The sequence below is a fragment of the Microcaecilia unicolor genome, chromosome 10, assembly GCF_901765095.1.
Source record: "Microcaecilia unicolor chromosome 10, aMicUni1.1, whole genome shotgun sequence".
NCBI lineage: Eukaryota > Metazoa > Chordata > Amphibia > Gymnophiona > Siphonopidae > Microcaecilia > Microcaecilia unicolor.
Genome location: NC_044040.1, coordinates 39,904,578 through 39,976,409, shown reverse-complemented (window position 1 = coordinate 39,976,409; position 71,832 = coordinate 39,904,578). Strand labels below are relative to the sequence as shown.

At 44.1% G+C, this 71,832-nt stretch overlaps 2 protein-coding genes across 7 annotated transcripts; one reads left to right on the top strand and one right to left on the bottom strand.

Moving 5' to 3' along the window:
* Nucleotides 1-20,514: 20,514 nt before the first annotated feature.
* TPRKB (TP53RK binding protein) lies at nucleotides 20,515-35,087 on the bottom strand. Of its 6 annotated transcripts, XM_030215767.1 has the most exons (6): nucleotides 35,011-35,082; nucleotides 32,871-33,063; nucleotides 27,156-27,278; nucleotides 22,975-23,151; nucleotides 21,098-21,182; nucleotides 20,515-20,756 (listed from the first exon to the last, which is right to left on the bottom strand). In XM_030215767.1, exons 2-5 carry the CDS (start codon nucleotides 33,009-33,011, stop codon nucleotides 21,099-21,101), a joined length of 525 nt encoding a protein of 174 aa, XP_030071627.1. In that variant the 5' UTR covers nucleotides 33,012-33,063; nucleotides 35,011-35,082; the 3' UTR covers nucleotides 20,515-20,756; nucleotide 21,098. The 6 variants fall into 6 exon arrangements, with proteins under 6 accessions (XP_030071627.1, XP_030071626.1, XP_030071622.1 ...); XM_030215766.1 differs by having other exon boundaries at nucleotides 20,515-21,182; nucleotides 32,871-33,066; nucleotides 35,019-35,087; XM_030215762.1 differs by lacking the exon at nucleotides 35,011-35,082 and adding an exon at nucleotides 34,912-34,996 and having other exon boundaries at nucleotides 20,515-21,182.
* Nucleotides 35,088-35,144: 57 nt separating this feature from the next.
* On the top strand, nucleotides 35,145-54,375 carry LOC115478435 (dol-P-Glc:Glc(2)Man(9)GlcNAc(2)-PP-Dol alpha-1,2-glucosyltransferase-like). Its single transcript, XM_030215761.1, has 3 exons — nucleotides 35,145-35,328; nucleotides 46,650-46,847; nucleotides 50,723-54,375. Exons 1-3 carry the CDS (start codon nucleotides 35,164-35,166, stop codon nucleotides 51,773-51,775), a joined length of 1,416 nt encoding a protein of 471 aa, XP_030071621.1. The 5' UTR covers nucleotides 35,145-35,163; the 3' UTR covers nucleotides 51,776-54,375.
* Nucleotides 54,376-71,832: the final 17,457 nt, after the last annotated feature.

Here is a 71,832-nt window from a genome sequence, read left to right as displayed (position 1 = left end):
CGAATAAGCACATGATGCAAATTAAGTATTCCTAGCATACAAGATGCAATGTCAAAATGTTCTTCAAAAGATATGAGAGGAATGAAGGTCCCAATTCTTTAGCTTCAGTCCACAGAATAGTTTCAACAGTTTAATAGCACCTCCCAAGGGCTACTATAAATCTCTATGTAGATGTCTTCAGTACGGAGTTCTTCAACAAATCACAATTTCCTCAGTTACATGTAAATATCTTTCCTTGACCAGGCCCCCCACAGGGCAACTAAGATGACCATGATGATTACTGTATATGTTATGAGTTCATCAGTGCACCACTGGTCTGCACAACTGCATGAAGGGGTCTGCCAGTTGTCCCCAAAATGTACAGGAGCTTTCTGTCTGTGGGCACGAAGAGACTGGATTCTGTAAAAGGAAAGAGACCACAACCTATTTTAATGACTACTTTTCCATTAAGCCTACAGTTCCATTTACTCAGCAGATCTCACAACAAACTGCCTCAGATGATGAATGGATTTGGTACGGCATCTATAACTCACACTGCCAGCGGTGGGAGTATCTCCATAATAGGAAGCATTTGAAGATTACCGGACCATTAGAACTTTTCATCCAAGGATGATGATTGTACATAGGAACTTTTGAGAACACACAGCTCCCATCTTTTCATGTGCATTATCATGTTTATTTAAAAGGTCTCACAACCTTCAAAAAAGCAAAACACTAGGCAGGTCTAATTACTGAGCTTATATAACACCAAACACATCCAAGTGCAGTTTAGTGACTAGATCCAGTACACTTTTCTGTTCTCATACTTACATCATATAAGTAGTGATGTAAGTTGGCATAGACAGAATCCACTTCACCTGGACAGTACATCATAGTAAACATTTAACATTAAAACCAGAGCTGTCTTTAGATTGGAATGAGGCCCAGTGATGGTACTCAAACGACAGATTCTCCCCCTTTACTGGCAATATTCTTGCCAGCCTTGAGAAAGTCTGATCACAATATTGTGTGTCAAGATATTTGGCTTTTCACACCTGGATCCCAATATGTTTTGTGTAGTATGCTCTTCAAAGCCCTTCCTCTTTCAAGTTACATAGAGTTGTCTTTGGACTGGCATGAATGGTGCCATTACATCAGTCCTAGAACCCAGAGGGTTTACACCCTTTTTTCAACTTTTCTTCTTCAGCTGGGCAAACCCAGGACTTGAATCCTGATCACTCCTTCCATTGCTACCTCTGGCATGCTTACGGGTAGACCCTGAGGCCAAGTCAGTCACCAGGAGGAGGAGAAGGAGCAGATGCAGCCTTTTCTGCAGGGGCGTAGCCAGACAACAGATTTTAGGTGGGCCTAGGCAAGAAGTGGGTGGGCACCAAGTGTTCTCTCACCTCCCCCCCCCAACCACCACCAAAAATATATCTCAGCTGGCAGGAAAATGCTTCTTTCCACCTTGGCAGTCTGCAGCAGACATGCGCTGAAAACTGAGCACACACGGGTGCCGGTATCATGGAGAGTAGCATTTTCGTTACCATCAGGGGGAAGTCTTCAGCTGGCGGAGCTTGAGGTCCCCACCAGCTACCACTAAATGTGTGCTACTGTTGGGTGGGCCTGAGCTCTAAGTGGATGGTCTCCGGCCCACCCAGGCCCACCTGTGGCTACGCCACTGCTTTTCTGACCCCTTATAACCACCAGAATGCCCAAATCAGAAGGACTTCTCATAGCAACTAGAGGAGCCAGTTTTGCTGTAGGCATTTACTTCAGGAACACAGAAGGCAGCTAAGGAAGTTTAGGAGGGCTGAAAGAGGGGAAGACAAGGAGGATGACAGGAGAGGAGAGGACAGAGAAAGAAATTGCATGAAGAGAAGTATTTGGGCATGATGGACGAGACAAAGAAGGAGAAGGCACAAGCAAACGAGAAAGGGAGAGACATATTTGTGGGGTAGAGAGGAGAAAGAAGAACAGATGAGAGAGCAAAGGGAAGAGGGGCTATCACTTTCTTGAGCCCTGCATTTCAGTAGGATATGCAGCCCTCCAACCTGAAAGGAGTCTGAAACAGGGCCGCCGAGAGCCAGGCCCGGGACAAGGCCGCCCCCGGGCCCCCCCACCACCCGAGGTCGCCGGCCCCCCCCTCCACCCGCTACCGGGCTGGGCCCTGCACTAACCTTAAACGCCTCCTTTCAGCACGTTTGCAGCAAGCAGCAGCAGGGCAGACCTCTCCTTCCTTCCGTGCCCCGCCCTCGCGGACGTTACGTCAGGCGAGGGCGGGACACGGAAGGAAGGAGTGGCCTGCCCTGCTGCTGCTTGCTGCGAACGTGGTGAAAGGAGGCATTTAAGGTTAGTGCTGGGAGCGACGGAGGGAGGGCGGGTCAGACTGCGGTGTCGCCGGGCCCCCTCCGGAGGCCCGGGGACTTTTGTCCCCCTTGTCCCCCCCCTCTCGGCGGCCCTGGTCTGAAGTTGCTGCTGCCACTGCCCTCCAAAATCTGCTGCCTGAGGTTAGTGCCTCACTTCACCTAATGATAGAGTTGCCCCCAGTTAAGGATCTTATTCCTTTCAGCTTAGAGGTTATGGTGCAGCTCTGCCAGCTACTATATTTTCTTAATACAGATCCAGTTGCAAAACTGACTCCTGCTTTTTGCACACCAAAATTAAATCTGAAGTTTGCTCCAGGGAAAAATATTCTCCCAAGCAAATCCTATAGTTTTCTTTACCTTGCTTTACTCAAAACATTGATATACTGCTCATCATCAAAAACATCTAAGTGGATTTTGTATTCAATGTCAGACATCAGATTTTGGGGAATAGTTTTTGATCCTATCAAGGAGCAAGAGTCTAAGGGCCTGATATTCAAAATGATGTAAGTGGGCAGGAGAGGCTCCTGCCTGGTTAAATCAAGCTGAGTGAGCCGGGAGGTGATATTCATTTGCACTTAACCAGGCAGTGTGGAGTCTGAGAATAATTGGGAGTTTTGCAGGCAAAAGTGATAGTAGTGTCAGTGCACTCCTTGCTAACTGGGTGAGTAGGACTGCTTAAATAGTAATCCTAATTTTGCCTGGTTAGCTATGCAGGTACAACGCTGAATATTGACCATGCTTGTGTAACTTTATGTCAGGGCCGCCAAGAGACTCGGCCGGGCCTGGGGCAAGGCCGCCCCGCCTCCGTCCCCCCCCCCCATCGCTGCTGTCCCCTGTCGCTCCCCCTGCCGCTGACGCTCCCTGCCCCCGTCGCTGCAGTCCGCGGTCTCACCTGCCTGCCTCCATGGCTCCGGGCCCCCTGCATTCAAGGCGGCTGTCGCAGATCCCTGTGTCCCGCTCTCGCGGAAACCGGAAGTTACATCAGACAAGGGAGGGAAGGCCAGAAAAGAGGCGATCTGTGACTGCCGCTTCGAATGCAGGGGGCCTGGAGCCGAGGAGGCAGGCAGGTGAGACCAGGAACTGCAGTGCCGGTGACCTGGCGCCGGGCCCCCATTGGAGGCCCAGGGAATTTTGTCCCCCCCCCCTGCCCCCCCCCCCTCGGCGGCCCTACTTCATGTGCCGCCAAAGACCCAGATGGAGCCTAGCACTAAATATCTGGGGCTGGCTCAACCTATGGACCAGGTGAGCACTGGCTTAGGGCGCCTGGTGAGAAGGGGTGCAAACATCCTGGTCCAGAATTTCTCCCTCCACTTCCTCCTCCCTCTGCCCATGATCCAGTATCTCTTTTTCTCTCCTAAGCCCCTCCAACCACCGTCTACCCTGGTCTACCTTCACACTCAAGAGCAGTGCTTCTCAGTCCTTGAGGCACACCTAGTCCCATCAGGTTTTCAAGTTGTTCACACTGATTATGCACGAGATAGATTTAGAACATATGAACATAAGAGTAGCCATACTGGGTCAGACCAAAGGTCCATCTAGCCCAGTATCCTGTTTCCAACAGTGGTCAAGTCAGGTCACAAGTACCTGGAAGAACTCAAATCGTGGCAACAATCCATGCTACAAATCCCAGGGCAAGCAGTTGTTTCCCCATGTCTGTCTTAATAGCAAACTATGGACTTTTCCTCCAGGAACTTGTCCAAACCTTTTTAAAACCCAGATATGCTTGCCACTGTTACACATCATCCAGCAAAGAGTTCCAAAGCTTAACTATTTATTGAGTGAAAAAAAATATTTCCTCCTATTTGTTTTAAAAGTATTTCCATTTAACTTTTCTATGTAACTTCCATGAGTGTCCCCTGGTCTTTGTACTTTTGGAACGATTAAAAAATTGATTTATTTCTGCTCGTTCTACACCACTCAGGATTGTATAGACCTCAATCATATCTCCCTCATCCATCTCTTTTCCAAGCTGAAGAGCCCTAACCTCTTTAGCCTTTCCTCATACCAGAGGAGTTCCAGCCCCTTTATCATTCTGGTTGCTCTTCTTTGAACCTTTTCTAATTCCACTATATATTTTTTGAGATATGGTGACCAGAACTGAATGCAGTACTCAAGGTGCGGTCGCACCATGGAGTGATACAGAGGCATTATAGCATTTTTGGTCTTATTCACCATCTCTTTCTTAATAACTCCTAGCATCCTGTTTGCTTTTTTGGCCACTGCCGCACACTGAGCAGAAGATTTCAGCGTATTATCTACATCAACACCTATATCTTTTTCTTGAGTGCTGCCCCCCAAGGTGGATCCTAGCATCAGGTGACTATGATTTGGCTTATTCTTTCCAATGTGCATCACCTTGCATTTGTCCACATTACATTTACATACCAAGGAAGCAGTGCATGCAAATTTATCTCATACATATTCATTGTGGATATCCTGAAAAACACTGATGGGTTGAGAAGCACTGTTCTAGAGGGTGTTGGCAGCACCAGCAGCAATCCACATGTGCATCCTGTGCCCAGCCTGGAACCTCTCTGCCTCTTCCGCTGGCAGAGTGACCACAGTATCTTGAGCTAGCCCTGACTACCTCCAGCTGAATACTGACCCATATGAAGATAAAATTAGGTGCCTCCATATAAAATTAAGTGCAAAGAATGTGCATAAATGGTGACATTTGAATTATTTAGGCATATCTGTGATCACATAGGCATGTCACTGAGCTCTTTTTCCTCTGTGTGTGGTTTTATAAGTACTCATGTAGACTCAGTGGCACACACTTTGCCATAGAGGTGCACATGGGTGGATTTGGGGCAGAGTTATATATGTAGATGATAAAATTTGATAACTTACAGTGTTCTTTTGAAATTCAGGCACAGGCATTTACACCAACTCTAGGGTTGGTGCAGATGTCTACTACTACTACTACTAATACTATTTAGCATTTCTATAGCGCTACAAGGCGTACACAGCGCTGCACAAACATAGAAGAAAGACAGTCCCTGCTCAAAGAGCTTACAATGTCCACGCCATACATACACCAGGGGCATAGCCAGACTTCGGCAGGAGGAGGGTCCAAAGCCCGAGGTGAGGGGGCACATTTTAGTCCGTCCCCCCCCGGCGCCGACGACCCCCCCCCATTGCTGACATCAACGCCCCCCCCCCCGCCGCCGACCCTCTGGTCCCCCCTCCCGCTGCCAACCCGCCGTTGCCTACCTTTGCTGGCAGGGGACCCCAACCCCCACCAGCCGAGGTCCTCTTCTTACCGTAAAAGGCTTCCTTCTGTTTCTGACGTCCTGCACGTTGTACGTGCAGGACATCAAAAACAGAAGGAAGCCTTTTGCGGAAAGAAGAGGATCTTGGCTGGCGGGGGTTGGGGTCCCCCGCCAGCAAAGGCAGGCGATGGTGGGAGGGGAGGTCGAGAGGGTCGTTGGCAGGGGGGTCCAGGGCCAAATCTATGGGGGCCCAGGCCCCACGTAGCTACACCACTGACATACACTAGAATTTATTAAGAAAAGTATGCACCTACTTTACTTTATACAATAGCAGGTAAGTAGGTACCTAGTCTCAAGTTTAAAGTAATCAATAGAAATAGAATAAAATAAAACATAAGAAAGAAAATAAGATGATTCCTTTGGACTAACTTAATACTTTTTTTTTTATTAGCTTTTGAAGGTAGCCCTTCGTCAGATCAGAAATAAGCAAATGTTGATAGATGACAGTATATATAAGTGAAACACAAAGCATTTCAGTGACAGTCAAACGGGGAGGGTGGGGTGGGTTAGGTGAGAGACAGGGGACAGGGCGATATGCATGGTGATAAGAGGGTGACAAGGCAGTAGAATTTCTATGGTTTATAATGGGCTAGAAAAGCCAGGTCTTTGTTAAGTCCTGTCTGGTGGGTGTCAAAATATTTAATCATTCTGACTTCAAAGGTTTTACGTTCCTTTCAAACAATACAGGAACGTAAGACCTTTGAAGTACGAATGATTAAATATTTTGACACCCACCAGACAAGTACTAAAGAAAGATTTGGGTTTTCTAGTCCATTATAAACCATAGAAATTCTACTGCCTTGTCACCCTCTTATCACCATGCATATCTCCCTGTCCCTCATCCACTCAGCCCTCCCTGTCTCTCACCTAACCCACCCCCCCCTCCCCCTGTTACTGTCATTGAAATGCTTTGATGTTTCATTTATATATACTGTCATCTATCAACATTTGCTTATTTCTGATCTGACAAGAAGGGCTACCTTCAAAAGCTGATCAAAAAATATATAAAATCAGTCCAATAAAAAAGGGTATCATCTTATTTTCTTTTCTATGTTTTATTTTATTCTATTTCTATTGATTACCTTTAGAAGTGGACTAACATGGCTACCACATCTCTCTACTCAAGTTGAAAGTAGGCATCTCCTTATAAAATGACCCTCTAAACTCCTATAATCTGGTTCTAGTTTTATGATTCCCTTTAGCTTTTATGTTATTTTTCACAGATAACACCTTCCAAAACATGTCAATGCATTCACACAGTCTCTATCCTAGGCTACAGAATACCTTACTGCACCCTATACTTGAAATACACTTCCAGCCTCAGTATATGAAGCTGTGTTTCTGGCCCTGTTCAAATCTTTTAACTCCTATTCACCTGTTTAGTACCCATGTCCATTTTAATTATTCCCACAATAAGTAATTCTCTAATCTGGAGGTTCCCCAACCTGGTCCTGGCGGCACCCCAGCCAGTCAGGTTTTCAGGATACTCACAATGAATATTCATGAGAGAGACTTGTATGCACTGCCTCCACTGCATGTAAGTCTTCTCATGAATATTCATTGTGAATATACTGAAAACCCGACTGGCTGGGGTGCCTTGGGAACCACTGATCCCTTACTTTTGTTCTCTTTGGGTTCCTTTTACTAAGCCACAGTAACATAGTAACATAGTAGATGACGGCAGAAAAAGACCTGCACGGTCCATCCAGTCTGCCCAAGAAGATAAATTCATATGTGCTACTTTTTTTATTTGTACTGTTCTCTTCAGTGCACAGACCGTATAAGTCTGGCCAGCCCTATCCCCGCCTCCCAACCACCAGCTCTGGCACAGACCGTATAAGTCTGCCCAGCACTAGTCCCAAAAGTGGCTTGTGGTAGTGTAGGCGTGGGTTTTGGGCGCGCGCAGAAATATTTTTCAGCGCATATACCCAAAATGCCGTTTTTAAAATATGTTTCCCGAAAATGGACGTGCGGCAAAATCAAAATTGCTGCGTGTCCATTTTGGGTGTCTGACCTTACCGCCAGCCATAGATCTAGCAGTAACGACCTACGCGCGTCAGATGCTACTTGGCGCATGTCCGCTACGCGCATCTGAAAATAAAAAAATATTTTTCATACGCATGTAGCGGATGTGCACCAAAAATGAAATTACCGCAAGAGGCATATGGTGGGCGGTAAGTTCATTTTGGCGCACGTTGGGCGCGCACAGATGCTTACGTGGCTTAGTAAAAGGGGCCCTTTGTTATCTAGAACAAGATGTAAACTGTCTCATACTGTATAGACACAGCATATGCTCTAGAGTAACGCTATCGAAATGATAAGTAATAGGATACATCCTCTGAGCTAGTGGGGTAATTTAAATTACAACCTTTAAAGAAACATTGCATGATAAAGTCTGTACAAAAACAGAAGCAGTTACTGTCACGTATTTACCTCTAAACCCCCCTATGAAATGTAAAACTGCGCCTCGGGCTCGGAAAGCTTTCTTGGCATGGCAGTTGTACAGTGTGTTGTCAAAGGAATACTTAAGGTGATCGAAATTAAATAATAATAATAATAAAATGAAAGGGAGGCCGTATCTTGCTAAGGATGTAAAAAGAATTGAAGCGGTGCAAAGAAAAGCTATGAGAATGGTACGGGATTTGCGTTACAAGACGTATGAGGAGAGACTTGCTGGCCTGAACATGTATACTCTGGAGGAAAGGAGAAACAGGGGAGATATGATACAGGCGTTCAAATATCTGAAAGGTATTAATCCACAAACGAACCTTTTCCGGAGATGGGAAGGCGGTAGAACTAGAGGGCACGATAAGAGATTAAAGGGGGGCAGACTCAAGAAAAATGTCAGGAAGTTTTTTTTTCACGGAGAGAGTGGTGGATGCTTGGAATGCTCTCCCGCGGGAGGTGGTAGAGAGGAAAACGGTAACGGAATTCAAACATGCATGGGATAAACATAAAGGAATCCTGTTCCGAGGGAATGGATCCTCAGAAGCTTAGCTGAGATTAGGTGGCAGAGCCGGTGGTGGGAGGCGGGGCTGGTGGTTGGGAGGCGAGGATATTGCTGGGCAGACTTCTATCTGTCCCAGAGCTGGTGGTTGGGAGGCAGGGATAGTGCTGGGCAGACTTATACGGTCTGTGCCCTGAAAATGACAGATACAAATGAAGGTAAGGTATACACAAAAAGTAGCACATATGAGTTTATCTTGTTGGGCAGACTGGATGGACCATGCGGGTCTTTTTCTGCCGTCATCTACTATGTTACTATGAAAGGGTGAGCTCACCTCCTTGAAGAATTCATCCTGCTCTCCGGAGGTTCTGAGAAACTTTCTCCCTCGTGTCTTGAGTTGAGGACGAGGATCGGAAAAGCCGTTAGTCGATGTACGTTTTGAAGACGGTGTTTGCGATCAGTTTTGCTGCTTCCTGCAGGACGACGATGCGGACAACGGGAGAGTCCCGGCTTTTCTGGTCTCTGCCCTGGATGTGCAAAAGAAATCTGCAGAAAACCCTCTGGAACTTCTCTGATGCTTATCTATCAGGCTCACACTGTTCTCGCAAATAATTCCTTCGTATTAGCAGAGCAGTAGGGGGAAAAAAATAATCATCTAGTGAGAGATGTAAAAACTGGAACCTGACCTGGGGCTTTAAAGGAAAACGTATTTCTCAGCTGCTGCGCTGTTAAGTCTTACAGATAAATAACAGTGGCCATGGTCTGGGCTCGCGTCACTCCCCTACCTCCAGTCCTTATAAATCCCGGCAGTGACAGGTCCATTTAGCCCTCAACTCCAGCCCCACCCCCGTATAGTTTCCATCCATTCTGCTTTATAAACATTAGTTAAGGAGACTTTTCTCTCTCCCCTCCCCCCCCCCCAATATAGTTTCCATTCATTCTGCTTTATAAACAGTAGTTAACGAGATTTTTGTCTCCCCCCCCCCCCCCCCCCCATGCAGGAGATCAAGAAAGACTATGCTAGATAATCTATACTATACCCAGTTTATGATATGGGAAATAGCAAATTACTTGAGTTTAATCTGTTAGCAAATCAAACCTTCACCCCCGTTTGTTAGAGAATATTTTTCAAGATTCTGCCGAAAGAGGTAGCAAATTCCGTGACAAAGTTTCCATAATTATGTTGCAATAATGGGACACGTTTGCATAAATGTGAATTGTTTTGCATATTAAATATCATTTATTTTGCATACTAAACATTAAGTACTTTTCCTGCCTTATTTTGTGGCGTGCGTGATTAATTCTTGTTCTTTTGGGAGTTTGGTGTATGGGGGAATTTCAAGTATGGATGTGAGGGAGGAGAACAGTTCTCACATGGCGAGAAAAGAAGGAGAGACGATCAGAGATTGGGAGACAGGAAAAGAGAGGACCCAGTGCCTTCCTTGGAGAGAAAGAAGGACAGATCATACTAACTGTTCCTTAAGCTTAATGTTCTTAAGCATGCATATCTCATATAGATATACTGCCTCTGTATTGCTCCATGGTGCTACAATTGCATTACATTCTGGTTGCCATCTCAAATAAAAAGAATCCCCCCCACCCCCGTACCTGAGTGGTGAAGGGGGTAGTACACGCCCTCCTCTTCCAGTGCTGCCCAGCCCTGCCCAGTGCATCCTGGGATGCGGTGGGCAGGGCTTCACCACAGTATCAGATGATTTCCAGTCCTTGTGAACTTGTATCAGGGGGACTGGAGGTTTGCTGGATCTCCAGCCCTTGTGTTGCTGGCTTGGAGGGGCACTAGGTTACCAGGGCCTTGCATTGCAGGAAGGGTCTCAGGGTCATGGACCTTCAGCCCCTGTGTTTGACAGGTCTGGGCTCTCCCACACTTTTTATCCTACATCAGAGATAATAGGATTTGCATATTATTATCTCTGATCATAGGGGCGATAAAGCCCCATGCTGTTCCAGCTCTATTTGGAGAGACATTTGATCATCTGCACCTTAGATTGTAGGCCCTATTGCAGACACAGTCTCTCTCCCCTCATTCCCTGTCTATCGGTGGATTGATTTAAGTAGTAGCTTAATCACCAATAAAAGAGAAAGCAGGCATAGATTTTCTACAGACTGCACCATGCTCCGGGCATAGTTTGGGTCCAGGACTGTACCTGAAGGTAACTTACCCCAAATTCAGTTTTGGAAGGTGAGTTATTAAAATCCAAATTCAAAAAAATCAAAGTGAAAGACAGAGAGAATGAAGGGAAATGAATACTGAATGAATAAGTGTGTGGGGAGAGGGAGTGGGAGCTAAAAGGCAGAGATTAATCTTAAAGTAAGTCACTGGAGCAGGGGGGGAGTTAAAGGTGGGCTAACTCAGTTTAGGACCGCAGTCAGTTCCACAACAGATTGTACATGTAGAGGCGTATTTTCAAAGCACTTAGACTTACAAAGTTACATAGAGGCCCTTTTAGTAAGCCGCAGTAGGTATACAGTGGCATGGCACGTGGCACATCGGCCCTACCACTACTGCAGGAGCCCAACGGTAGTGCCAATGTGTGCCACGCGCCATTTCCGGAGCTCAAAAAAAATAATTTTGTAACCGCCAGGTTAGAGCGAGAGTCCTTAATGCTTCCGAAATAGGAGGTGCTAAGGGCTCCCTCAGGAAACGGCCGCACAGCAAGTGCTCAACTTACTGAATGGCCATTTCCATTAAAAAAATCATTTTACCCGCAGTGATAAAAGGGGTCTTGGTGCATGAGTTTGCCGCATGCTGATGCCACCGGAGGCGTCCTTTTACTGCAGCTTGGTAAAAAGACCCCATAGTAACCTGTGGAACTCTAAGTGCTTTGAGAATGAGCCCCCATAGTATGGTCCACTGAAGAATTCAAACTGCAGAGATGCAATTCATCATCTATAACCAGCTAAAAACAAACTCCAGGAAAAATCAAAGAAGCTTAAGAAATGTTTATTCTGAGTCACACTTGTGGACAAAACTAACCCAATCAAGAACAGGCAACCCCCTGCTAGAAAGTATGTGCTAACACCTAAACAAGCTTGTATAGGGGGACAAAAAATATTGGACATGTTCAAATAAGGCTGTGATTTAAGTGTACCTGTCCAATGAAGTTATCTTAAGCTACCAAAATAGTGTCACGTGCAGGGCCAGTGAGTTCTGTGAGGCTCTCCATGAGCCCTCATTGTGTCAGATGGTTTATACAAAGCTTTCCATTTTCCATGGCACTGGTCTAGGGCTGCATTCGGGAATGTTTTATTTCAGAAAGTTCTGTCTTTTCCTTCTATTTATTCTCACTGTTTTCAAATCCATCTGTGAGAATTTCCTGCTTTCGAAAAACCAGTCTGTTTTGGAAAGAACAGTTTTTAAAGTCAATCCTGAAACTAATGATGTTTTTCTTCCACAGAATTATGATTTCTCTCTCCATCTCCAAAAACATTGTTTTGATTCTTTGTCTTCAATCAAAAAGGACAGTAAAGTCACCTTTTTAATGCAGGCAATCCAGCTGGGATAATTGGAAGAAGCCAAATAACTGGATGTGAACCAGTGGCATAGCCAGACAGCCAATTTTGGATGGGCCTGAGCCCAAAGTGGGTGGGTACATTTTCTCTGCCCTGCCCCCACCTCAAAATATAAATACATTAGCTATTAAGGATCCTCAAGCTCTGTCAGCTGAAGACTTTCTCTGAAGGTGGTCAAAACTGACAGCAGCAACGTCCCTAAGCCACTGATGCTGACACCCCAAGTATGCTTAGTTGTTGGTGGCTCAAGCATGCTGTCACCCACGGCAGAGCTTGATAGAAGGGAGCTGTGGCTATCTTTGGAGGAGGTCCTCAGCTGGGGAACCGATGTTAGACATGCTAGGGTCCAGGTGAGAAAAAGGAGGGCCCACCTCTCCGATCCCCTTTCCTCTCTGTTTTCCCCAACTACCATTATTATCACATCGACAGACCCTCACCAAATACAGAACAAGGGATCACAAATTAGAAAGAAAAATATTTAGACAAAAATTGAACTGGGAACGCCCCAAAATTACACTTAGCATGTACTGCAACACTGAAGAAATAAAAACAGAAATGCATTTCCTTTTCTACTGAACACAATACAAAGGCATCTGCTATGCACATTTCTCAAAGCTAACATATTCCATTTATTTAAAACCTGTTTATTGAGAGATCAAGAAGACAGAACCAAAAGGGGGGAAAAAAACCTCAAACAGCACAGACAGCTTGTTTTCTTATACCCCCCCCCCCCCCCCCATTCAGAAGTACAAACAGAATACAATTGTTTCCCCAACTGAGCTAACATATTCAATTTAAAACATTCAAAATAATACCTTTGTGATCTGGACATTGTATTTTACCATAATGTTGGTTACAGTTTATCTTTTCTGCTTTCCTGTCTGTCGTTTGCTAATTCTCCTTCAAGTGGCTGCTGTCCATTTGTCTTTTTTACTCTCTCCTGTCTATTACTATATTATTATTATTAGCATTTGTATAGCGCTACCAGATGCACGCAGCGCTGAACACCTGACACAAAGAGACAGTTCCTGCTCAAAAGAGCTTACAATCTAAGTAATACAGACAAACAAGACAGTTACGGGTGAGGGAAGTAACAGGTGAGAAGGGAGGAAGGGACAAGGGGAGGGCAATTGTGGCTAGGAGCTAAAAGCAGCAGTGAAAAGGTGGGTTTTCAGCATAGATTTGAAAACAGGTAGAGATGGAGCTAGACGTATAGGTCCAGGAAGTCTATTCCAGGACTATACCTACCTCTGACATACTGATCGTTCCTTTTTAGTTCTTTCTTCTTCTATTTTCTGTCAATTCAAATTTCACCCTTTCTCACCCTTCTTCTCCTTTTTGTTTTACAGCTACCTATCAAATTTCCATCTTCTTCTCTTACCCATTTCCCATCTCACTCCTTCCCAGTGCATTTTTTGTAGAAAAAAAGGTGCCGGTACTCATTATGGGCGGGGTCACCACATATGGCTCCACCCCTATGATAGCCACACCCACATTAGCCACACCCCTTATATCAGCCATGGCACATATAAACAGACATCATTGAAAATATACTAGTATAGGAGAAAAACAATAACTTGTGATTTTTTTTCATTATAAATCATTTCTGTAAGATGTTACAGCTCCAGTATACCCAGTGCAAAATAAGACAACAGATGTAAATTCTCAAATTGGACATATTCCAAACACTAAAATGAAAATAAAATAATTTTTTTCTACCTTTGTTGTCTGGTGACTGTTTTCTATCCATACTGGTCCAAGTGTCTGATTCTGCTGCTGTCTATCTGTTCTCTTAACTCCGTTTCCAGGGCTTCCTTTCCATTTATTTCTTTACTTTCCTCCTTTCTTCTTCTATGTCCAGCATTTCTCCTCTCCCCCCGCCAAACCCTCTATCCATCCATGTCCAGCAATGCTCCTCTATCTCCTGCTCTGCTCTCCTCTCCATCCATTTCCAGCATTTCTCCTTCCTCTCCTGCCATCCCATCCATGTGCATCTCCTTCCTGTCTTCCCTCCCCTCCATCCATGTCCAGCATGTCTCCTCTCCCCTCCCCTCCCATGTCCAGTGATTCTCCTCTCTCCCCTGCCCTCTTCTCCTATCCAAGTCCAGCAATTCTCTCTTCCCTGCCTTCCATGTCCAGCAATTCTCCATTCTCCTCTCTCCCCTGCCCTACTATCCCATCCCCTCCATGTCCAGCGATTCTCTTTTGCCCCCTATCCTCCCCCTCCCTTCAATGTCCAGTGACTCGCCCCAGCCTCCACCTGCCCCTGAGATCATTCAAACCCCAGCCCCATTTGCCCAGCCCCCCTTGCCCATACACACATACCCCCAGCCCTACTTGCCCATACACACACCACCAGCCCCACTTGCCCACACACACACCCCAGCCCCACTTGCCCACACACACATACCCCCAGCCCCAATTGGCCACACACACCCCCCAGCCCCAATTGGCCACACAACCCCCCCCAGCCCCACTTGCCCACACACACACCCCCCCAGCCCTACTTGCCCACACACACACCCAGCACCAATTGGCCACACACACACCCCAGCCCCAATTGGCCACACACACACACCCCAGCCCCAATTGGCCACACACACACACCCACCCACCCAGCCCTACTTGCCCACACCCCCCCCAGCCCCAATTGGCCACACAACCCCCCCCCCCAGCCCCACTTGGCCACACAACCCCCCCCCCAGCCCCAATTGGCCACACAACCCCCCCAGCCCCACTTGGCCACACCCCCCCCCCAGCCCCACTTGTTCACCCTCCCCTGCTCGCTCCCTGCTGTTTGCACCGATCCCTGCCTCCTAAAACTTATTTTTTCGCGAACCGGCAGACTGAAGAAATAAAAGAAACAGCTGACAGGCTTGCCTCCTTCGATCGCGTCGGCCGCTTCCTTTCCCTGCATTCTCAGCGCGTCCCGCCCTCGAGGAAAGGAAATGACATCAGAGGAGGGCGGGACGCGCTCAGAATGCAGGGAAAGGAAGCGGCCGACGCGATCGAAGGAGGCAAGCCTGTCAGCTGTTTGTTTTATTTCTTCAGTCTGCCGGTTCGCGAAAAAATAAGTTTTACGAGGCAGGGATCGGTGCAAACAGCAGGGAGCGAGCAGGGGAGCCCCAGAAAAAAGGTGCCGGTACGCTGTACCGTCGCGTACCGGCACAAAAAAAGCACTGCTCCTTCCCCAGTCCTCCATTTCCTTTCATTTTTAATCTATTTCCCATTTACTATATTTCTACCCTGTGTAATTACTATCCTCTCATTAATTTCCTCGCCACCCCCTTCCTCCCCCTCCTGGCCTCTCCCACATGGTTCCACCATTCCCAGCATCTTTCTTCCTCCACTCTTGTAGCCGCATCTGCTCTCTTTCTCCCCTCCCCACTCTTGTAGCTTGACCTTTTCCTGTCCCTTCTCTCTTCCCTCCTGCCCTATCTCTCAGCATTTCTCCCTCTCTTCCCTCACTCCCACTATTCAGCCTCTGTCCATCACTCTCTTCTGCTCTTGGATCCAACATCTCCTTCTTTCTCCCCTCTCCCTTCCTCTCATCCACCCCCATGTCCACCATTTCTCTCTCTCTCCCTTTCTTGTGCTCAGGAGCCAATATCTCAGGTTTATTAAAAGCTTGCTATCCCGCATATAAATAAAATATATCTATATGGATTACAGACTATAGGAAAGATAGAAAGAGGTAGATAGGAGGGGGAAAGAATAGCTGGGAAGGGGAGAGAAACAGAACTCCATTATTGATAGAAGGTATAGCAGCATTCTCCCCCTTCCTATGCTATGTCCAACATTTCTGCCTCTCTCCAACTGTCCACCATATCTCTCTCCCCCTCCCTTGTGCCCCAGGTCCAACATCTCTTTCTCCCCCCATCCCATGCAGCATCTTTCTTTCTCCCCTACACCATCTTGTCCAACATTTTACCATCTCTCCCTCCCAACCACCCCTATGTCCAACATTTCTCCCTCCTGTCCACCCTCATATGCAAGATTTTCCTTTCCTTGTCCCTCTCCACCCCTTTGTTGCATCTCTCCTTTTCTCTCCCTCCACCCCATGTCCAATAATTCTCCTCTTGCCCCTCCCCCTTGTGCAACTCTCCTTCCCTCCCCCACCCTACACACCTCTCCCTCTCTTCCTCCACTCCCTGCAGCATCTCTTCACGGGTCCACAGCAAAATTAGCAATTCCCACACGCTGCCTGCCGCTAACCCGGAAGCCTTCCCTCTGCCGCGTCGTGCCCAAGTAAAACAGGAAGTTGCAACAATGGGGAGGGGGACACAGCAGAGGTGATGCTGCCAGGTTAGTGGCAGGCAGCTTGTGGGAATCACTGCTGCTGCGGGAGGGAGATGCAGGATCGTAGGAGTCCAGCCTTCTCCCCCGGGCCCTACGCTGGCACTGTCAAGGTGGTGCCAATTTACATCAATAAGTAGCAAGCATCCAATTATTGATGGTTAACAGCTCATTAGCCAATTCAAGTTGCATGTGCATCTTGGGAGCACACCCAAATCTGGGCGTTATATACAGAATCAGGGGATACTATCCGATATAATAAGTACTTCTATTTGCACAGTTCCCATACCATGAAAAACAAAACCTGCTTGGGTCTCAAGGACCACATTTTGAATATGTGCATTCTGAAGTAGAAATTGGGCTTTGTGATGTAGCCCATGGGGTGGATGCCCCAAAGTTAGTCATAATGAACAGGTTTATAGCAAGACTAAGGGCTCTGTTTACTAAGGCGTGCTAGTGCTTGTAGTGTGCGCTAATGCTAGAGACATGCCTCTAGTGTTAGCGAGAGCTAAAAACAGCATGCCTACAGAGTGGCTTAGTAAACAGGGCCCTTAGTGATTAAGTGGCAACAATGGAAACGCATCCTTCTGTTTAGAATCACACTCTCAGCTTGTTCACATTAACCACTGTCTCCAATGTTTGTAAAACGCAGCTCTGACCACGCCAGACAATGCAGATGCCAATGCCTCCAAATACCTCCTTTTCCAACATTGTCCATATGCCCATTAAGTTCTTCTGAGTTCCACATAATGCTTGATGGATTTAGCACTAATGCAGTGTGGATTAGATTCTGGACTTCTGAAGCCTTTAAAGATATTATTTTTTCCACTTGCTACGCTCTTATTCACTTATAAATCTAAAGGAAAATACTTTAATGCACTGCGGTATTTAATACTAACATGATGACTAAAACCTCACACAGATGCAGTGGCCTTCTTTAAAAGTTTCCTTCCAGTCTGTATCTTTTTAAGAACTTTGTTTTTGTAAAATATTGCCCTATGGGACAAAGCTGTATAATCAGTATGCATTTTATTTATTTCCTTTAACTTCATGCTTTCACAAATAGTTATATATAAACTTCCTGTAAATTTCAATATGAAATCAGACATTTGCAAGGTTTTATAAAAGGTTTTGAAACATTCTGTTCTACGATGGAAATTTTAAATGGCAAGACTTGTGAGTTCTTTCAGTGTTGCACTCAAGATGTTAGGCAACAGCAATGAAGAAAAACACAATTAGACTATAAAACAATCATCCAATGACCTTGCTTTTTGCCATTCTGTTCTGCACAAACATTTTTCTTCATAAAAACAGCACAGAAGTGCTCAGTATATCTGGGAATGACAACCAGGACATTCTCAAGGGCATGATCTACAGAAATGGCCTTAACAGTGACTGGCTATCACTCCCTGGTTTTCCTTCCAGAATGGAATGTTAAAGCAACCATTTCCATTTAATTCAATTCTTCTTAATAGCTATTTGCCTGTCTGTGCCTCTTGCTCACCTCCACAGTCACACTTCTAGGTCATCTTTCTTTGTTAGCAAATGTTGTACGTGTATGAGTAATTTTATAACTAGGAGTCTACAAATTTTCCACAAACATGCCTATTTTATAAAGGCTCTCCAAAATTCTTTATAAAGGACTGATGACGGAGTGAGTGTGTAAATCACAGTGGCTTGAGAATATATAACCACCTAATGTCATGGTTGAGGTCCCACAAATAATAGAAATTAATATATGACTTTATACAAGTGCATGTGGGTTACAATAGAAAAAATTCAGGTCTTGCAGATATGTGGAACATATTCAACTGTACAATTTTATACTACCCAATTTTCTTCATGTAGAATATGTTTTTCATTCGGGAAATGGTCTATAAAATTGTGCACTCAAAGGGTCGCATCTTTTATCAAGGCACTTCTCATCTTCCTAAGGTGAAGGATGTGGTTATTATAGGCAGAGCTTTCTAAATCTTCAAACATTGCTTTAGCTGACAACTGAATTACCTACAAATATTCCCGCAGGCAGCTGCATTAATACTGGCATTTGTTTCAAGGAACCAAAGTCAATGTCAAATATAAATTTTCCATGGGATGAGTTTTGCCATCTAAAAACTTGGTTACGCTGGACTTTCCATATGTTAATATTACGAAAATTATTGAAACACAAAAATACATCCCTATTCTGCCTCTGTACTCAATACAGGAAACCTTTTGTTCTCATAAGAAAATACAGGGGCTTATTTATGTTTTTAGTAGAAATCATTCTACAAATTGGCTCCAGTTATTGTCAGCCAGACAACCATGGACTATGTGACAGCAGATTTTTAGAGTACATACAGTTAAATAACACCTGTCATAAGAAATCTAAAACCTTTTCTATATATCTATGCTTATAATTTGCAAGACTCATGTTCCTAAAAATAAAAGTACAGATTGGATAGTACTAGCCATTTTTAAGGTAGGCCTGGAAAAATACCTAGAACACTTGAGTGGCCGTCCAAATTTTCTAGGAGCTAGGGGTAAAATAAACATTTTTCCTTGAGTCTACTTTTGTGTATATTTGTCTTCTTTTTCTTTTTTTTCAGTTTTTGATTTTCCCTCCAGCTTTTTTAACCATGCCTCGATCCAATTTCTCCTCTTTCCTGCCAGCTTCTTACCACCTTCTTGTCCAGTCCTCCATCCAGTCTCCTGCCCTAACAAACATGCCAGATTCTCCTCCCCAACTCTGACCTCCAGGCAGTCTGCCTCCTTGCCTAAGCCCTGTGGCAAGGTGCAGGCCCAGTTAGTGGCATACAGCAACTATGTTGCCACGTTCCCTCTTTGGTCCTGACCTGGAATCAGGTGCTAAGGACTTTTCCACCTCTGCTTTAAAGACAAGAACATAAGTGTTGCCATACTGGGATAGACCAAAGGTCTCTCTTCAACAGTGGCCAATCCAGGTCACAAGAACCTGGCAAGATCCCAAAACAGTACAATACGTTTTATGCTGCTTATTCTAGAAATAAGAAGGATTTTCCCCATCTTAATAATGACTTACAGACTTTTCTTTTAGGAACTTATCCAAAATGTGTGTTAGCTAAAATAAATTACAATGACAATTTAAAGCCAGTGGTGAAGCAGAGATTTTTGAATCAAAAAAGTTTATGATGTATAAAATATATGTGGTGCATGTTTAGGGTTACCATTTTGTGTCCTCTGAAAAAGAGGACACATGTCACGCCCCCTACCCCGCCCCCTTCAGGTCGGGTTCCGCCCCTATTCCCCCCCCCCCCCGTCGCATAGTCCCCTCCCCCCCATCACATACCCCCCCCCTCACTTACTATCTAGCCCTGGTGGTCTAGTAGCGTCTTCTCTTCGGGGCAGGAAAGAGCCCCCTCTTTCCTGCCCGGAGCGCTGCCTGCCCTTGCCTGCTGCATCCTCCTCGGTATGGCTGGGGATTCAAAATGGTCACCGAGAGTTGAAGCAGCCTCGCGAGAGTTCAACTCTCGGCGGCCATTTTGAATCCCCAGCCAGACCGAGAAGGATGATAGACAGGGGAGGCAGCGCTCCAGGCAGGAAAGAGGGGGCTCTTTCCTGCCCCGAAGACGTCACTAGACCACCAGGGAACATTGGTAAGGAAGGGGAGGGGACGGGAGACCAGGTCACCAGACCCACGGCGCCGATCGCCCGCCCACACTCCCACCGCACGCACGCGCCTGCCCGCACCCACGTTTGTCCAGAAATCCGGACAAACGTGGGCGCGGGCAAAATCCGCCGGATGCCCCGGACATGCCCTCAAAAAGAGGACATATCCAGGGAAATCCGGACGTATGGTAACCCTATGCATGTTATGTCTGCTCCTTGTGCTTGCCTGAGAGACAGCAGAAGGAACTTGAACTCAGGAGCCCAGACTACTTCATTCAGTGCCTCAGGTCTCAGTGTCTCCTGCTCAGTGTGTGACTTCAATGTACGTGATTTCAACCAGAATTAAGGCAAAGAAGGGGGTAGAATGGGGAAAATTGCTGGTCACCTTATTCAAATCATCAAATAGTGGTGGCTCTAAAGATTCATAAGATCGGAAACATTGAAAAATATCAAAGAGCACAGAAAAACATGCTAAAACACATACAGTTTTGCTATCCTTTTATTAAGCCATTTTTTGCTACGCACAGAATTATCTGTTTTGAACTTCAACCACCACACAGCAACTACATTTGGTTTTGCCAAACTCTTCCCCCTGATCACCCCCTTTTATCCTCCTCCACACCAGAATTCCATTCTCTCCTTTCATGCGAGGTTTGGGCTGCCCTGGAAGCTGACTTCATACCCAGCGCCTCTTTTCGGTCATCATAGCAATATGTTTCTTCAACTCAGACAAGACTTATCAGGAATGGTACAAAAGAAAAAAAAAAATCAGCTTTCACAAAACTCACAAAATAAAACTAAATATCCAGAAAAATACTATACGAGACAAAAAATTAAAATGTCCTCCATAACAACACCGGATGTTATCTTTCAGGTTTCTATAAACAAGTGCTTAAAATGAAGGCATTCAAGAACAATAAAGATCTCTTTTACAAAGAATTGAAATGGAAAAAGCCCTCCTTAAAATACTCCTTTAATCACCTAAGCTAGGTAATTCAACAGAACACAAGCTCTCCAAGCTTGAAAGAATCTGCTTTGCTACCTCTTGAATGTTTTAAGAAGAAAGGCTGGATTACCCTACACATCTTTTGTTGACATTCGGCAAATAATACCATCTAACAATGTGCCAATCTTTTCTTCTTGTTGGGTAAGTTTGTATATCTGTTAAAACACAAAATAAAACACGAGTAAGTATATAAAGCAGGGAAGTGCAGCAGCCATTTAAATCAGTGGTGGGAAAGCAGTGGGGACATAACCGTTTTAATCAAACTTCCTAAGCAGGAACAGAAATGAGAACATACAGGGTGTACCATTGTATGGTGGCTGAGAAATTGAACTGAAGACTAATTAAACTCAAAGGGATAAAAAGTAGCCTTAGTCCTACTGTGGTCATTAAAGATGAGCGCAACACTGGCTACTCTAGCTGGTTCTGTTCTACATGAATTACCCTCCTGTTTTGCTAGGAGATTATCCTAAAGTATAAGAGGTATAAGAGACAATTTGTTGATAACATCTTGGAAGTATTGAAAGTAAAAATATTAACACATATTATAAAGACTTTATAGGACACACATTGTCTTGATGCTTAAAGAGCTTTTGATTCAGAACTTGCTGGTAAACTGAGACAACATTTAAAAACTTTAAACCATGCCCTACTTGGGAATTATGGGGTAGAAATGTTGCATATGAGGTATATGACTTGAAGATTTGCTTCTGTTTGTTTGGCTGCGCCCTGTGCTTTGTGGAAGAAACAATTACTGAAGTCCATGGAGATGATATATTCATACATGTGTTATAGACATTTATTGTAGGTCAGATTTGAAGTCCTATCAGTGTGATGCTGACACGTAACTTTTTATTGTTTAAAGGTTGCAAAATCATTGCTACCCATTCCACTAATGGTACCTGGATTAAACATATATATTATGTTGATTCCCTCCCTGCATGACTTAATCCAGTGAAAACTCAAACGGCCAGCAAAGGTATTGCTCTCAGCTTGTCTGACTCTCCATGGTACAGACCTCAGCCTGAGCCTTTTATCCACCCTATTGTTAACATCTCAATGTGAATACCCCATAATTACACAGTGAAACAGTCTTTACCATACAAGGAAGCAGTAGTACTTCTGTCAGGTTTCTAGCTGACTTTTAGGGTCCTTATCATCCACCTCTCCTCCCGCCTTCTTTACGAGTAATCTGGCTTTTGTTTTATCCTTCCAGCAGCTTCCCAAAATTGGTTTCATTCCTTCTTCCCAAGCTGTCATTCTCTAAAATCAATTCACTTCCTACGAGCTTAGAACCCTCTAGAACTACTAAAACCATGAATTTGATTCCTTTCTGAGCTCTCATATGTTAGGCTACACAGCTCTTGTGGTGAACTGTTGTGTAGCTAGTGACAGGCTCCCAGCTTAATGCTTTACTGAACTTGGGTGAGTGCACTGCTAGAAAACACATTTTGCAGTGCTTTATTTAATGGAGATAAAATATTTGCAGAGAAAAATACTTATGGTGCACATTTTTTACATTTTCAAATGTACACACATTATTTTACCCCTATTAGTCACCTGTATGAGGGCAGGTTAAATAGTTAGACAGACCCAGCTGCTGCATGGATGTCTGCATTACTGCTAAGACTTCATATTAACTTCTGTTGTCTCCTCAAAATTCCCCCTCATATCTATAGCGAAAATTCTGAAAATATTGTACAAGATTTTCTGCAAAAATGGTCACATTCTTAAATCTCTGAGTTTTACACACTCTTAGTGGCTAGCTTTCAAAACCATGATACATATTTCTCCATAGGGATGAAAAAGGCATAAGAACATAAATAAAATTTTACATTGTCCTTTTTAACTGTTAAATAAATTGTTTAGTAGTAGTACTGCTTTTTAAAATACTGCTCAAGGTGGATCAATGTGAAATCAGACTGCTAATTGTCCTCTCCCTTTTCATACCTTTTTGACTTTTACAATGTCTGCCATTTTCGATAGTTCCATTACAGAAACCTGCTGGCCCTCTACTTGGGATGCTATTTCTTCAGGATTTACAGCTTTCATTCCATCTTCAATCAAAACAATGAGAACTGTAGAGTCACTGTCTGAAATGCCAAATTTCTTAAAAGCTTCTGAAATCTGAGCAAGAAAAACAACAGAAGTCCATTTCCATATTTCACTGAAGTGGTTGCACATGGAGAACATCTTAAAAGTAAAGGAGCACCTCAAAAGGGTGATGTCTCACAATTAGACAGTAATGTCTATGCCACAGTGGCTCTGTATTCTCAGCTCTTCCTTATCCAGTTGCTCACACTCACAACTACATACATCCCTTCTAGGGCTTTTTAGCAAACTTCTTATAGGCTGGTTCAATCTGTCTGTTTGTAGATGCAATAACTGAAATACACCGACTGTGACTGGATCCAAAGAGGAAGAAGGAGAAACGTGTAGCTGGCACCTCTCCTATTGAAAATGATCTTGGTCTGACAAATGGGTCAAAGTTAAAAATGTTTCAGATTATTAATGCCCTCATGTTTTTGTGTACATCACATGGATCAAAAACTCAAATAGAAAACCAAAGGCTTCCACAAAGCAATCTGGAAGAAAGAGCCACGGGAATGGAAGCAAATGAAGTATCAAGAGACCACAGGTCAGAAAAATATATATTTAATAAAACATGTCCCAGTCACGTTAGCTCTATACAGACTGTGTTTTAACTCCAAAAGCCTTCATCAGGAGTTAACTTAAGAAAAACAACCAAAATTAACATCAAAAACATCTTGTCATACAATAGATACTTATAAAATATGAAATATAGAATATCAAACATATAAACGGCAAGTGACCAACTCACCTGCAAATGCGCAGTAGAGACTTCCCTCTCTGTCCCACCCTCAAGTCAAGACATGATGACGTCAGAGGGCGGAACAGAGAGGGAAACGGAGTCGGAGTCACTGTCGGATGCTGCCGCCTTGAAATGGACATCGCACGCACCAAACTCCCCCCTCCCCCCTCCTCCGCATTGGGCCTCCTGCACTGACCTGACAGCGCCTCTCACCTCCGTGACTGAATAGATAGGGAATGGCTGGAGTGTAAATTTTAAGGGGCTTCGATGTTAGCTTCAGAACTTAGTACAAGAACAGTACTTCTACGGTCTGTGCCCTGAGAAAGACAAGGACAAATCAAACTCAGGTATACATATAAAGTATCACATACCATGTAAAATGAGTTTATCTTGTTGGGCAGACTGGATGGACCATACAGGTCTTTATCTGCCGTTATTTACTATGTTACTATGTAAGGAACCAGGAGTGCAAACAAGATAAAAGAGTGCAAAGACTAAATATATGAGTGAAAGTCAAGGGAACTTATAAACAGTGATGATAATTGCTATTATAATGTGAAATGTGTGAGAAAAAAAACCCTTAGTGCCGGAGTAATTTACAGACGTGATGTAATTTAATTACTTGCTGAATCCTCTCTCAATATATGTGTGTCAAAGTAAAAAAACAAACGAAAAGACCTTAAGAGAACACAACTCTAACCATCCCACCTCCCACCACCCGTGGATGAGGGACATTGCAGACTTTGCACTCTTGTATCTTATTTACACTCCTGGCTCCTTGTAAAATTCATTTATGAGCGTTTCTTAAATTATCAGTTATTTTTATACATGTATATTCTATATTTCATATTTTATATAGTATCTATTATATGACAAGATATTTTTCATGCGAATTATGGTTGTTGTTTTTTTTTTTTACTTTTCTCAAGTTAACTCCTGATGAAGGCTTTTGGAGCCGAAACACAGTCTGTGTACGTAGACTTAACGTAACTGGGACTTGTTTTATTAAATATATATTTTTCTGACCTGTGGTCTCTTGATACTTCACTTCCTTCCACTCCCGTGGCTGTTTCATCACATGGATCATCCACTTTTCCCATCCTCACACTTATCATCTTATTTTCTCTGTCATGGCAGGTCTCATCTCACTGGTTCTCCGAAATTCATTCTCCTTTCCCAGCACAAGCATCCAGAAATGATCAATGTATTTTAGATTTGGGATTTTAGACTGAATTACATGCCTTTCCAAATCCAAGTTCAAGTCATGCTACAATCAGGTAAAGTAGACAGTTCCCTGTACAACAAGGCTTGCAATCTAAGGGCTAGATTTACCTAATTTGCATTAATGGTTTAACACACGTTGATGTGATTTAACTTATGTTATTGAATATAAGCCCCATAATTATCAATGAGGCCTATTTACTAATAACTCGTATTAATTGCATTAATATGCATTACATGGTTTATTGCAGGTTAGTAAATCTAGACCTAATTTTGTACCTGAGGCAACAGAGGGTTAACAAAAGTGGAAGGAAAGATGGGACACGGAGTAGGGAAGAAGATGAACTCCTCTTCACCTAGAAAACAACAAGGCAGGCGATCTGCAAAATCCAACGTGGAAAACAAACAAGCAGATCAGTATAATATCCAACAAACTTTATTAAAGAGACGGTATCTTCAATAAAGTTTGTTGGATATTATACTGATCTGCTTGTTTGTTTTCCACTCCTCTTCCCCTATATACAATTGTTCCCTTGCATATCTCTGATGCCACCCTGCCACTCATGCACAAGACTCCCCACTGGCAAGTCCCACAGAACTCACCTAGTTAATCATTGCCTATACAATCTCACATTCACTCACGTACGTACCTACCCACCCACCCACTTATTCAGCAAAATATGCCTCTGTGCAACATATAGTGGGTGCCTGTAGTTACACATGCCTAGTATGCATGCCATGATAATTGGCACTTACATGTGTAATTGCACTATGTGCTATTCTATGAGGTAGCACATTTATTTTATTTATTTGTAGCATTTGTATCCCACATTTCCCCACCAATTTGCAGGCTCAATGTGGCTTATATTTGCCGTAATGGCGGATGCCATTTCCGGGTAACAGAATTACAAATGGTATTGCGTTCAGGTGCATACCTACATGGTAATATACATGGAACATAACATGCATGGAACAGATCATGGTATAAATATATATCATGTGCATATATACATGGTAAGGGAGTATACATTATGGTAATGCATGAAGGTACTGGGTAATAAATTGGGTTGTAACATACATTAGGTCATCGGCTATGGAAAGACCATATTCGACATGAGGATTAAAGTGGTAGTGGTAGTTCATTAATATCAGTCAAGTGATAAGATTTCAAGTATGTCTAGGTCATGTAAGGTCTTATTATTAGTATTTAAGATGGATGTTTATGGTATGCCTTCTTGAACAGATCTGTTTTCAGTAGCCTTCGGAAGATAGTTAGGTCTTGCGCAATTTTTATGGCCTTCAGTAGTGCGTTCCATAGCTGCGTGCAGATGTATGAAAAACTGGTTGCGTATATGGATTTATATTTTAGCCCTTTGCAGTTAGGGTAGTTGAGATTGAGGAATGTGCGTGCTGATCTCTTTGCGTTTCTGATAGGCAAGTCTATAGGGTCTGACACTGCAAGGGTGCAGCATGGGAGGGGCATGGGCATGTCTCTAACTTATGCAATACTATAAGGTATTCCACAGTGCACTTACAGCAGATGTGCCCATTTACGCCTGCCACTGACCTGGTGTAAATATTTGTGCCAATTCAGGTTTATACTTATATTCTATAAGGGCATCTCAGTGCACAGATATCGTCCTGTACACAGCATCAGCACACCAGCTTACAGAGTTGCACACTTCAACGTTTTAATAAAAGAACATAAATATGCCCCAAAGACTATAGAACACTCAGTAATGTTAAATATGTAAAGCATGCAATAAGGTTTTCATGGTGGTTGACTTCTCTCATAAAGCTTTAGAGTGTTCCGAAACAGACTGAAAGGGGGGGGGGGGGGTTAAAATGGTGACTAACACAGGTTAAAAAAAAACCTCAAATATGTCAGGATTCAAAAAAGCATACAAGCTTTAAAAAAAAGCAAAATACAGGAAGAGGTTTGCTACTTCCTTGGATATCACATGTGAAGTTTATATTAAACACAAATATTTTGCAGACAGTATTAGCCCTGGTCTTTGCAGTTCAGGTTTAAAAGTAATGTTCTAAAACAAATTCACACACTGCAAAGTAAACTTACATTGTTGGTTGGTGAAAGATTAAAAATGATTTCGGCATACAGGGTCCGAGTCTTCATTTTGCCCAGTTTTTGTAGATGAACTGCTTTGTTTGCTGCCACAAGAACTTGAAATGGATCAACAATCTGCCAAAAAATGAAAACACGGCAACTAAATAAAATACCTAAGTGCAATAACACTGACAGGTTTTACTCTTTCTAAGTAATGCAGTTTAGATACCAAACTGTCCATCCTCGTATATTCCTATAAGATTGTAAACTGTTGTGAAACTGAAGACCTCCTTCTTTAAAAGTATCTGATAAATACACACGATGTAGTAAACAAACAACATGTAGAGACCTCGGAGTCTTTGGGAGAAAGAGCATTAGGTGAGAACACTACACTGGCATGACACCAAGACAATTTAGAACTACTGTCTAAGTATCTTAACTAAGTCTTAGAATGTAGAGGTAATATCAGTTCCACTTTATTCAGTAGACAAAAATGTAATAACTGAAAAAAGAAGACATGAAATGTGGTACAGAAACTGCCCATGCCAAAGTCTTCAGTGACCTACTTGTAGCCAAATCTAAGGGTCTTTACTTAATCCTCATCTTTCTTGCACTATCGGCTGCTTTTGACACTGTTGATCACCACCTACTCCTTGATACTTCGTCCTCACTTGGATCTGGGGGCTCTCTTCTGTCTTGGTTTTCTTCTCCCATCATGATGTTAGTGTATGCTCTTGTGGATCTTCCTCGATTGTTATCTATCAGTCGGTGTATCTTGGGGCTCTGTCTTGGAACCTCATTCCTTTGGTGCTCTGATCTCCTCCCATGTCTTTAAGCTGATGACTCCCAGATCTTTCTCTCTACACCAAGGTTTTCCTTAGGCATCCAGTCCAAAATCTCAATCTGTTCCTCTGACACTGGTGCTTGGATCCCACAACCATTTGAAACTTAACATGGCTATAATAGAGCTTCTCATTTTTTTTTCTCTAAACCCACTTTCTCCCTTCCCCCTTTTACTATTTTTGTGGATAACACTGTCAACTTCCCAGTCCCCTCTGCTCATAACCTTTTTCTACACATGTCCAACAGACTACTAAAATCTACCATTTCTTTCTTTATAAACACTATCAAAACCCTTATCCAAATCCTCATCATCTCCTATTTTGACTACTGCAACCTGCTCCGTGCAGGTCTCTCACTGAATCATCTCTCTCCACTTTAAGCTATTCAAAACTCAGCTGTACTACTTATAATCTGCTAGTAGAGGAGTAGCCTTGTGGCAGCACAGGGCTTTACATGCAGGGGTGCCTGGTTCAAATAACATTGCTGTTCCTTGTGATCTTGGGCATCACTTAACCCTCCATTGCTTTAGATTGTAAACCCTGCAGGGACTGGGAAATTACTAAGTGTACCTGAATGTAACTTTGAGCTACTACTGAAAAGGGTGTGAGAGAAATCCATATAATCCTTCTTTTCAAGTTACTTCATTGGCTCCCCACCCATTTCGGTGTTCAGTAGAAAACTTCTCTTACATATCTACAAGGGCATTCATTTTGTATCTCCTCATTACCTTTTCTCTTCTCTCTCTCTACACCGCCCCTTGGAAACTCTGCTTATCGGGTAACTCAGTCTTCTCTGTGCTCTTCTCTTCTACTGCCAAATCCAGACTCTGTTTTTTCTACTTTGCTGTGCTGTTCAGCTGGAATAAACTTCATGGATTGGTGTGTCATGCTTCTTCTTTGGCTCTATTTAAATCCAGGCTAAAAACTCACCTTTTTGAAACTGCCTTTAAATATTAACCCCTTATTCTCATGTTCATCTGCATGCAATTTTTAAACATTCCCTTGACAAATTAAACTCCTTAATTCTATTTGTCCTGCTCGTCTGCCTTGAATAGATTATAAGCTCTGTCTCCTATGTGTACGTGTACAGGCTGTGTACATCTAGCAGAGCTAAAGAAATGGGATACCAATACAGCGGCGCATATGATTTGTAGGGCCCGGAGGGATGACAGAGTAACACCTTTATTACATCAACTGCACTGGCTTCCGGTTGAAGCAAGAGTTAAGTTTAAAGCCTTAGTTTTGACCCATAAGGCTTTTCACACACTAAACCCTGACTACCTGTCAAATTTAACAATTCCTTACACTGCTACACGAACCCTTAGATCCCTAACAGATAACAGGTTAGTGATTCCTCCTCTCGCTAGGGCTAGATGGGAATCTACGCGGAGATTGGCTTTTTTCTACTTGTCCCCTTCTCTTTGGAACGGCCTTCCAAAAAAGATCAGACTTGAGAAATCTTACTTTCATTTTCGGAAACTTTTGAAAACCTTTTACTTTACTAATTATGTAGAACAGAATTTAGAATAATGGAGGTAAGGTTATAAAAGGGTATCTTCAATGTATTTTAAATCATAATTTGTACTGTTTATGTTTGTGTAGTTTATATTATGTACTCAATTTTGTATTTGCGGTGCTTTCCTGTATACTAAATTATGACTTATACTGTTTTTATCTTATGTAGTTAATTCTTGGTTTTGCTGTGCTTTCCTATAATGATTGGAGTTCCATTGTTTGTCCAAACTGTACATATAATGTTGTATTGTTCGTTTTTCTTTTTTACAAACTGTAAACCGTTCTGTCTTGCAGTTGCAATAAGATACGGTATATAAATTGACTTAAATAAATAAATAAATACTACTGCTACTATGACGACTGTTCAACATTTATTTTTCATGACCACTACAGACATGGAAACGTCCCTCATTACCTCTCTCTTATGGATACCGTAACATTCACCAGGGCTAGAAAGTGACTGAGCTCTCTGAAGAGCAGCTTCAGCACTGGATCTCACGTAGCAAACCATGGGGAAAGGGACTCTAGGGATGCCATTACCTTGTTAAAGAGCTCCACGTGTGGATACTCATTCCTTTTGCTGGTACACAGCATTATACTTTGGCGCTGTGCACCCACAAATAGCTTTTCCAGCAGGATGGAAATACTACTTTACTATCCGACCTTCAAGAAATAACTGGAAAAAATGCATCAGTCATAATCAGACCAGTTTCACACGTTACTTCATACTCTTAGAACATAAGAAAGTAAGAGTAGCCATACTGGGTCAGACCAATGGTCCATCTAGCCCAGTATCCTGCTTCCAACAGTAGCCAAGCCAGGTCACAAGTACCTGGTAGAAACCTAAATCATTCCATGCTACCAATTCCATTGCAAGCAGTTATTCCCTATGTCTGTCTCAGTAGCAGACTATGGACTTTTCCTCCAGGAACATGTCCAAACCTTTTTTAAACCCAGATACACTAACCGCTGTTACTACATCCTCCGGCAAAGAGTTCCAGAGCTTAACTATTCGTTGAGTGAAAAAATATTTCCTCCCATTTGTTTTAAAAGTATTTCCATGTAATTTACTACTACTAATTAACATTTCTAGAGCGCTACTAGGGTTACGCAGCACTGTACAGTTACATAGTAACATAGAAGATGACGGCAGAAAAAGACCTGCACGGTCCATCCAGTCTGCCCAAGAAGATAAATTCATGTGCTACTTTTTTATTTGTATTGTCCTCTTCAGGGCACAGACCATATGTCTGGCCAGCCCTATCCCCACCTCCGAACCAAAAACCCCGCCTCCCACCACCAGCTCTGGCACAGACCGTATAAGTCTGCCCAGCACTATCCCTGCCTCCCACCACCGGCTCTGGCACAGACCGTATAAGTCTGCCCAGCACTATCCCCGTCGCCCAACCACCAGCCCCGGCACAGACCGTATAAGTCTGCCCAGCACTAGTCCCGCCTCCCAACCACCAGCCCCGGCACAGACCGTATAAGTCTGCCCTGCACTAGCCCCGCCTCCCAACCACCAGCTCTGCCATCCATTCTAGGCTAAGCTCCTGAGGATCCCTTCCTTCTGAACAGGATTCCTTTATGTTTATCTCACGCATGTTTGAATTCCGTTACCGTTTTCATCTCCACCACCTCCCGCGGGAGGACATTCCAAGCATCCACCACCCTCTCCGTGAAAAAATACTTCCCGACATTCTTCTTGAGTCTGTCCCCCTTCAATCTCATTTCATGCCCTCTCGTTCTACCGCCTTCCCATCTCCGGAAAAGGTTTGTTTGCGGATTAATACCTTTCAAATATTTGAACGTTTGTATCATATCACCCCTGTTTCTCCTTTCCTCCAGGGTATACATGTTCAGGTCAGCAAGTCTCTCCTCATACGTCTTGTAACGCAAATCCCATACCATCCTCGTAGCTTTTCTTTGCACCGCTTCAATTCTTTTTACATCCTTAGCAAGATACGGCCTCCAAAACTGAACACAATACTCCAGGTGGGGCCTCACCAACGACTTGTACAGGGGCATCAACACCTCTTTTCTTCTGCTGGTCACACCTCTCTCTATACAGCCTAGTAACCTTCTAGCTACAACCACTGCCTTGTCACACTGTTTCATCGCCTTCAGATCCTCAGATACTATCACCCCAAGATCCCTCTCCCCATCCGTACCTAGCAGACTCTCACCGCCTAACACATACGCCTCTCTTGGATTTCTACTCCCTAAGTGCATCACTTTGCATTTCTTCGCATTCAATTTTAATTGCCAAACCTTAGACCATTCTTCTAGCTTTTTCAGATCCTTTTTCATGTTTTCCACTCCCTCCGGGGTGTCCACTGTGTTACAAATCTTAGTATCATCTGCAAATAGGCAAACTTTACCTTCTAACCCTTCGGCAATGTCACTCACAAATATATTGAACAGAATCGGCCCTAGCACCGATCCCTGAGGCACTCCACTACTCACCTTTCCCTCCTCTGAGCAAACTCCATTCACCACCACCCTCTGGCGCCTGTCCGTCAACCAGTTCCTAATCCAGTTCACCACTCTGGGTGGTAAACAAAGAAGGACAGTCCCTGCTCGAAGGAGCTTACAATCTAAAGGCAAAATGTCAAGTTGGGGCAGTCAAGATTTCCTGAATAGAGGTGTAGTGGTTAGGTGCCGAAGGCGACATTGAAGAGGTGGGCTTTGAGCAAGGATTTGAAGATGGGCAGGGAGGGGGCCTGGTGTATGGGCTCAGGGAGTTTATTCCAAGCATGGGGTGAGGCGAGGCAGAAAGGGCGGAGCCTGGAGTTGGCGGTAGTGGAGAAGGGTACTGAGAGGAGGGATTTGTCTTGAGAGCGGAGGTTACGGGTAGGAACGTCCCTTTGTACTTTTGGAACAAGTAAAAAAAATTATTTACTTCTACTCATTCTACACCACTCAGGATTTTGTAGACCTCAATCATAACTCCCCTCATCCATCTCTTTTCCAAGCTGAAGAGCCCTATCCTCTTTAGCCTTTCCTCATACGACAGGAGTTGCAACCCCTTTATCATTCTGGTCGCTCTTCTTTAAACTTTTTCTAATTCCGCTATATATTTTTTGAGATACAGTGACCAGAACTGAACATAATACTCAAGGTGAGGTTGCACCATGGAGCGATACAGAGGCATTACAGTATTTTCGGTCTTATTCACCATCACTTTCCTATTAATTCCTAGCATCCTGTTTGCTTTTTTGGCTGCCGCTGCACACTGAACAGAAGATTTCAGCGCATTATCTACAACAGTACCTACACCCCCAAGGTGGACCCTAGCATCAGATAACTATGATTTGGATTATTCTTTCCAATGTGCATCGCACCTTGCATTTGTTCACTATTTGCTCACCATTGTAGAGTTCAGTAATGCTCCATCAATTGATCCTGACATTGCTTTTTTCCTTAAAGTTTCTGCATTTCTTACATCCTTAAACAACATAAGGGTGACGCTAGTATCGGGAAACAGCTCCAAGTGATGTGTCACATGCATTATTCAGTCACGTTTATTCTGTAGCAGACCCCAGCAACCAAACCTAAGACAGCTGAGGGAGAAAAAGAAGGACGATTACATATAAAATAGTCCTTATTCATTTTTACTATATTTACTAATAACTAATATACCTCTGAAATTAACATTTACTCCTATTGCTACTTGAAAATTTCTACCTCTCACAAAACTAAAAGAAATAATTCTGCACCAGTTCAATATTAACATTTTTCTCCCATCTGCTTTAAAAAAATGCACTTGCTATTGGGTTCTTTTGATGGAAATCTTGCACAGGGTTTACATGTGGCTCCATGTTTGAGTACTGAAAGGTTAGGTGGCTTTCTGAATGCGCAAGGAGCTGGAGCACTACAGAAGATGTCAACTCACCCAGTTTCAAGAGGAGATTTGCAGACAATCCTGGATTTCTGACTAGAGGCTGACTGAATTTTGGTTACGGTGTGGAAATCAGCCCCAAACCCTTTTTCTGCCCAGTTTTGACTGAAAGATTTAAATTTTTGCCCATATTTCAGTTTTGGCCAGAAACGACCATATATTTTTGGTGGAAGCTGGCCGAAAGGTTATTTTAATTTTCGGCCATATTTCAGTTTTAGCCAAAAACAACCATGTGTTCTGGATGGAAGTTGAAAATGTGTGCTTTGTCCTGTCTCCCTCCCCTCAAACAGGAGTTGTCCCTTCTCCTGGACTCCCATTCCAAGTGCCTCCCCCACCCACCCATTGATCCCCTGGGCTTATTTTACAATCTTTGGTGGTCTAAGTGTAGCTAGGACAGGAGCAATCCCTGGTTACCCCTGCCCATTCTGATTCTGCTCTCAAAATGGATGCCATGACAGAAGCATTGCTGCTGCCCTAACTATACCACAGAACTAACAGGAATTGTAAGGTGGGGAGAGGGAGGGGGCTAGGGCTACTCTTTGTATTCTTTTTTTTTTTCATACTGCGATTGCAAGTAACGCAGTTATGATCTTGCACAATAGTTTATATGGTAAATAAAGTGCTCCAAATAAATGTTTTTTCATACAAAATTTTAGCAGAACTTTTTGGGATGATAAGCTCCTTAGGAATTAGCTGCTCTGTGGAGTTAAGACATCAGCTGACGCTCTTGAGTGTAGCACAAATTAACATTTACTCCTATTGCTACATGACACATTCTACCTCTCATGAAACTTTCAGTTTTCATTAACTGTTGTCTGTGTGCTTGGAAGCAAAATTCGGTCTTTCATTACTTAAATTATTATATTCTAGCTTGGATACTGTGGGTTTTAGCAATGGGATGCAGATTGTAAACGCTGACAATTCCCAGCAGCCCACAGTAGTCCACATTCACACATAGTTTTCAGTTAGACTTCAGCCGAAACCAGTGTGATGAGCATCAGCTGAAGTTTCGAAGTTGGCCAAACAAAAGCATTTAGACAATCTCCGTTTCAGCCAAAACTGACCCCCCCCCCCCCCCTCCCTCCCACCCACAAAAACAGTTTTGGCTAGCCTGTATTTTTGACCACCCATCCTGATAGACTTCTCGAAGGTTTTTTTTCACAGCAGCAGAACGGATCTGATTAATATGGGGGAGGGGCTCTTTCAAGAAACTGGGGCAGCAACAACAACACACCTTTTCCCCTTCTCCTGGCCCTACCACCGACCTTGTTGTTGTAACTTCCTTTTCTGCTTTCCCTACGTTTTTCTTTCTTCTCTCCATGTATTTTATTATTATTACGATTGTAAACTGCTTTGCTATAAGTTAGTGCATCAAATTCAACAATCTAAATTAAAGACAGGACCTACATATCGCGATACTGATTTAAGCCTGGCTGTGGGTCACTTATTGGCTCTGCACTCTATAAATAATAACATTAGTGGGTGTGCGTTAAGGCAGCTGAGCTCTCACTTCCTTTGGGCTGAACGGTGGCCCAGGCCTGGCTCATTAGCAGTGAATCAACCCGGTTCGGCTCTTGCCTGTCTTTTGGCACCGGTCGCTTTGAGATACCTGGACTGGAGTTGGCCGCGCGCTGCTGACGCTCCGAGTCCCGACCCAGCCGTCCTCGGCTTCCGCTTCCGTTCGAGGACAGAGGGCGGGGCCCGAGGCGAGGCCGCCTCTCCAGTGCAGGTAGCGCACGCCTGCTGCTGTGCCGGGCCTGGCATGGAGCGGCCGGAGGGCTGGTGCTTCTCGGCGCTGCTGAGCGGCAGCTTCCTGCTGTCTTGCCTCCTCTTCTCACACATCAGCCGGCAGCAGAGGCAGCCCTACATGGACGAGCTTTTCCACATGCCGCAGGCCCAGCAGTATTGTGGGGGTCACTTCCGACAGGTACGACCCCCCCCCCGATATCATTCCAAGCCTAGCCCGCACCCCTAGTATCAGTTTCCCAGGTGCCAACAGGTATCACCCCCGACCCGGATTGCGAGCCCCCCCCCCCCGTGTTAGCCTCTCGGAGTTACTTCCGACAGCTGCCACCCCAGATTTGGAACCCAAGATCAGCTTCCCGTGGATCACCGCTAGCAAGTATCACCCCTTATCCTGGCCCAGGAGCTCCCCCCCCCCCCCCACCTAGCCCAGCCCTGAGACCTGGGCCCTAGCTTTGGAGGGGAGGGGGGCACGTCCAACAAGTACCACTCCTGACTGGGACTCCTAAACTCACTCTAAGTCCAGCCCAGAACCCTAGTATTGTTTTCTCAGGGGTCTCTTCCAACAGGTAGCATGCCCAATCTGGACCTCTACTGTCAACTTCTTGGCAGTCAGTTCCACCAGAGCATAGACTAGTGTCAGCTTCCTGGGGTCACTTCTGACAAGTACTACCCCCCCCCTATGAACCCCAAATTTACCCTAAGATCATCCCACACTCCTAGTATCAGTTTCCTGGGGGGTTCATTGCTGTGTTTTTTTGTTACATTTGTACCCCATGCTTTCCCACTCATGGCAGGCGCAATGCGGCTTACATATTGTATACAGGTACTTATTTGTACCTGGGGCAATGGAGAGTTAAGTGACTTGCCCAGAGTCACAAGGAGCTGCCTGTGCCTAAAGTGGGAATTGAACTCAGTTCCTCAGGACCAAAGTCCACCACCCTAACCACTAGGCCACTCCTCCACTTTTCACGCCTGTCCCTAATGTCAACTTCCCAGGTGTCAGTACCAACAAGTACCACCCCTGATCTGGACCCTATTCCCAGCCCAGACCCCTAGTGTTGGCTTCCCAAGGGTCACTGCGAATAAGCACCACCCCATTCTGGACCCAAAACTCACCCTGAGTTCATCTTGGCCTTTTAGTGTCAGCTTCCCAGAGATTTATTGCCAACAGGTACCAGCCCAATCTGGTCCCTGAACTCACCCTGAGTTCAGCTTAGACCCCTAGTGTCAGCTTCCCTGGGGCTGCTTCTGACAGGTGCAGTTTAGCTCCTCCAGGCTCCCAAGTTCTGGAGGTGAGGGGAAGAGTTTGGATTCTGGTTAATTTGCCTGATGGTGTTTCTGATCTCTGTTCTCCACTGGCTTGGATTAGGTGATAGGGGCTGCATAGCCCTCTCCATTTTTAGTTAGTTCAGTTTAAGAATGATAAATCAACACTCGGTTATGGGATTGCTAAACCCTGTGGACTAAGGTCCCTGCTCTTAAACAACTGGAGCTAAGTTCTCCAGGGCTCAGGTGATTTACTTGATCTTGAAGCCCTTAGCCATGGTGAGTGTGAAGCTGACTTCTGAGGTGAGGCAGAGCCAGCCCGAGTAGTAGGCAGGATTAGACGGTCGCCCAGGCAAAGCAAACAGTAGGTGCTGACAATTGCACAGAATCAAAGAAATAACAGGGAATTTTTTTAAAAAAAATTTTAATTTTGTTAATGCATATCGAGAAGAATTTGATACAAAAAATAGGAGTATATAAATCAAGAAAACAAATAGCAAAGAAAAAAGTAAAAAGAACAAACAATAGAGATAACTGTGTGCTACTAGAGTGCTAATTAACAAACCACAGGGAGATGAATTAAAGTTCAGGATGGGGGTGGGGCAAAGAAAAGGGAAAAACAATGACTCCGATAAACTTAAACAGTAAGATTCAAAAAGAAAAGGTACAACTGGGAAGATTCATAAAAAAACGTAAGATGTATTAAGATATTTAGGGGCTCATTTTTGTAACAGAAAAATGTCCAAAAAGCAGCACAAAGTGGCAGATGGACTTTTTTTTTTTTTTGCCAACAGTCCAAATCGCTATTTTCAAAACCAATTTTAAAGATGTTTTTCTATGCAGTTTGAATGCAGTGCGTCCAGATCACAAGGGGACATGTTGGGGGTGGGATTTGGATGTTTCCCAAACTTGAACATTTTTCTGCCATAATGGAACAAAGCAAAAAAAGTCCAGAGCTAAAAATTAGACATTGGGGCTCATTTTCAAAGCACTTAGCCTTCCAAAGTTCCATATGGAACTTTGGAAGGCTAAGTGCTTTGAAAATGTGCCTCATTATGGTCTAGATCAGTTTCAGTTATGACTAACCAAAGCACGCTAGCTGCTGTCGGTTTGTTAATGCCGGCCCAGCCCATTCACTTTGAACGGGCTGTGTCGGCATTGCTGCATGGCAGCTGCCAGCACAGTTTTGTAAAAGGGGGGCCTAAGTCACAAAAAGATGCCCTAAATGATCAAAAGACCACAGGAGGGATTAAGGCATGTGACCCCCCCCCCCCCCACAAAGATGTGAAAGAAACAGTACATACCAGCCTCTAGACAGCTTCAGATGTTATGGCCAGGCCTATTAGAGCAGCAAGCAGGTCCCTGGAGTGGTCAGTGCGTGCATTGTAGAGAAGGCAACCCAGGTCCGTCTCTCACTCAATGGTACACATGTAGTTTGTAAAATGTGAGCCATCCAAAACACACTAAAAACCTACTGTACCCACATATAGGTGCCACCTGCAGCCATAAGGGCTATTGTGGCGTGCAGTAGGTTTTTGGTGGGTTGTGGAGTGCGCACCATACAATATAAAGGGGTAACAGTGAGATGGAACGTTTTTTATATAAAGTCCACTGTAGTGCCTCCTAGGGTGCCCCACTACTTTGCTGGGATGTCTGTGTGGCCAGTCTGGTAAGAATACTGCACCCCCCATCCAAATGGCTTGTTTTTATGTGTTTTTCCCTTAGATGTTTTTTTTTTTTTTTTTTTCGAAAATGGTCCAAAAAGATACACACTTAGTATAAAAACATCTAGCAAATGGCCATTTTTGGAACAAAAAGGTTCGAAAATTGCTATTGTTGCAGGAATTACCACTATTGTTAGCAGAATCTGTGGTACTTCAGAAGTCAAACACCACACACCAGAATGAGAGAGAAATCTTTATTTGCCAGCAAACAAAGTAGGACATCAGCACTAGGTCTCTTCTTCTCTTTCTCAGCTCTCTGTGTCTTGTGGCTTCTGTCTCAGCTCCTTCTCTTCTTCTTACGTAAGCTGCTTCTGCTCTGTTATATAGGGTCCTACACCTCTCTAGCCCCCCTTTCTCACCAGATGGTAAAGAATAGATTGATTACCCTGCCTTGAACTAATTATCTCTATACATTACGCCAAAATATCAGTTACATAGGTTTGAGATATTTCCTAAACTGACCTATGACCTGGGGCCTCTCACACTAGACAATATGGCACCTATCTCTTGCATTTTATTATTATTAAATTCTCATATTCCCAGTCATAGCTTCATACTAACTGCTAACTGGACTCTGGCATTCATTAAGGGGTCAAGGGCCAATCTTGCTTAATAGCACACATACATGATTTGTTATTACTTTCAGAAAACCAGTCCTTCATTTAGCTATTCATCAAGGAGATGACTTGACTTTCCCTGACCTCTTTCACCTAGCTTCCTACACAGAACTAGCTAGGACTGTGGATAATTCAAACCAGATGATGACCTCTTAAACTACTACTACTACTATTTAACATTTCTAGAGCGCTACAAAGTGTACGCAGCGCTGTACAAACACAGAAGAAAGACAGTCCCTGCTCAAAGAGCTTACAATCTAATAGACAAAAAGTAAAGCATTTAAATTTAAAATATTTAAGCAGTCAAGCACAAGAGAACAGTCACAGAAGGACAGAAGATGTTGAAGGGTGGTCAGTGTGATTAGGTGTAACTCTGGTTGGAGTAGTGGGAGAAGGTGATAGAAGAATAGAAATGGGTGAGGTAAAGTAATGAGTGGGTTGATAGGGAGGTTATATAAGACATGTCACTCTAGGGGTGGGTGGGTAGAGGGGTAGGGTGGGTGGAAGCAGGAGAAGGTATTCTCTGCAGCCTATCTGTGAGATGGAAAATGCTCTCTGAAGCTGCTGCTATAAGTTGTTAGTTTTCTCTCCCTGAAAGAGATCCAAGCCACACCCACGAAGTTCAAACTGTCAGTGGGGAGGGTGAGGGGAGGAAATGGCAGTGCTTGATGAAAAAGAGAGCTATAGACAAAGCTTCACTTGAAAAGTCAGTCAAAGATGTAACACTGAATTGAAAAGATATTCTACATAGAAATAGAACTTATTAATTACACAGAATAAGACATATTCTAAAATAAGCAGAAATCAGAATTCCTTATAAGACAAATTCTAAATCATCTAGAATTATTTATCTCTAAACTATCTCCTTCTAACCAGCATTAGCCTAATCCTTTTAAACTGCCTGCAATATGTCTTACTTATAATGGTATCCAGATGTGGTAAATAATTACTTCTCTCTGACCTTTCTAACCTCTGGTCTAGCAAAAGCTAGACTTCTGAGTAAATTAAACCCAGATGGCATTCCTCCACTTTACAGGACTGAACCAAATTTAAACACCAAATTAATATGACTTCTTTGCCCAAGCTGCCTCACTATGTTCGCCACTTGATTTTTGGACGTTTTCAGCAAAATGTCCAAAATTTGATTTAAGATGTCATATTCAAATGCTCCTCTTAACACAACTACAAGGAAAACATAAATTAAAGGTCCCCCCCCCAAGGATAGAGCTTCCTGGAGCTTTCCCACCTTTCTTGGGTCTTTTTAGATATGTTGGGGAATATTTGACCATTAGCATTCATAAACAAATCACACTGATGTTGAGAAATAGAAACACATAATATAGTTCTTGTTGAAAAACAAACAAAAAACGATGGGCTACTTCAAGTATGTCCACTCTTTCTAGAGTCCACTCAAAACCAACGAGTCACTAGGTAGAATCCCCTGCCGCAAATCTTGATGTTTATCTGTAGACTTACAACAATCCTCTGGAAGCTAATAAATCTTCTGCAATGGAGGTAATTCAGCCTCTGGTACTCCCAGAAATGTCCTAAGATATATATTTGAACATCTCTCTAGGAGTCAATGCTGAGGACTGATGGAAATTCAGTACACTTAGATTCAAACCTCAGGTAAAATTCTCAAGATTTTCAATCTTCCTATGAACAAGCAGCTTATCTTGTTCCAGGGACACCTGTAACTCCTTTTTCTGATTAGGAGTACCTGATAGATCTTCTAAGTTTTGTGTCTAAGCAGCCACTTAACCTTGTAAAACAGGGCTTCTCAAACTGTGGGTCGTGACCCCAAGTTGGTTTGCTACTTAGGTGAACTCCATGGAAGGCAGGGAGGGGATGGTAGCACATTGGCAGTGACTCTGCAGAAGGGCCAGGTGCAGCAGTATGGAAAACAAGGTAGGCCTTTGGGAGTCACCTGCTTCTGTCACATTGTCACAGAAAGTTTGATAAGCGATGTTCTAAAGACTTTAGAATCTTTGAGAGTATGAGGTGCCTGTTTACCTAGATTATTCAGGGAAGTGTGATGTTGAGGTGATCATGATTGTTTAGAGGGATCTGAAAGTTAATTGGAAGGTTTGCCTAAAGCGCCTAATATCACATCCACCCTGTGGCGAGGAAGGCTTCTGGCATCCCCCCAACCCCCATGTGAAACAATACTTTATACGATTGGTCCTTAAGTTTCATGGAGTGTTCTCTTGGTTTTGTGTTGTTTTAAAGGTTAAACCAGTGTCCACTATGTCCCCTATTTAACTCTACAAACAGAGCCAGGGTAACGGACAAACAAAGAGGAAATGTTCTCTGGTGCTTCACGATCTTTATTATCAACTATGTGTGGAGACAATTTTTGTTTTTAATAACAGAGAGATGTTTTTGCTTGGACTATAGAATGGTTTAGGCCTTGATGAGGTCTAGAAATTATGAATAATCTTTCCATTTTCAGTGTTAATATTATTTATTAGATCTATTTTCTATATATCATAATTATATTTTTTGTTGATTTTATAATGTATTGTTTGTTTATAAATCACTTTTTGGTTTGGATAATATCTGTTTGTTTACATGACATGCTATTTTTTGATGCACATTTGTACAAATGTGGATTTTTATATTTTGCTGTTTTAGACTCCTGACGCAGGCCAGGTAACCAAAACGCGGCCCACGTCACATCTCATTTCATTGATAATAAAGATCTTGAAACACCAGAGAGTGTTTCCTATTTATTTGGCCATCACCCCTGCTGTGTTTGTTCTGTTTGACAAGATCTGCGGAGGCTGTTTCTTCTGTTTTGTGTTAACCCTATTTAACTCTTCCATTCCACTCATGGTTATATAAACCCTGTTGGTCATCTTTTCTGAAAACTGAAGAGCCCTAACCTATTTAACCTTTCTTCGTAAGTGGTGTGCTCTGTTTCCTTTGGCATTTTTGTTGCCCTTCTCTGAAGTTGTTCTAGTTCTGCTATTTTCTTTTTAAGACAGAGTGACCAGAACGGCATACAATGCACGAGGTGTGGTCACACCATGGACCTATACAGAGGCGTATTGATATTCTCAGTGTTTTACATCCCTTTCCAGTGGCAGATAATTCCCAGCATTCAATTTGTTTTTAGCTGCTGTGGCTGAAAATTGCAACCTATTATCCAAAATGACTCCAAGGTCTTTTTTTAGGTGGTGATTGTGAATTCAGAACCCAGCATTTTGTACTGGCATTTGGAATTATTTTTTCCTATGAGCATCACTTTGCATTTGTCCATGTTAAATTTCATCTGCCACTTCGATGCCCGGTCTCCTAGTCTCACAGAATCCTGCATTTCCTAATAGTCCTCTGCTGTTTTAACAGCTTTGAATAATTATCATTCATAAATTTGATCACCTCACTCATTGCTTTCTTGTCCAGATCATTTATGAAAATGTTAAACATCAGAGGTCCCAGTACAGAACTGTAGGACGCTCCAATATTGGCCTTTTTTCCTTTTGGAAAGCTGACCATTTTGTCCTACTCAGTTACCTATCTCTTAACCAGTTATCAATCCACGATAAGATTCTGCCTCCTATCCTATGACTTTAATTTCTTTGAAGACCCTCGTGAGGGACTTTATCAAATGCTTCTGAAAATCTAAGTATGCTACATCAACCAATTCACTTTTATCCACATTTGTTTACGCCTTCAAAAAAATCTAATAATATTTCTCTATGCTAAACCCATGCAGACTCATTCTCATTAAGCTATTGGAACAAGCTTCCATCATTTTGCCTGGCACTGATGTCAGGTTCATCAATCTTTAATTTTCTTGATTGCCTCTGGAGCCCTTTTTAAAAATTGGCATTACATTGATCATCCAGACCTTCAGTATTGTGCCTGCTCCAAACGATAGATTACAATTAATAGGTTAGCAATTTCATCTGTGAGCTCTTTCAGACCTCTGGGGTGTATGCCACCCTGTCCTGGTGATTTGTTACTCTTTAGACTGCCACCTGTTGTACCATCACCATTTCGAGCACATGCAGAGCTTTTACAAAATTGTGTCTGACTGAGGAAAGGCTAACCTCTTTAGCCTTTCCTCATACGGGAGCAGTTCCATCCCCTCTATCATTTTGGTTGCTCTTCTTTGAACCTTTTCTAATTCTGCTATATCTTTTTTGAGCTACGGCGACCAGAATTGGTCTTGTTTAACGGAATCTTTGTGCCATTGCAAAAAATGAGATCACAGAAAAAGAGTCTCTTAAAAACAACTGATGGCTGAAATCTGCCACTTTATATATAGGCAATTAATTGAAAACGTGCCGGCATACAGAGGACTGAAAATGCTCTCCGTGCCTGAAGCAGCCGTAGTCGGGTGAAACGTGGACCATGTGGGTTGTATTTTAATAAAGTATATTTTCTTTGAACTCCAGTTCTGCTTCGGTTCTTTTGTCAGAATGTGTCATTGACATCCATCCCTTTCAGCCCACCTTCAAATTTTTCATTGAGGGTATTCTCAATGGAGAAAGGTAGTTAGTGGGTTCCCCAGGGGTCTGTGCCAGGACCGCTGCTTTTTAACTTGGTTATAAATGGTCTAGAGATGGGAATAACTAGTGAGGTAATTAAATTTACTGATGACAAAGTTATTAAATCACAAGAGGAGTATGAATAATTGCAAGAGGATCTTACGAGACTGGGAGATTGGGCATCCAAATGGCAGATGATATTTAATGTGATCAAGTGCAAAGTGATGTATTTAGGAAAGAAGAACCCAAACTATAGTTATGTGATGCAAGGTTCCACATTAGGAATCACCGACCAGGAAAAGGATCTAGGTGTCATCGTTGATATATGTTGAAACCCTCTGCTCAGTGTGCAGCGGTGGCTAAGAAAGCAAACAATGTTAGGAGTTATTAGGAAAGGAATGGAGAACAAAACTGAGAATATTATAATGCCTTTGTATCACTCCCATGTGTGGCCACACCTTGAATACTGTGTGCAATTCTGATCACCACTAAGGTTCTTCAGCTTGGAGAAGAGACGGCTGATGGGAAATACGATAGAGGTCTATAAAATACTGAGTGGAGTGAAATGGGTAGATGTGAATTGCATATTTACGTTTTCCAAAAATACAAGAACTAGGGGGCACTGCTTACTTCTAGGACAAGCAGCATAAAATCTGTTTGGGATCTTGCCAGGTACTTGTGACCTGGATTGGCCACTGTTGGAATCAGGTTGTTGGGCTTATTTTCTTAAGGAGGGGGGTGTTTCCAAATGTATTCTCTTCGTCCAATGAGAAATACCTTGTTCTTCAAGCATGTGGCTCTTCCACCTATACACTTCCCGCTTTCTGTGTCCCAGAGGTCTCCAGGGGCTGCTATTAGCCCCTGGGCCTTGCGTTGAAGAACAGTGCATTATAGAGTAGGTGTTCACGTTGCACCACTGGGGCACCTAACCAAAGGCGCTCAGTTATAGAATTGTTCTTATAGGGTACACACGTGTTTACTTCTTTGGAGTGAGTGTATGTGAGCATTTATATACTATGGAGGAGGTTCTGTATATGGCACCTAAACAAAAAAGCAGTGCTGACATCAGTGCCAAGTAAGTGTATTCTAGACTTAGGTACTGATTATAGAATACTAGTAAAAAAAGCCCCGTTTGTGATGCAAATGAAACGGGGGCTAGCAAGGTTTTCTTCAGAGTGTGCATGTGGGAGTGTGTGTCCCTGCCCTCTCTCCCTCCCCCTCCCCCCTTGGAGTCCAGTCCTTCAGTGTTAAGTTTCCTGCTGTTCTGTGTTATAGAGAGAGTGAGGGCATCTCTCTCCCCTCCCCCTCTGAGTCCTTCACTGTTACAGAGAGAGGGATTTCGTGCTGTGCTGTTTTCCTTCACTCATGGGGAAACCGGATATCTCTGGCGCTTCACACTTCCGGCTGGAGGCTTCAGAACGTTGGTCTTGCCTTTTATATATATAGATGCTTAGTTGATATTTTAGCGCTGATATCTGCGTGCATCCATTTATGCCAGCGAAAACCTGGTGTAAATCTCAGCGTGTAGATTTAGGCGCAGTGGGCCATATTCTATAACTAGGTGCCTAAATTTTAGAACACCTAGGAAACACCGATTTCTCTGCCTATAACCATGCCCCTTTTTCCTCTGTGCGTTAGAAATTTGGTGCACATCGTTACAGAATACGCTTAGCGAGTTGTGTGCCTAAATTCTAATCAGTGGCAATTAGTTCTCATTATTGCTTAAGTGCTGTTAGCGCTCGGTTTGTTAAGCCAATTAAGTTACGCACGGTGTTATAGAATCCAAGCTGATTTTGGTGCCTAAATCTAAGCGCACTATATAGAATCCAGGGGTACAGGGGGTTGCTTCTATGTGCCTTTATAAGATAGGCTTAAAAGAGGTGCCATTTTGGACTTTTCATATAAAAGGCATTACACAATGTGATACCCGCAAGTGAGCCTTCTCCGGAGTAGCCCCCACACTCTGGAATGCACTGCCTGAAAGGCTCTACTTAACAGAAGACTATTTCTACTGCAGGAAGCCGGTGAAAGCTTGGTACTTGCAACCAGGCCTTTAATGGAAGAAGTAACTAACTAAGTCTCACTCTCACACACAAGGAGTGTCTGGGGCTGCATATACTGCAGCAGGACATGTTTATCCACACCTACCCTAGCTGAGATAATATTTAACCATTTCTCTGACCTCATGTGCAACTTTCTTTAAATCAATCACCTTACTTTCTAACTCTTCCTACTTTCTTACCTATCTATATGTTACATCCTTGCTTTACCCTTCGCTATCAATTATAATGTTCTGTTACGTATTGTGTTGACATTGTAAATGGTATACCATGCCATACTTTGTTTTTTTTGAATATTTTTACTGCTGTAATTGTCTATTGCTCATGTTTGATCTATTCTTACTGTACACCGCCTTGAGTGAATTCCTTCAAAAAAGCGGTAAATAAATCCTAATAAATAAATAAAATACTCTAGTTCCCACATGCTAGGATTCATTTTCTTATGTACCAACATGGTTTCGGACTTCCAAGCAGTGCAGCCTGGCAGAGCCCAAGTCTGACAGCACCAGAGAAATGGGACATTACATTCATGGCATTTATAGTGACATGAAATTATTTTTACAAACTTTTTTTTTTACTGACGTTTGGTTGCCATGTTTTTCATACATCAGGTTTATTGCTTCATCAGCTAATGCATTAATTGGGGTGTAGCCAAAACACTTACCATTTTCATAATCATTTTGCACATCAAATGCCCAGCTATTCCATCTGAGGTAAAAACTCAATTTAAAATGAGCTCTGAGCAGGCGAAAATGTATCTGAAAACTAAAATGTAATTGCCTGATGCCATCAGTTTTCATAGATTATCTCAAAAGTATGATGCTAGGATCTTGTCGCTTTGCTTTTAAAAGTAAAGATGAAAGGGGGAGCACAGTGTTTTGTAAAGGAAAATTGTAACCGCTCTGAAAGTGTATGTTGGGGGATTTCCTTACAAAGCCCTGGAAGGACTGTGGTGTGGAAAACAATTGACCATGTGCTTTTTTTTGAGTTGTCGCTATGGCGAATCATGCCAGCATGTGTGGGACCCACAGTTTTACTTTTGAGGTTGTCTAAGATGGAGATGAGAGTTTTTTTTTTTTTTTTTTTTTTTTTAACTTTAGGAACATTCTTCACAGTAAGGGAAAGTAAACCCCTGGAATATTCTGCTGTTGGAGTTTGTGAGGTTTCTTGAGTACAGCTTTGGAAACGGGACATGTTAAGAGTACTGGCCTGGATATGGTCTGAGTGGCAGAATCTGTAAGGAATTTCCCAAGAACTCAGAGTACATTGGAGCAATGTTTTTATTTGATCTGTTGTGTATATTATACCATTACTAATGCAATGACCTTTTCTTATGCAGTGGGATCCCATGATTACGACCTTGCCTGGCCTCTACCTGGTGTCTGTGGGACTCTTGAAGCCTGCAGCCTGGCTTTTTGGATGGTCACAAGATGTTGTTTGCTCCCCAGGAATGCTCCGATTTGTTAACCTGCTGTTTGGCATTGGAAATCTTTACCTACTCAATCTCCTTATTTGTAAGATCCATCATAAGAACAAGGTACAGATCCAGTTGAACAAATATAAATACACTTTTTTGTATGGAAGACACAAAAAATGTATGTAACTGTTGCTTGGTAGGTGTGTTGCAAATTCCCATCCTGGTTACAGGATTCTTAAAATAATGGTCTTGTAGTTCTTGTGCCATGCTTCCCAACCCAGTCCTTGGGGTACACCCAGCCAGTCAGTTTTTCAGGATACCACAATGAATATACATGAGAGAGATTTGCATACTAGCGGGGATAGAATGTGGCAGCAGGGGTGGGAGTGCATGACAGGGATAGCATTTGGAACAAAACCCCCTTAAGAGATACTAATTATGGTTTACGGTTTTTATTGGTGAACATCAAGAAAAACAATATAAACGTACTTACACTTATCCCTTAACAATTCAATCACATTGTGTCGTCAGCCAATAATATAAAGAACTGAGGGGGTCATTTACGAGTTATCTGCAGCAGGGCCCATTTTATTCCAATGGGCCCTGCTGCAGATAACTCGAGCTAAGCTTTAGTAAAAGACCCCCTGAACATCAGAACGCCAATATTTTACCTCGTATTCCACTCCCCACCCAAAAAAAAATTATAATAGAACCCAAGCTATGCTAACTCCCCGTTTTTTGTTTAATTTATTTTTCAGTAGGGGTGCATGGCCATAAGAGTAAAGGCCCTTGACTTACCTTTAAATAGAGTACTTGGCTGTTGTTCAGGAGAAACATCCAAGTACTCTATTTAAAGGTAAGTCAAGGGCCTTTACTCTTATGGCCACGCACCCCTAGCTGGAAAAGAAATACAAAAAAAAAAAAAAGGAAGATCCTGACATCCCTTCTTACCTGAAAACCTCCAATCAATCCCCTCCCACCCTCCCAAGTGGGGTTATCAGTTGCAGCTGTCTTTTATTATAATAGGAACAGCTTTGAAACTCTGTTAAAACAAAAAAAAAACTTTAATGTGAAAAAATCCTATAAACTTGGTCACACAATTTTAAGCCTGTTGTGCAGGCAAGTTGTAGAATAGTGTCAATTACTAATATAACTTTACCAATTATTTGCTATAATTGATGTTAGCACTGATTAGCAGTTATGCACATTAACTGCCCTTATTTGGGATTCTGCAAATTGCATGTGCAAAATTCACATAGTGTGGAATTGCGAGGGGGATGGGTAAAGACCTGGGAGGGTCCTGGGCAGGTCAGGGGCATGCACATCACGCATATCTTATAGAATACTGGTATTACATGTACAGTTGCTGATATAGAATTTGTGTTTACAGCGCATCGTCCAGGCGCTTAACTTTAGGTGAGCTGTAGAAAATTACCCCCTAAATGAAGTATAGGTCCAATAGGGTAAACACATCATTCCAGTTTGTTGTAGATCTGATAGTGTAATAGAATACAATGCATTACCTGTTTTTTTTTTCTCCTGTCTGTCCCTAATCAGGAGATACACTAAGGAGAAAATTTCAAAACTGCCCAGATTGCTGCAAAGTCCATGATTTTTTACCCAATCTTCAATGGAAAAGTTTAAGTATACTTTCTTTTTGAAAATTGCTTTGGGGAACAAAGCACCTGCTTTTCTTGCCAGTACATTTTCCAAGGTGGTGGTTATCTCTCATGACCAAACACCTCCTCCAGGATTTCCTCCTCAAGATGTGGGTAAAACTAGGCCTAGTGTAGAACAGTACATATAACTTTAACTGCAGGATAGGCAGTTTTCAGCCAGCCAGTTTACCACTTTTGAAAATTGACCTCTTAGACTCTGAATTAGAGGCCAACCGAATATCGGTTTCGTTTTTGGCTCTGGTGCTGAAAACTGACCGAAATCCGTGTTCACCGTGCTTTTGGTCTCATGAGGCTACCACAGGAAGTCGCAGTAGCTATTTTGACTGTTGATCCAGCAAAGGCAGGAACGACTCGGGATCACTCCTACACTGAAGAGGCCACTAGACCCTGAGGTCTTCTAAATGTAGGCCCACGGAGGGCCTTTGGGTGATGGGAGAGCAGAGTTTGTGGTCAGGAGGGGTGGCCCGACTGGGGGGGGGGGGATCTGCTATCTGCCGTGGGGTGGGGGTGGGGGGGTTGGTTTTGGGTTTAGTCCCTCCAGACCGGCCTAGAACATGCCTGTACTGTTGTGATCTGGCTTTCTGCGTTTTCTATTATCTGTGCTGGGATTTGTTCTGGTGTACTTCCTTTTTGGATGGAAGTGGGGAGTTTTTATTACACAAAAAAAGACAGAAAAAAAATCAGCTTCTTTAAGTGAGAGCTCTCTTCGTGGAGAGTAGAAAAGGAACCAAAGAGCGTTGTACAGCTCTTTTGTGGCAGCAGATTCTCTGTGACCGCTCTTGCTGTTTGAGTCAGCTGCTTCCGAGGTATCACAGCTCTTGCACATTGTGTGGGATTTTGAAGCCATGGGAGAGAAGGGTTAGGGGAGATTTGTTGGTTCTTATTCTATTTGTTTCTTTCTGCTTGTTACGTTCATACTGACTCTGGGAGGGACTGCACAGCTACTTATAGGTTTCACCAGAATTCTGTAGTTCTCAGTCTCCACCCACCTGCTGGTGGGAGTGCATAACCCATCAGTCCAGGCCGGTCTGGAGGGACTAAAGGAAAGCAAATTAGCAGGTAAGATCTAATTTCTCCTTAGGCACCCAGGGAACACGTGGTAGAAGCTATTCTATAAAGCATATCAAGGAAACTGTGTGTGCAAATTTATCTCATGAAAATCTGACTCTGGGTTTGCCCCGAGGACTGGGTGGAGAAGCACCACTATAAAGGAACATAGGTATCTACTTTCCTCTTTAGTGGTGCTTATTGATCTTTGTGTGGCAGTGACTCTGTGATCATGGCCAAATAAAATTGTGTGACCCCCTCCCCCCACACCCCGGAGGTACAGAATAATGATGGAGACCTACAGGTCACTTTCAGTCATAGGTCCAGAGAAACTCCTTGAACTGTCCTAATACACCTTAATGGTGTCTTTTCCAATGCATTGAGAAGATGTGGAAAGAAGCTCTGCTCCTGATGTAGCATGAAGGCATGCAAAACGAAGGCCTCAGTTGGACGTTTTATATCATATCATAAAAGATAAGTTTAAGATTTTGAGAGAAAGTATTAATGTATATTGATCTTTGAAGTGAACTTATTGTATTATTTGAAAAGCTAGTGTATTTGGACAGTTTGAGGAGTGACCCAGTAGGCTAACAGCTTGCTTTGTGTCTGTTTTTCTCAGGTCTCTTTCTCCTTCATTAGAGAAAGTAAGTGAATGAATTGGGCTACTCTCTAGCAGCTTGGCAAAACACTAGTTCTGTAAAAGGCCTTTACTGGTATCATTTAATGGGAAACTACTATTTTAGGGCACTAGATAGTAATTCTGAATCACCTACTTTGCACTCCTGTGGAAAGGTTGTTGCAGAGGTGGGGTGACATGAGAGCAATAGAATGGGCTTCTGTTCATTCACAGAGAGGGGACATTACATTACATAACATTAAAATTTATATTCTGCTAATCCCGCATAGTTCTAAGCGGATCACAGTAAAAGAACTAGAACATCTCTAGGAATTAACAAATAATGAACATATATATTTAATCTTAAAAACATTTTACAGAACAAAAATGTTTTAACCAATCTTCGAAAGATTAGATAGTCCAAAGTTAATTGTATTTCTCTGGGGAGCTCTTACCAAATTTTCATGGCTTGGTATACAAAAGAAATGCGAAATAAGACACTTGATCTCTTACCCGTTTATAAAGCGCTTTCCTGTATGACAGAAAGGTGAGGTCAAATGCGTTACCCCCATTTAATTGATTTTCTTATGTGTAGTTGTTTAATGGCTATGTTTGTAAGTGAGTATAACAAGTTTTTTTTCTTCCCTTCCCAGGCAGCCTTTGGCTTCCAGAGAATCTTATCATCACTTACACTCTCCATGTTGCCTCCGCTGTATTTTTTAACATTTCTTTACTACACAGACGCTGGCTCCACATTTTTTACCCTTTTTATGTATCTAATGAGTCTGTATGGTAAGCATAAAACTGCTGCTCTGCTGGGCTTTTGTGCCTTCCTGTTCCGTCAGACAAATATCATCTGGATCATCTTTTGTGCCGGAAGTCTGGTTGCAGAAAAGCTCACCGAAGCGTGGAAGGTCGAATTATCAAAGAAAGACAAAAACGTTTCAACCAGCACTGGCTCACTTCCAGAAAGTGTGGAAGGACTGAAATTTCTTGTAGGCTATCTCATGTCGTTTAAGAATGTAAAGACGCTTTTAATTTTGACCTGGCCGTATGCCTTTTTGGTTCTCGCCTTCTTTGGATTTCTGGTATTTAATGGTGGGATAGTTGTTGGAGACAGAAGTAACCATGAAGCCTGCTTAAACTTCCCTCAGCTCTTCTACTTTTTCTCTTTCACTCTTGTCTTTTCATTCCCCTACCTGTTGTCACCTCAGAAGATTGCAAACTTTCTTTTGTCTGTGTGGAGGCAACCTGTGCATTACATCTTGCTTACCTTAGTTTCCCTGTTGCTGGTCTGCAAATTCACGTACGTTCATAAGTATTTGCTTGCAGACAACAGACATTACACATTCTATATCTGGCAGAGGATTTTCCAGAGGCATGAACTGGTGAAATACGCTTTGGTTCCAGGCTATATATTTGCAGGCTGGCGTTTTACCGACTCCCTGAAATCAAAATCTCTTTTCTGGAACCTGATGTTTTTTGCGTGTATATTTGTGGCCACAGTTCCTCAGAAACTGCTAGAGTTTCGTTACTTTATCTTACCATATCTAATTTACAGGCTCAACGTTCCGCTGCCCTCCGTTCCCAGACAGCTTCTTGAAGCTGGACTCTGTGTTGTGGTGAACGCCTTGACTGTTTACCTCTTTCTAAACAAAACATTTCAGTGGCCTGGTAGTGAAGACATCCAGAGATTTATGTGGTGATTCCATTTATGTGTCTACCCTTTGACTTTTCTCTCACTGTGGCTGAGTAAGGGACTCAAAGCTGGCCACGTTATTTGAAGAAATTGAGATAATGGGGCCCAGCCTCTCATTGTAGAAGGATTTATAAAAAGGTACACAAGGATTTTGTCATGGGGAAAAAAAATTAACACTTTTTTTTTTGGTATGTATTCTGATCCCAGGCAGGTGAAACAAGTTAGCTTTATGGTATCTGTCACCAGGGGTGAGTGGAAGACATACAGATAGTGATGGGGATTGGGGTTATGCTATAGTATTGTGTTTCCATATATGTAATTACATTTCAAGTGAACAGTCCTAGAATGGAACCGGTAAAAACTAAAGACCCTGTTTACAAAGGCGCATTAATCCTGTAGATGCCCATAATATTCCTATGGGTGCCTACACGGTTAGTGCACCTTTGAAAACAGGGCCATAGGAAATTAACATTTTAAAATAAATGTGAAGTGAAATGTATTGTTTTTCACATGGCCTAGCAATATTTGTATTTCAGGATTATAACGTTGGAGCTGTAGAAGGATAAGTAGCATGTTTCAAGTGAAAACGCAGAAACAAAAGTTGCATAATTAAGAAAAACACACCAGATGCAGTCGGGATACAATACATTTTACAAGGTGGCAATTTACTATGTGGCCTTAATTCAGGGATGCATAAAAATTTATGGATAGAACCAGATTTTGTGGGACAGAGCTGAATGTTTCCCATGCTACCTTCATTTTTTTTTTTTGGAGCAGACTTTGTCCAAATATTTCATGACGACATGCTAGCATGAGACATAACTTGACCAAGAAACACTTTCTACCTCTAAATGAGTGCTCGTGTTTGCATTCTGTGTGTTTTTTAGGTCCTATGGAGCTGAAAACAGTAGAAGACAGATCATATCCATTGTACTCTGGCTTAGGAGTGAGGTTCATTACTATTCATGATATATGGAAAACTAGCTCATTTGCAGACATGGCCACAAAGAAAGTCCACCTAAATTGGCATCAGCAGACTTTAGACCAGGCTTGTCAAGGTCAGTCCTCGAAGGTCGCAAGAGGCCAGGTTTTCAGGATATCCTTATGAATATGCAAAAGAGAGACTTGCATATCCGAAACCTCCATCATATGCAAATTTCTCTTATATATATTTATTAATTTTATATTTCTTGTTTTCTAATGCTAATAACCATACTAATATCAAACTAATACACCTCACTATAATGTGTGAAAATAGTGTTAAGTACATCCCCATCATTTCAACCCTTGAACACGATGGTAATGAAAATTATCACACCGACAGCTGTAATATTTTCTCAAGTGAAATAAGATTTAAAAATCCACTTATCTTAGAAACTGAAGATAAATCAGTTGCTGTCACTGCTATCCATGTGCAATCTCAGTTCTTGTTCCAGAGAAGAAATGTTTCACTCCCTTATTTGAAATTCTGCATGGAGTTTGGAGTTTCACATAAGGGGGTAAAACGTTTCTTCTCTGGAACAAGAACTGAGATTGCATGGATAGCAGTGACAGCCACTGATTTATCTTCAGTTTCTAAGATAAGTGGATTTTTTAATCTTATTTCACTTGAGAAAATACTGCAGCTGTTGCCGCAATGATTTTCATCTGTTTACCATCGTGTTCCAGGGTTGGAATGATGGGGATGTACTGAGCATTATTTTCACACATTATAGTGAGGTGTATTAGTTTGATATTAGTATTGTTATTAGCATTAGAGAAATATAACACTGAGGCAATTACATTTGTTGATTTAGAAGTGTTTGAGGAGCCCGTATTTTGATAATACATGATATTCATTAGGGATATCCTGAAAACATGGCCTCTTTTCAACTCTTGAGGGCTGAATTTGGACAAGCCTTCTTTAGACCCATTGGTGTACCTTCTGTATGTTTCCTCAGATTTATTGTGGAATCAGTTCTAAGATTCACATTCTGGGGGGGGGGGGTATGCTGTCCTGAAATTGTTTCATCACGTAACTTATTGCATGTTTTTGTAAGCTATTTGCTGCCTTTCTAACTGTGTAAGCCTCACTCTACAGTCCTTTATCTGTCACACATTCCTATGGTTTGATTTCTGATGAGAAATCTTGTAAAGAGGTCAAATGTTTTTATGAGGGACTTGCCACAATTAGTTTGAGAATAGTTTGTTTACCTCTGTTTGGGATTGCAGGTTGAGAAAAATGCTCTTCCCCAATTGGATAATATAGTTTGGTTCTCATGTTGGTCAACTGGAATGTACAGAAATTAAGGTTAATAAATAAAAGCAAATAAAAAATAATATAAAGTGATACCTCTTTATTAAACTAACTTGGTACCTTTTTGTAACTAGCTTTTGGGAGCTAAAACCTCTTTCTGAGGCAAAATACTATGCAAAAGGTGATGATAATGAAATAAAGTGAATCATAAAAGCTTTCCAGTGCTAGTCTGAAGGGATGATTATGGGTGATCAGCAGGTGACAGGAAGTAGAAGTTTATGGTTTATAATCTGTTACTTATACATACAAGGTTTTGTAAACTGGTTTGACCCCTGGCATGTTGCGGTATATTAAACATACATGTTAACTGACTCAAGGATGTCCTCCGTTTTATTCCATGCATTCCTGCAACTGTTCTGGTAGGCGGGGTGTGGGTGTGGTTTTTTTGTTAGGAGTTCTTATAGGGCTTCTCTTCCTTTATTCATTTAAGAATCTTGAGGCATTGACGGTTCACGTGAGTGGTTTAGTTCCATTGTATTTTTTTGTGTTTTGTTTGGTGCTGCCAGTGACATCTGTTGCTTTGGAGGAGCTTAGTAACTTGTTGATGTAGTTTAGTCTCTTTGCTGGTGAATTTTTTTTTCAGGGTGATGTGAATGTTCATTTAGAAGATCTGGGTACTTTTTGTGAAGTAGCTTTTTTTGACATTGATTGCTGATTTGGGTTTTGTATGCAGTATGATTAAAATTTCTAATCTCGATTAACTGCACAATAAAAACAAATTAATAGTGGTTAATCGCACATTTAAATGGATTTTATTTATTTATCACTGCAGCTCCTTGTGACTCTGGGCAAGTCACTTAACCTCCCATTGCCCCATGTACAAAATTAGTACCTGTATATAATATGTAAACTGCTTTGATTGTAACCACAGAAAGGTGGTATATCAAATCCCAGCCCCCTCCCCTTCACTAAAGGACTAATAATCTCTCTCCCACCCCCATAGCCAACATCTCTCCCTTTCTTTTCCTTCCCTCTCTTTTCCTTTCCCAGATCCATTTTCTCTCTCTTCCCTTCCTTCTGTCTTTCCTCCCTCCCATTGTCCAGCACTGTTCCCTCCCTCCCCTAGTACAGTCTGGGTGCAGTCAGAGCCTGGATATTCAGTGTCAGTACCTGCATAAATGCAAGCATTAAAGATCAGGGTCTTATTCAGCCCACGGTGGTCAGTGTTTAAAAAAAAAAAAAAAAAGCTGACCTCCGCTGGCTGAATATTAACTGGATATGTGTGTGTGGGGGTTTTTTTTGTGTGTGTGTTAGCTTTGATTCCTTGTGATTCTTTCTTCAGCTGGTCTGTAAGGTCAGGATTTTGTTCTTGCATGGTCCTTTCGATTTCCCCTTTTTGGATTTTTATCATTTTTTTCTTTTTTTTGTAGAGTTGGTTTTATAAATCTATGTCTAAGTTTTTAACTAGTACATTTGCAAATTTTTGTGTAGTCAGAGTTGTATATTGGTTTTTAGAGGATTTTTGATCTTAAGTCCTAGAGGGATGATGATGATCTTCTTTTAGTGTGTAAGAAAGTTAAGGGGGGCTGTTCAGCTGTGTTTCCTTTTTTGGTGAGTTTACTCCTTTTGTTTTCTCATTTGGCTATATGCAGTATCTTCCACCTGGATAAAGTAATTCACTTGCCATGTTACTTTCTGATATGGGAAATGATGGTTCTGTATATCCTCACAAGATGGCACTGTTGGACTTTAGTATAGCTGTCTGTCTATTTATCTATATTGTCATGTCCACAGGGTCTCCCTCCCATCTGATGGTCCAGTAGAATGTTATATTCTGGTGTTGTGATCCACAACAATGTAGGAACAGTGCTTGCTAACTTGGGCAAGACATGGAAAGAACAGACTTCACGCGTTCAAAAGATAATTTGTATTGCATTTAACAAAACAGAAAAAAAAATTCTCTTAGGCCAGTCTGTTTTAATCCTCACAGCCCCATTTTGTGATCAGAGGTTTTTTTTCCCCAGCACACTTTTAGTCTCACTGCTCCAATTTTATATATCGCTTTTCACTTTGGAATGAGTAAAAAATCGGTTTACATTTACTCGTTCTACATTGCTCAGGATTTTGTAGACCTCAACCATATCTCTGTTCATCCATCTCTTTTCCAAGCTGAAGAGCCTTAACCTCTTTAGCCTTTCCTCAGACGAGAGGAGTTCATCCCCTTTACCCTTTTGGTTGCTGTTCTTTGACCCTTTTCTAATTCCGCTGTATCTTTTTTGAGATACGGTGGTCAGAACTGAACGCAATACTCAAGACTTAAATATTTACTTAACTCCTGTACAGCATTCAAATATGGTAAAGAAAACAGATTTTAAAAGGGATGAGAATAAAGTTGGTATTATTCCATCACACTGTGGAGCACCAGCCTTGCAATCCAGAGGTGGCTGGTTCAAAACCCACTGCTGCTCCTTGTGATCTTGGGCAAGTCACTTAACCCTCCATTGCCTCAGGTACAAACTTAGATTGTCAGCCCTCCTGGGATAGAGAAATAGCCAGAGTACCTGAATGTAACTCACCTTGAGCTACTACTGAAAAAGGTGTGAACAAAATCTAAATAAAATAACAAATACCCCAAGGGCTTTGAGATAGATGGTTGTCAGAGATACTATCAATGAAATGTCACTTATGTTTTGAAAACATGCTTGAAATGTGAGCCAAAGGATTTGTCAAAAATATCTATGCTATAGTCAGCCTAAGATCTACCACAAAATGAATCTTTTTCCTTTATACGGTTTAGGTGCACGAAAGATTTGGATAGTGATGTGAGCACAGATCTGGAAAGTCCAGCCTGGGTAAAGAGGCCTATGCACTAGAATGTCACTAAAGGTATTTTAGCAAGCCTGAACTAAAGTATTCAAAATGCATAGTAAAAACATCATTTACCAAGCAATGCTCAGCTTTTAGTGCATATGCCTAGAAATAGTTCTGTTAGCATGGGAGCACCTCTGGACCACAGCAGGGGAACTGAAAGAAGACATTCAGTAGAGTAAATACTAGACAAGGTCTCTTCAAGGAGGAGAAAGTGGGGATGCTGTACCAGGATTCATTGAATTAAATGGATAACCAGAAGGCCAATAGGAGGTGGTGAGTGCTCCTCTGTTATTTTTAGGCAGGTGCCTTGTGCTAATGGGAACATTAGTGCAAGACCTTTAAAAAAAAATAAAATGCCCGACTTTAATGCTGTGGTGTGGAAAAAGTCCCACATAAGAATGTGCTAAGCCGCAGCTTAATATAGGGACTCCTTAATTTGTTCATTACTGTCCAGGGCTGCCGAGAGACAAAGGCAGGCCCAGGGCAAACACCCCCCTTGCTGGGTGGGCCCACCACTCACCCTGCTGCCGCCCCGCTTACTTGTCCTGCACTCCTGCTCCAGGCTGTCACTGTGCACAGCAAACTTCCCCAGGGCCCGGCGCTAGCATTACTCTTTTGTTCCTGTGTGCAGCAGTGCCACAGAGCAGAGTCTTTCCTTCCTTCCTGCTGTGTCCAAAGAGGCTGTTTGGACGTGGCAGGAAGGAAGTACTCTGCGGCACTGCTGTGCACAGGAACAGGAGAGTAATGTTAACGCCGGGCCCTCTGTGTGGCACTGCTACTGTCCAGTAACTCCTGCTGTCCAGTTACCTCACCCATCCCATGCTAGGTCACAGCTGAGCTCTTGACATAGAATGAACACTAAAAAGTTCTGCCTAGCAGAAGGCAAATGTTAATTTTTAGCAAACGGATGTTAAACAGTGGAGGAGAATATACCATGCTACTGAGACATGCACCCACTGAAGCCTTCATTTGCATCTGATGTTTATTTAGCAATTTTATGCTAAACGGCCTTAGAGGCATATTTTGAAAGCACTTAGACTTACAAAGTTATATTACTTTCCGAGGGATATATTCCGAAACTTGACACAATCAATGGTATTGAGCCACACAGATTATGCGGGTTGCAAAGTACAGCTTATGAAAAAACTCCAGACAGCCTAAAACACAGCTGCCAGACTGATAGACCGCATTACTTTCAAAATTTGCTCTCGGGTGCACAAGATAATCTACGGTGATGCCCCAGGCTATATGATTGATTTAATAGATCTTCCAGCCAGAAACAGAATTAGTTCATCTGAACCTTCACTATCCAAGCTGCATTGGACTCGGATACAAATCAACCTATGCATCCAATTTTTCTTTCTTAAGTACGCAAATGTGGAATGCATTACCAAAGAGTGTGAAAACGACGCACAACCATCAAAACTTCAAGCGAACTTTAAAAACCTATCTGTTTTGCAAGGCCTACCCTATTGATTCTACTTAAATGCATCAACTCTACAATGCATCTATACATACATTACAATGAATATTTTATTATTTCCTTGTCCCTTATTGTACCCATTTACCCCTACCTTACCTGACCCTTTTTCTAATTGTATTTGTTTAAAACCGACCGTACTTGGCGTCCACCATTATGGTATTTTGTAAGCCACATTGAGCCTGCTAATATGTGGGAAAATGCACAAATGTTACGAATAAATAAATATTATAGTAACCTATGGAACTTTCTAAGTCGAAGGGGCCCTTTTACTAAGGAGCGTAGGTGTCTACGCGATGCCAATATGTCAAATTGGCACTACTGCCCGGTTCCCACGTGCCCCGGACGGTAATTTCATTTTTGGTGTGCACCTAAAACGTGGTAGAAATTTTTTTTTATTTTCTACTGTGTGGTAATTGGCAGTTGATGTGCATTGAACTCTTACCGCCTGGTTAGCTCGTGAGACCTTACCGCTGAGTCAGTGGGTGGCGGTAAGGTCTCAGGCCGAAAATGGACACTCGGTTTTAATTTTGCTGCACATCCATTTTCCAGCACAAAAGAAAGCACCTTTTTTCCAGGCGCGCTGAAGAAATGGACCAGTGCGCGTCCAAAACACCCGCCTACACCAGCACTTTTAGGCTTACCTTAGTAAAAGGGCCCCTAAGTTCTTTGAAACTGAGCCTCTTAGTGTGCTTGCTAAGCTTTACTGCTTAGGTTCCCTTAAAGTGCTTATAAAATACATTTTCTTCCAAATTTGTTTTTTAGGTGCACAAGAACAAATTGCTTTTGTGCCCCTCCAAAATAAATTTGGCTGTATGTTTCAGTGTGTTCAGTTCTGATTTCATCATAAACAGAACGGTGAGAGTAATTAGAGCTCTGCTGTCTTGAAAAATGCGATTATATTTTTCTCCGAGGACAAGCAGGCTGCTTGTTCTCACGACTGGGTGACGCCCGCGGCAGCCCCCACCAACCGGAAATAAGCTTCGCGGGACGGTCGGCACGCAGGGCACGCCCACCGCGCATGCGCGGCCGTCTTCCCGCCCGTGCGCGACCGCTCCCGCCAGTTACTTTTTTTCCGCGACTGAGAGAGTTGTGTTTTCCCCTCTCTCTCGTTTCAGCCGCCGGATTTTTTCGACCGCGTTTACGCGGATCGTCGCTTTTGGCCTGTTCGGCCTCTTCTTCTTCTTCTTTCTCTTTTATTAAAAAAAAAAAAAAAAAGAATTTTGCGCGTGTGGAGCACGCGCTCCTTCTTTTCCCTCGCTTTCTAGCGGGGACGCCTCGTTGCGGCCTAGTGGCCGCTCGGTCGGTTACAATTTTCGTGGTGTGATTTTAGCCACCATTGCCGACTTTGACTTCGCCGACGCGATTTTTCCGTCGATGTTCTCGAAGGTCCCGAGTGGATTTAAAAAGTGTGGTCGCTGCGGCCGGCCGATCTCGCAGACCGACACCCACGCTTGGTGCCTCCAGTGCCTCGGGCCGGAGCACAATCTCAAGTCGTGCGTTTTGTGTCTCGGTCTCCGGAAACGGACTCAGGTTGCGAGGCAAGTTCTGCGGGACCGTCTTTTTGGAACTTGCGCCGGCCCCTCGACGTCGACCTCGACGGCATCGGTATCGAAGGCCGGTTCTTCGGTACCGGTATCGATGCCCGAGACATCGGCACCGATGGCAGCGACCCCAGGAGAACAGGTCCCGTCGGCCCGCCGGTCCGCCGGCGAGAGTGGGGTAGAGAGACCGCGTGGGCAGTCGGCCCCGGTCACTCCCTCAACTCGTGAGCCACGGGACCGAACCCTGTCGGACCCGGTACCCCGAGACCGAGGGGGATCGACCTCCTCCTCCTCCATGCCCTCCGGCACCGGTGACGTGCACCGGAAAAAAGACAAGAAGCGCCGTCACCGGGAGCCCTCGGTGCACCCTGAAGAGGAGTCGACGCCGAAGCGTCATCGCAGAGAGAAGAGATCTCCGTCGGTGGTGGAGGTACCGACACGTCGGGGTTCCGGCACCTCGGTGCCGTCTCCTGGCCCCCAGCAGCTTCCGGCACCGACACCCTTACCGGCCCCACCGCCTTTCCCGGCAGCGGGCCTGGACGAGTGCCTCAGAGCCATCCTTCCGGGGATCCTGGAAGGGCTGATGCGCCAGGCTGTGCCGGCGCCGGGGGTGCTTGCGCCCTCGGCGCCGATGACTGTGGCGCCGGCGAGCTCTAGCCCGGCGCCGGGGCAGTCGACACCGCCGCCGCTTGCGGTGCCGGTCTCGACAGCCACGCAGGTGGAGTCCCCGTCGACGTCGATGGAGGGAGCTCCGTCCCCGCCGGCGCGGGGGTCCACCGCTCGACGACACCGAGACCTCGGTGCCTCGACGTCGAGCCGGGCCCGGTACCGGACGCAGCTACATGAGCTAATGTCCGATACCGAGGATGAGGACTCGTGGGGGGAAGAGGAGGACCCGAGATATTTCTCCTCAGAGGAGTCTACGGGCCTTCCCTCGGACCCCACGCCGTCACCGGAGAGGAAGCTCTCACCTCCTGAGAGTCTCTCCTTTGCCTCCTTTGTGCGGGATATGTCTATAAGCATTCCCTTTCCCGTGGTCTCTGTGGAAGAGCCGAGGGCCGAGATGCTCGAGGTCCTCGACTATCCATCACCACCTAGAGAGTCCTCCACGGTACCGCTGCACAATGTCCTGAAGGAGACGCTGCTCCGGAACTGGGTGCGACCACTAACTAATCCCACCATTCCCAAGAAAGCAGAGTCCCAGTACAGGATCCACTCTGACCCAGAGCTCATGCGGCCCCAGTTGCCCCATGACTCAGCGGTCGTGGATTCTGCTCTCAAGAGGGCACGGAGTTCGAGGGATACCGCCTCGGCGCCCCCGGGGCGGGAGTCTCGCACTCTGGACTCATTTGGGAGGAAGGCCTACCAATCCTCCATGCTCGTGACCCGCATCCAATCTTACCTGCTCTATATGAGCATCCACATGCGGACCAATGTGCAACAGCTGGCGGACCTGGTCGATAAGCTCCCGCCGGAGCAGTCCAGGCCTTATCAGGAGGTGGTCAGGCAGCTGAAGGCGTGCAGAAAGTTCCTGTCCAGGGGGATTTTTGACACCTGTGACGTGGCATCTCGTGCTGCGGCCCAAGGTATAGTGATGCGCAGGCTCTCATGGCTGCGTGCCTCTGACCTGGACAACCGCACCCAGCAGAGACTGGCTGACGTCCCTTGCCGGGGGGATAACATTTTCGGTGAGAAGGTCGAGCAGATGGTGGACCAACTGCATCAGCGGGAAACCGCTCTCGACAAGCTCTCCCACCGGGCGCCTTCAGCACCCGCCCCCACGGGTGGGCGTTTTTTCCCGGGCACGGCAGGCTGCACCCTATTCTTTTGCAAAGCGTAGGTACAACCAGCCGGCCCGAAGGCCTCGTCAGGCACAGGGACAGCCCCAGCGCGCTCGTTCTCGTCAACAGCGTGCGCCTAAGCAGCCCCCTGCGCCTCCACAGCAAAAGCCGGGGACGGGCTTTTGACTGGATCCACGGGAACATAGCCGCCCTACAAGTGTCCGTACCGGACGATCTGCCGGTCGGAGGGAGGTTAAAATTTTTTCACCAAAGGTGGCCTCTCATAACCTCCGATCAGTGGGTTCTCCAAATAGTGCGGTGCGGATACGCCCTGAATTTGGCCTCCCTGCCTCTAAATTGTCCTCCGGGAGCTCAGTCTTTCAGCTCCCATCACAAGCAGGTACTTGCAGAGGAACTCTCCGCCCTTCTCAGCGCCAATGCGGTCGAGCCCGTACCACCCGGGCAGGAAGGGCAGGGATTCTATTCCAGGTACTTCCTTGTGGAAAAGAAAACAGGGGGGATGCGTCCCATCCTAGACCTGAGAGGCCTGAACAAATTCCTGGTCAAAGAAAAGTTCAGGATGCTTTCCTTGGGCACCCTTCTGCCAATGATTCAGAAAAACGATTGGCTATGTTCCCTGGATTTAAAGGACGCATATACTCACATACCGATACTGCCAGCTCACAGACAGTATCTCAGATTCCGTCTGGGCGCACGCCACTTTCAGTATTGTGTGCTGCCCTTTGGGCTCGCCTCTGCCCCACGAGTGTTTACCAAGTGCCTCGTGGTGGTAGCGGCCTATCTACGCAAGCTGGGAGTGCACGTGTTCCCATATCTCGACGATTGGCTGGTCAAGAACACCTCGGAGGCAGGAGCCCTCCGGTCCATGCAGTGCACTATCCAACTTCTGGAGCTGCTGGGGTTTGTGATAAATTACCCAAAGTCCCATCTCCAGCCAACTCAGTCTCTGGAATTCATAGGAGCGCTGCTGAATTCCCAGACAGCTCAGGCCTACCTTCCCGAAGCGAGGGCCACCAATCTCTTGACCCTGGCTTCGCAGACCAGAGCGTCTCAGCAGATCACAGCTCGGCAGATGTTGAGACTTCTGGGTCATATGGCCTCCACAGTTCATGTGACTCCCATGGCTCGTCTTCACATGAGATCTGCTCAATGGACCCTAGCTTCCCAGTGGTTCCAGGCCACCGGGAATCTAGAAGATGTCATCCGCCTCCCCACCAGTTGCCGCACTTCACTGCTCTGGTGGACCATCCGGACCAATTTGACCCTGGGACGCCCATTCCAAATTCCGCAGCCCACGAAAGTGCTGACGACGGATGCATCTCGCCTGGGGTGGGGAGCCCATGTCGATGGGCTCCACACTCAGGGTCTGTGGTCCCTCCAGGAAAAGGATCTGCAGATCAACCTCCTGGAGCTCCGAGCGATCTGGAACGCACTGAAGGCTTTCAGAGATCGGCTGTCCTGTCAAATTATCCAAATTCGGACAGACAATCAGGTTGCAATGTATTACGTCAACAAGCAGGGGGGCACCGGATCTCGCCCCCTGTGCCAGGAGGCCGTCGGGATGTGGCGTTGGGCGTGTCGGTTCGGCATGCTCCTCCAAGCCACGTACCTGGCAGGCGTAAACAACAGTCTGGCCGACAGACTGAGCAGAGTCATGCAACCGCACGAGTGGTCGCTCCATGCCAGAGTGGTACGCAAGATCTTCCGAGCGTGGGGCACCCCCTCGGTGGACCTTTTCGCCTCTCAGACCAACCACAAGCTGCCTCTGTTCTGTTCCAGACTTCAGGCACACGGCAGGCTAGCGTCGGATGCCTTTCTCCTCCATTGGGGGACCGGCCTCCTGTATGCTTATCCTCCCATACCTTTGGTGGGGAAGACCTTACTGAAGCTCAAGCAAGACCGCGGCACCATGATTCTGATCGCGCCCTTTTGGCCCCGTCAGATCTGGTTCCCTCTTCTTCTGGAGTTGTCCTCCGAAAAACCGTGGAGATTGGAGTGTTTTCCGACTCTCATTTCGCAGAACGACGGAGCGTTGCTGCACCCCAACCTTCAGTCTCTGGCTCTCACGGCCTGGATGTTGAGGGCGTAGACTTCACTGCGTTGGGTCTGTCTGAGGGTGTCTCCCGGGTCTTGCTTGCCTCTAGGAAGGATTCCACTAAAAAGAGTTACTTTTTCAAGTGGAGGAGGTTTGTCGTGTGGTGTGAGAGCATGGCCCTAGAACCTCGTTCTTGCCCTGCACAGAACCTGCTTGAATACCTTCTGCACTTATCAGAGTCTGGCCTCAAGACCAACTCAGTAAGGAATCACCTTAGTGCGATTAGTGCTTACCATTATCGTGTGGAAGGCAAAGCCATCTCTGGAGAGCCTTTAGTCGTTCGATTCATGAGAGGCTTGCTTTTGTCAAAGCCCCCTATCAAGCCTCCTGCTGTGTCATGGGATCTCAACGTCGTCCTCACCCAGCTGATGAAACCTCCTTTTGAGCCACTGAATACCTGCCATCTGAAGTACTTGACCTGGAAGGTCATTTTCTTGGTGGCAGTTACTTCAGCTCGTAGGGTCAGTGAGCTTCAAGCCCTAGTAGCTCATGCTCCATATACCAAATTTCATCACAACAGAGTAGTGCTCCGCACCCACCCAAAGTTCCTGCCGAAGGTGGTGTCGGAGTTCCATCTTAACCAGTCAATTGTCTTGCCAACATTCTTCCCCAGGCCGCATACCCGCCCTGCTGAACGTCAGTTGCACACATTGGACTGCAAGAGAGCATTGGCCTTCTACTTGGAGCGGACACAGCCCAACAGACAGTCCGCCCAATTGTTTGTTTCTTTCGACCCTAACAGGCTAGGGGTCGCTGTCGGGAAACGCACCATCTCTAATTGGCTAGCAGATTGCATTTCCTTCACTTACGCCCAGGCTGGGCTGACTCTTGAGGGTCATGTCACGGCTCATAGTGTCAGAGCCATGGCAGCGTCAGTGGCCCACTTGAAGTCAGCCACTATTGAAGAGATCTGCAAGGCTGCGACGTGGTCATCTGTCCACACATTCACATCTCATTACTGCCTCCAGCAGGATACCCGACGCGACAGTCGGTTCGGGCAGTCGGTGCTGCAGAATCTGTTTGGGGTGTAAATCCAACTCCACCCTCCAGGACCCGAATTTATTCTGGTCAGGCTGCACTCTCAGTTAGTTGTTCTTCGTAGGTCAATTTCTGTTATACCCTCGCCGTTGCGAGGTTCAATTGACCTGGGTTCTTGTTTTGAGTGAGCCTGAGAGCTAGGGATACCCCAGTCGTGAGAACAAGCAGCCTGCTTGTCCTCGGAGAAAGGGTATGATACATACCTGTAGCAGTTGTTCTCCGAGGACAGCAGGCTGATTGTTCTCACCTTCCCTCCCTCCTCCCCTTTGGAGTTGTGTGTTTCATATTTTTTGCTAGTCATTCAACTGGCGGGAGCGGTCGCGCACGGGCGGGAAGACGGCCGCGCATGCGCGGTGGGCGTGCCCTGCGTGCCGACCGTCCCGCGAAGCTTATTTCCGGTTGGTGGGGGCTGCCGCGGACGTCACCCAGTCGTGAGAACAATCAGCCTGCTGTCCTCGGAGAACAACTGCTACAGGTATGTATCATACCCTTTCTCACTTTTCAGCTGCTTTCAGCTCTTTTATAATCAGCTTTGCCTTTGAGGTTTTCCATCCAGTGTTCGGCATAACTGTGTGGAACAAAGTATTGATATATCATATTAATATTCCTGTAGCAAGCAAAAGCAGAAATGCAGTGAAAAGAGTTGGGAAATGGTCAACTGTACATTAGCTATTTAATTTAAATACCCAGTGAGAAGATAGATGTAGTACATAATAAGCATAAAATAAATACCAAAATACAAAACAAACAACTTCTCAAATCCCCAACCATGTATCAAAAGACCTAACTACAATACAACATTACATATTGTGATAAGGCTAAGCACACTGATCCATGCCAAGGGCAGGCAGGTCCGGAACTACCCTACCCAGAGTTCTCCAGGAGACCTACAGGAAAGGGTATACCGGAAATCCCGTGCGGGTTCCTGAGACTTACTGGAAGGGAGGCAGCTCAGGAACAGAAATGCCATTGAAGTCAGCCACCAGTAGGGACTAATAAAAGATGATGGGTTTGTAATCAGTACTGGATACCTCCCACCTGTGAAAGGGGGGGGGGGGGGGGAGGGAGGAGTGGGATTCCCTGAGAACGGTGAGCAGTGAGGGGGAGAGGGAAGGTTGGAAGGAGAGGGCAGAGCCCATGGAGTGTGTGGAAGAAGGGAGGGAGTCCCCTTTTGAATGGCCCTGCTCAGAGGATCCTGCACATATGGACTGGGAGGAAAACAGCTAAAAGGTAACCGTTTTTCAGCACTAAGCAGCAGAGTGTGGGTGGTCACAGAAGTGCAAACTTTGAAGAGGGTGGTGCTCTGCTAGGCCTGCATTGGGCAGGTCTCTTCCAGTGCTATGGGACAAGACTGAAAGACTTTAGTTTGAACTTTTTGGTATTAGTGTTTTGGTGAAGTAAGAGAACTGAAATCTTTGGACTTATTTTTCTTTTCCTTTTTTTTTTGTCTGAGGTTTTGTGGATTGCACTTCAGCTGCCTGGTGGAACTGTGCTGAGCTGAAGTGATAAACTGAGTGATTTTTTTTTTCTTCCTGTTGAATCTAAGCAGGCCAGCACCTTGCTCAGGAGGAGCTGATAACCGAGTGGGTTGTTTTTTTTTCCCTTTTTGTGTGTTGCTTTAAAACTGAGTTGGATTACAGTGTGATGCAACTAGATCCGGAGGTGAGAACTGGACACCAAGAAGCCATTCCCTGACCTGTGAGGCTGAGGTGCTTACAATAAAAAATCTACTATAATAAAACTCACCCTCAACGTTCTGAGGACACTGACGTCAGTGAAGCCAAGCCCTGACTTCCTTCAAAAAGGTTCGAAGGTTCGTGGTGGTGAAGCCACCAAAATCGCTTTGGGCCCCGCCCTTGAGGGCGGAGCAATGGCAGAACAACGAAGGGGTTGGCAGGGAGGGAGGCAGGGAGGCGTGGGGGGGGGGAATCACTCCGGGCCCCGCCCTCGAGGGCGGAGCAATGGCAGAACAACCAAGGGGTTGGCAGGGAGGGAGGCAGGGGGGGTTGGGAAATTGCTCCGGGCCCCGCCTTTGCGTCAAAACGTCATGACGGGGGCGGAGCAATGGAAGAATAACGAAGGGGTTGGCCAGGGAGGGAGGGGTGTTGGCGACGAACACCTTGCTAGCGCCGTTTCATTTGCTCTGAAACAGGCCTCTTTTACTAGTGTAATAATAAAGAACGTGGAGGGGCATTTTTGATATGATGTTCAAATCCAATTTTGGATGTTTTGCAAAAAAAAAAAATGGTCATTTTGAACAAGAAAAACATCGTTTTGTTTGAAAATTACCCTATTTTATTTATTTTTATGCACAAGTGTGTCTTTCTTTAAGGGCCATTTTCAAACAATGAACGTCCAAGAGAAAAATGCATAAAAACAAGTCATTGGGATATCTGGGGCCAGCAGTCTTAGTAGACTGGCCACACAGACATCTCAGCAGAGCAGTGGGCCACTCTAGGGGGCACTGTAGTGAACTTCACATAAAAGGTCCCAGGTACATCATTACCTCTTTATATTGTGTGGTTAGCCCTCTAGGAATAGGAAAAGATGGACTGTATCTAACTGTTTACTACTACAATAGTCCTTATACTTGCAGATATCACCTATATGTGGGTTCAGTGGGTATTTTGTGGGTTTTTTTCGGGCACACACTTTCCACCACAAGTGTACCAGTTATGGTGAGATATGGGCCTGGGTCCCCTTCTCTACCATGCACTGCACTTAACTACTAGGCTACTTCAGGGACCTGCTTATTGCTCTATGAGGAATGGCCATTGTATCTGCAGCTGCTATAAAGCCTGGTACGTGCTGTCACTTTCACCTCTTCTGGGGGTGGGAAGAGGTCAGTGACTACTGGGGGATTAAGAGGGGTCATGCCTTTATCCCGTCAGTGATTATCTGGTCAGATTTGGGCACCTTTTGGCCCTTAGTAGTTATTGAAACAGGTCTAGTAAAAATGTTGTTGTTTTTTTTTTTTTGCCCTGGATGTTTTTACAATGTTGTAATAGCGCAGAAACATGTCCAAATTGTAAGCCCACCCAAAACACACCTCCGGCATTCCCCTCCTTGAGATTTAGACGAACAAAATAGAAAAATGTGTGGGGCATACACAGATTACACTCTTTGTGGGTGTAATTGGGGAACAAAACTCAGTATAAATTATGGAAAAATATGAAACAGCAACACTTTGCTATTAGTGTACCATATGAAAAGTAACTACATTCTTTAGCTATAGATCCAAATCCTAAAGCCCAAATATACTAACAAGCACTAACACCACACCCAAAGGTGTTATAAAAAGATTGCTTATTTACATAACAGCAAGAACACAATGAAAAAAAGACAAGAGTGTGACAAAGATGGTCTTATTATGAAAACAGCTCAAAACAAATGCACATAACCCCCAAGGTAGGTTTCTAGTCCAGCCACATATGCTAGCCCCATGGTAATAACACAGCAATTACATGGTAACTATACAACCTGAATGTAATGACATCAGACGTCCAGCAGATGGCAGGATGTTTCTCCGGCGGATCAGTCAGGCAGAGCAGGGGCTGCACTTCAGATCAGTTGGAAAGCAAGCAGCCATTTGCCTCGGATATGAGCCTCTTTTATGTAGAAACTAAGCTGCAACTGGTTTGGTGATGTAAATCTTGGCCTTGCAGTTGATACATAGATCCAGAATGTTTATAAATCAGTTTGTTTCAGATGTTATGACTTGAAAAGCCACAATACTGTCCCACTTACGTCACGCTACATGGTCACACTGACCATAAGCCTTAGTTACATAAGCAATGTGCAGTTGTTCCAGTCACTGCATCAGTTCGGCTGGCAGGGGAACTCTGGCAGTCCTTGGCTGATACCAATATGCAGGTGCTATCATGACAGTCCTTGGCTGGTCTGGCCCTATGCCTGTAGTCTTTTTGAAGGTTTTGTCCCAACATGTGTCAGGATGTCTTAAATGAGCCAGGTTCTGACTTATGGTGCCATATAATGAAATAGTATATAGCTATATTATGTAGTGCCACATATATAGTGCTTTTTGCTCCCACAACCATCTTAAAAATAAGTTTCAAAAATAGCGATTTGAACGTTTTTGTGAAAAAAAGTGTCCATAAGCACATAAGTAATGCCATACTGGGAAAAGACCAAGGGTCCATCGAGCCCAGCATCCTGTCCACGACAGCGGCCAATCCAGGCCAAGGGCACCTGGCAAGCTTCCCAAACGTACAAACATTCTATACATGTTAATCCTGGAATTTTGGATTTTTCCAAGTCCGTTTAGTAGCGGTTTATGGACTTGTCCTTTAGGAAACCGTCCAACCCCTTTTTAAACTCTGCTAAGCTAACCGCCTTCACCACTTTCTCCGGCAACGAATTCCAGAGTTTAATTACACGTTGGGTGAAGAAACATTTTCTCCGATTTGTTTTAAATTTACTACACTAGTTTCATCGCATGCCCCCTAGTCCTAGTATTTTTGGAAAGCGTGAACAGAAGCTTCACATCCACCTGTTCCACTCCACTCATTATTTTATATACCTCTATCATGTCTCCCCTCAGCCGTCTCTTCTCCAAGCTGTATAGCCCTAGCCTCCTTAGTCTTTCTTCATAGGGAAGTCGTCCCATCCCCGCTATCATTTTAGTCGCCCTTCGCTGCACCTTTTCCAATTCTACTATATCTTTCTTGAGATGCGGCGACCAGAATTGAACACAATACTCAAGGTGCGGTCGCACCATGGAGCGATACAACGGCATTATAACATCCTCACACCTGTTTTCCATACCTTTCCTAATAATACCCAACATTCTATTCGCTTTCTTAGCCGCAGCAGCACACTGAGCAGAAGGTTTCAGTGTGTTATCGACGACGACACCCAGATCCCTTTCTTGGTCCGTAACTCCTAACGTGGAACCTTGCATGATGTAGCTATAATTCGGGTTCTTTTTTCCCACATGCATCACCTTGCACTTGCTCACATTAAACATCATCTGCCATTTAGCCGCCCAGTCTCCCAGTCTCGTAAGGTCCTCTTGTAATTTTTCACAATCCTGTCGTGATTTAACGACTTTGTGTCATCAGCAAATTTAATTACCTCGCTAGTTACTCCCATCTCTAAATCATTTATAAATATATTAAAAAGCAGCGGTCCTAGCACGGACCCCTGAGGAACCCCACTAACTACCCTTCTCCATTGTGAATACTGCCCATTTAACCCCACTCTCTGTTTCCTATCCTTCAACCAGTTTTTAATCCACAATAGGACATTTCCTCCTATCCCATGACCCTCCAATTTCCTCTGTAGCCTTTCATGAGGTACCTTGTCAAACGCCTTTTGAAAATCCAGATACACAATATCAACCGACTCCCCTTTGTCCACATGTTTGTTCACTCCTTCAAAGAATTGGTCAGGCAAGATTTCCCCACACAAAAGCCATGCTGACTCGGTCTCAGTAATCCATGTCCTCGGATGTGCTCTGTAATTTTGTTTTTAATAATAGCCTCTACCATTTTCCCAGGCACCGACGTCAGACTCACCGGTCTATAATTTCCCGGATCTCCCCTGGAGCCTTTTTTAAAAATGGGCGTTACATTGGCCACCCTCCAATCTTCCGGTACCACGCTCGATTTTAAGGATAAGTTGCATATCACTAGCAGTAGCTCCGCAAGCTCATTTTTCAGTTCTATCAGTACTCTAGGATGAATACCATCCGGTCCAGGAGATTTGCTACTCTTCAGTTTGCCGAACTGCCCCATTACGTCCTCCAGGTTTACCGTGAAGTCAGTAAGTTTCTCCGACTCGTCCGCTTGAAATACCATTTCCGACACCGGTATCCCACCCAAATCTTCCTCGGTGAAGACCGAAGCAAAGAATTCATTCAGTCTCTCCGCTACGTCTTTGTCTTCCTTGATCGCCCCTTTTACCCCTCGGTCATCCAGCGGCCCAACCGATTCTTTTGCCGGCTTCCTGCTTTTAATATACCGAAAAAAAATTTTACTATGTTTTTTTGCCTCTAATGCTATCTTTTTTTCATACTCCCTCTTGGCCTTCTTAATCTGCGCCTTGCATTTGCTTTGACATTCCTTATGCTGTTTCTTGTTATTTTCAGATGGTTCCTTCTTCCATTTTCTGAAGGCGTTTCTTTTAGCCCTAATAGCTTCCTTCACCTCACTTTTCAACCAGGCCGGGTGTCTTTTGGACTTCCGTCTTTCTTTTCTAATTTGCGGAATATGTATGGCCTGGGCCTCCAGGATGGTATTTTTGAACAGCGTCCACGCCTGTTGTACAGTTTTTACTCTCTCAGTTGCCCCCCTAAGTTTTTTTTTTTACCGTTCTTCTCATTTTATCATAGTCTCCTTTTTTAAAGTTAAACGCTAATGTATTTGACTTTCTGTGTACAGTTACTTCAAGGTCGATGTCAAAACTGATCATATTATGGTCACTGTTATCAAGCGGCCCCAGTACCATAACGTCCCTCACCAGATCATGCGCTCCACTAAGGACCAAGTCTAGAATTTTTCCTTCTCTCGTCGGCTCCTGCACCAGTTGCTCCATAAAGCTGTCCTTGATTTCATCAAGGAATTGTATCTCTGTAGCATGTCCCGATGTTACATTTACCCAGTCTATATTTGGATAATTGAAGTCACCCATTATTATCACATTGCCCATTTTGTTCGCGTCTCTGATTTCTTTTATCATTTCTGTGTCTACCTGCTCATCCTGGCGAGGCGGACGGTAGTACACTCCTATCACCATTTTTTCCCCTTTTATACATGGAATTTCAACCCACAGTGATTCAAAGGTGTGATTTGTGTCCTGCTGAATTTGTAATCTATCTGAGTCAAGGCTCTCGTTAATATACAATGCTACCCCTCCACCAGTCCGGTCCACCCTTTGTTCCATTTTTGGATGTTTTCTGTTTTGAAAATGAGCCCCATAATTTTCAAATCAAATAAAATCCTTAAAGGAATAACAACCTCCCTTGCCTAAAATCTTAA

Bases quoted from the DNA above. Each gene is read 5' to 3' on its own strand.
- TPRKB (XM_030215766.1), bottom strand. From the start codon at position 33,011: ATGCATGTGACACATCACTTGGAGCTGTTTCCCGATACTAGCGTCACC. The intron at 27,279-32,870 runs GTGAGCAAATAG...ATTTTTTGGCAG, and splicing joins CATTACTGAACTCTACAATG to ATTGTTGATCCATTTCAAGT. The intron at 23,152-27,155 runs GTAAGTTTACTT...TTTCTTGCTCAG, and splicing joins ATCTTTCACCAACCAACAAT to ATTTCAGAAGCTTTTAAGAA.
- LOC115478435 (XM_030215761.1), top strand. From the start codon at position 35,164: ATGGAGCGGCCGGAGGGCTGGTGCTTCTCGGCGCTGCTGAGCGGCAGC. The intron at 35,329-46,649 runs GTACGACCCCCC...TTTCTTATGCAG, and splicing joins GTGGGGGTCACTTCCGACAG to TGGGATCCCATGATTACGAC. The intron at 46,848-50,722 runs GTACAGATCCAG...TTCCCTTCCCAG, and splicing joins AGATCCATCATAAGAACAAG to GCAGCCTTTGGCTTCCAGAG.